This window comes from Eptatretus burgeri, chromosome 4, assembly GCF_056783735.1.
Source record: "Eptatretus burgeri isolate ZD-2024b chromosome 4, Ebu_testis_v1, whole genome shotgun sequence".
NCBI lineage: Eukaryota > Metazoa > Chordata > Myxini > Myxiniformes > Myxinidae > Eptatretus > Eptatretus burgeri.
Genome location: NC_140964.1, coordinates 83,987,715 through 84,059,803, shown reverse-complemented (window position 1 = coordinate 84,059,803; position 72,089 = coordinate 83,987,715). Strand labels below are relative to the sequence as shown.

Sequence of the window (72,089 nt, the reverse complement as noted above, 5' to 3'; positions counted from 1 at the left end):
CAGCTCAATGTGGTATGATGTGTCGAACTTACCCAGGCCAGTGAACAAATCTGCATAGTCAGCCGAGACCTTGTCTAGTGTGAGGTCATGCTGTGGTGAAGCCACTGATGTCACAACCTCGACAGATAGCAAGTGACTTGGGGCCGTTCTGGATGCATGTCAATGTGTGAAGACTGACAATAAGGGGTGCATTGGTGTTGACCACATAGAAGTCGAAGTGCCCCATCGACCCAGTGGCGCATTGTAGCTTGCCCCTCCATGATGAGGGACGGTGGCCCCCACTGTAACTCTGCGATAGGATCGTCGAGTCGATCGTCTTAACTGGCTCCTCCATGGAATTGAATATTCTGCGAGGAAGTATTGATACCTGTACTCCAGCCAACCTTCACCTTAACCCAATGGCCATTGATGTTGATGTTCGCAAACCAAGAGACGTTCAGCTTCATGTCTCCCACCAGCAGCGTGGACACACCACCAATGTACAAGTCAGTAAGAGATGGCAGCTCAGTCGACGCCACGCTCATCACCAATGCATGCACAAACTTGGATTGTCGGCAGACCTCTGCAAAATGGTTCGCTTATGACAGTTTTTCCCAAAGGCAGGACATTGTGAGGTTGATAAATACGCCCACAGTTTCCACAGTTTCGGGTGTCCTCCTTGTTTATGGTCGACCAAAGCTTGGGTGCAAAGGGACCCTTGCCAGCAGACTTGACACTGTGGCGCCATTGGCGGTGAATCAAGTCAATGTATTAGTGGAGTCTGGTGGGAGTCAATGTCATGGCCCTGGCATGCGACCTACTCGACTCGGCAGCTAAACAGAGAGTTGTCGTTTTTTCTCAAGTTAGTCTCGGCTCGCATAACAGACATTCTTTCAAGGTGAAGTTGCGCATATAAAAAATGATATAATCCCTGATCATGTTATCAGTCTCGGCGAATTCCCATGCCTTTGCCATGATGCGCAGCTTGTTCAAGTACGACTTGAATGACTGACCTTCAGACTCAGCGAATTCCCAGAACTTGAATCGTTCATGGACAAGGTTCTTCTCTTCCGTTGGTTGCAGTCAGTACATGTCGAATGCCTCTTTGACGGTTTCAAATATCTTCGAAGCAACCACTGACTCAAACGAGAGGTTCTCTTATACATCCACAACATTGGGCCCAATGCAGTTCAGCAAGATGGTGACATTTCGGCTGTCGTTTGTCGACTCGAGGCCAGCAGCCACAAGATACCATTCAAGGTCCTTACTCCAATGTCGCCAGTTCTCAGCTACATTTCCATCAAGCCAGAGATAACCGGGCGGCTTAAATTCCGTTATCATCGATAAAGAAAATCCCAAATCATGACGATAAACATGAATGGATTCACATTGCCAGGACCAATTGCTGGATTTAAGGCCCAGTCACACCTTGACGTTTTAGCCAGCTTATGCCGATTTTTGGAAAATTTGTCTAAAATGCTGGTACACGTCGAATACGTTATGGGTAAGTTTTGATAACATTGAGAGCACGATGAAAAACACTGCCAAACGTCGTAGTACGCTGGCTTTAAACGTTGTACTTTTCGGTTGTCCTCAAATTTTCCATCCTTGAAATTTTAAGACTTATCCCAGCGTATGACTCACACGTTCCACATAACGCTGGCCATAAGTTGTAGGCACGTTACGCGATCGTTGACACATGTCGACACACGTTACTTGTAAGTAACTCATAAGTCGAAACATGTCGAAGTAATGTTTAGCGTACCCGAAACTTATTTCTAACCTATGAGTAACGTGTTGTAGGCACGTTACGCGATCGTTGACACACATCGACACACGTTACTTGTAAGGTACTCATAAGTTGAAACACGACGAGGTAATGGTTAGCGTCAGTCTTCCAGACTCCCTGTTTTTTTTTTTTCTTCCTCCTTCCTTCCTTCGGTATGATGGTGATGTTGACACTTCGATTTCTAGTTCGGTTATAATATAATATAATTAATAGGCTGCCGCTCAACGATTTAGATCATAACCACACTGTACACTGAACACCATCATACCGAAGAAGAAAAAAAAACCGGGAGTCTGGAACACTGACGCTAACCATTACCTCGACGTGTTTTGACTTATGAGTACCTTACAAGTAACGTGTGTCGACGTATACCAACGATCACATATCGTGCGTACAACTTATTCCCATCGCATGCGGAGCGTGTCATACGGCAAGTACGTCGTAAAATGTTTAACACGTTTAAAAGTACAAGACGTACTCCACTTACTACGACGTATGATAGCGTACTTTAGCGTTCTATTCACGTATACCAAACTTACCCATACCGTATTCGACGTGCGCCAGCGTTTTAGACAAATTTTTCAGAGGTCGGCCTACGCTGGCAAGATCGCCAAGGTGTGACTGTGATGTTGATACTTCCATTTCTCCGGCGGTTATGATTTGAATCGTCGAGCGGCAGCCTTTTAATAGGCTACGCCACGAGTTCGTCGGCAATACATGCCGCACCCTATGCATAAGTTAGACTATCGTTGGGCATAGGTTGTGAACGCCGACAACAGGCTAAGCATTCGTTGGTATAAGTTATCTATAAGACAACGAAACGTTCTGTGTCCGTTACTAATATGTTATCCATACGACCAACTCGTTATGAATACGTCCGAATCTTAAAAATAAACATCAAAAGTTCAACGCAAGTCAGCGTTTTACATACATTTTGATACATTGCCATTGCTGGCTAAAACGTTAAGGTGTGACCGGGCCTTTATTAGCGCATCCGCACACCATCTACAAGCCAGATGAATAAAACCAATCAATTAAGCATATAATTCACCAATATCATTACACTTTTTTTTCTTCTTCTCCCTCTTCGTCTTCTTGAATGCTTTGGAAGGTGGCCTCCTAACCTCCCATTCCCATTCCTTCCTCCCCCCACCCACCCTCTCACCCCACACTTTTTCAAATTGACCGTGTGCTTAAATACGAAATGAGAACCTTAAACACCAATAATTATATCAAGAGAAAATATGTGTTGAATATGGTGACATGATTGTCACAAGTTTGACGAGCATTATATCATATTCCATCCATCCATTAGGACCATACTCTGTGCAGAGCGTTGGTGCCGCCGAAGCAGTCTCCTTGGCTATTGGGAACAATCCTGGACGGGTCGCCACTCCGACACAGTATACCAGCATGCTGGCACTCATTTTGCCGACCTCGGAAGGATGACAGGCATAGTCAACCCCACCTGGTGTTAATTCAACAGCTGAGCGGGATTTGAACTCAGGACCCTAGGATCCCAAGCCCACCACCAAAACCATTAAGTGAATGTCTGCATAGACATGAACATATTCATGTTAACGAAACAAGCTGACTTTTTACCTGTGCCACCAAAGAGGAGCGGAGATTATGTTTTCACCCCTGTCTGTTTGTGAATGGGATATCTCAAAAAGTTATGCACGGATTCGGCCAAAACTTAGTGGATGAGTTGGGCAGGTGACAAGAACAAGCCAATTAGATTTTTGGACGTCTGGATACAGATCAGTGGGATACAAAATGTAAACTGTTCAGCCTTGTGGAGATATGCACTCTACCGAGTGCCTTTCTGTTTAAAGATGAATTGCTGCATTTTGTTCGCACAAGTCAAATTATTTATGTCTTGTTCACGCACGCCTGCCTCCAGTCATAGTGTTGCCAACATGTTGGAAATTGTACACCTTGTAGAACCAGAATTTATTGTTTTTAGTTATACCATCTTAATTCTGAATAACCTGTTAGAGGTTATCCATTATTTTAATCATCTTCACTGACACGTCAGGAGAAAATGTCCACTGGATCAATGCAGTACATCCATCCATTAGGACCATACTCTGTGCAGAGCGTTGGTGGCGCCAAAGCAGTCTCCTTGGCTATTGGGAACAATCCTGGACGGGTCGCCACTCCGACACAGTATACCAGCATGCTGGCACTCATTTTGCCGACCTCGGAAGGATGACAGGCAGAGTCAACCCCACCTGGTGTTAATTCAACAGCTGAGCGGGATTTGAACTCAGGACCCTAGGATCCCAAGCCCACTACCTTAACCATTAAGCCAACACCAGGCATAATGCAGTACAATATACAAGGATCGAGACAAAAGTAATGCCCCTTATTTTTGAGTTTGTAACAAAAGTGCCGAAGGAAAACTATGCAAGATCACAATGAAAGGTTGGTATCTCCCACCCATTTTAAGTTGAGTGGCACTGTGATCGGTCGCACCACAACATCACACCACTCTTTCAAAATGGCCGCCTTGCTCGATTTGCGCACAAAACAGAAAACAGTTATTTAATTTCTTACTGCCGAAGAAGTTCCTCCAGTGGATGTTCATAGGCATTTAAAGTATGTATGTGTACGGTGATTCTACCATTGATCTGAGCACTGTGAGATGATAGGCAAAGTGTTTCAAATGCGGGGAAACCGATATCGATGACAAGCCTCAAACTCTTATTTTCAAAACCTGATTATGTATCCCCCACGGGTTAGGACCTATTTTGATTACAGGCACCTATTTTGCTGGGGACATAATTTAGGACCTATGGTACTTTGGGACTTGTTTTGTTCCTATCAGGCTGAGACCTAGTTTGGTCTTATCAGGGTGAAACCTATTTTGATTGCCATTAATCTGAAAATCTCTTGCTGATCTTGTAAAGCCACCATATTGGCTTTGGTGACTGCAGGGTTTGCTGACATGTAAACATGTGACTTGTGCCATGACCTGGTAGCAAATTCAGCTTCCGTACGAGTGAGTCAAACACCTCCTTGTTGATCATGTAGCAGGATGCTCCCATGTCAATCTCCATAGAAATGTCTCCAACACCTCCAACATTTTGATATACAGTGCCAGAAACGCATTAAGGTGGTCCTTATTTGAAGGAAAAATTTTAAGTTAAAATTCTCAAGCTGTCACACCCCTAATTTTGTTCCAATGTACAAAAATAAAACGCGTCAAATTCCATACATTTTGGACCGTATTTGGAGATTACATGAGTTGTCTTACAAGGAAGTTAGATGCAGGAGAAGGCCATTAGACCCATCAAAGCCTGAGGTTTTTTTTGTTTTCAGTCAAGGCTCATTGAAGAGCTATAACGCTAAATGGATCAGGTCATAACAGAACAAAAGGAACAGTGGAGAGAAAGAGAGAGAGGGTGGAGGGTGGGGTGGGGAGGGGCATAGGGACACCAACAGAGGAGTTGAAGGACAAACAATGGGTGTGGAGAGGAATGGGGAGCAGGAGAGGATGCATGGTGTGGACAGGATTTATTTGGAAGGAAACTCTCAGGAAGGACAAACTGGAAATTTAGAAGGAGGATGGCTTGAGGGGGGGGGGGGGTTAATGTGTAGAAAATATCATGGTTTTGGATTGGGGGATGATCTGAGATTGGTGGGAAACAGCTTTCTTGAAGACCTGGAGGAAAAAATGAGATTGAAGCGAATATGGGGATTGGTTCCACAGGTGAGGAAAAAGGGGAGCGAATAAGTTGTGGTGAGCAATAATCCTAAATTTTGATAATTTCACCAGCAGAGGGGGTTATGGTCCATGTGCGCCCGGCAGGAAGTTAGGGCGGGGGTGTACAAAGCACAGAAAGAGAAAAGGGTGCATGACCAGAAAGGAGGCAGTAGAAGACAAAAAGACCACTGACCTGTCTGTGATGGGAGAGTGATAGGCCGATAGACTCAGCTTCATCGTGGGCGATTCTAATAATCTTGAAAGCATTGGCTTCCCCGGCATCAAGCTGAGAAAGCTGTGAGTCGGGGAAGCCAGCCCGGAGTAGTGAGCAGTATTCCATCAAGATGTGGGTGAAGGCCTTGTAGGTGTATAGAAGTGCAGGTGTGCCAAGGAAGGACTTTGTATAACAAAGGATGCCGAGTCAGCGAACTGGCTTTGGAGGCCAACTTTGAAATGTGGTTTGTCCAAGAAAGATCTTGGCTGGTAGTGATTCCTGGGAGTTTGAGTGAGTGAACTTCCTCAAGAGGAATGGATTGTTGAGAAAGTAGATAGGAGGGGTGGGAGTTGCCAGATGGTCCATTTAGGTTTAGGGAGAGAGACAGTGAGAGTGTGATATTTCATTGTCTTGATTGACAGACATATTTCAAGTGTTTTACCAGCTTGTCATTTTGAATTACCAAAATATGGTTGCTTTTCCATGCTCGATCCTTTTTAAATTCTGAGCATCAGGCAAGGGAGCAACATGTACCATTTTTAAAGTCTTTTGTATAACACGGCCAGGATTCAAACCACTGATCACCCAGCGATTAGAGTGGATGTTCAAACCATTATGCCACCGAGTCTGGTTGGTGAATGAGGTTGAAGTTCTGGACTGCAGTGGCCTGGTCCCCGTGGCCTGGTGTGGTTTGTCACTTTTGCATTGATATTGTTTCCTTTTTGCTGTTGGAGAAGTAGATTCTTTGTTCCTGCACAACTTTAAGGACGAATTGTTATGATGGCATTACATTCCTTAACTGAATGGTATTCATACAATACTTACCTTGCACAGTCAACGGTATTGGAGATATAGAGGTGCAACGTTTTTCGTTTTTTTCCAAGATGGCACCTGTACCACATGACCTATGACATCATGATTATCATTAAAATATTCTTCAGAGGGAGATGCTCCTGTGGTGAAAATTTCGAGTCCATCAGACCAACAGTTGCTGAGAAAAAAAAATTCATAATGATTGGATAAGTGTTGTACTTGTCAAATTATGACGTCATAACAATGGCACCGATGACATCATCATTAACATGTCTTATCCCCATGGAGAGTAGATGACAATGAGCCAAGTCTCAATTTTTTTTCCATGGAGTGGTTTCAGAGATATGGAGGTGCAAAGTTTTCCCAAGATGGCACCTGTACCACGTGACCTATGACGTCATAATTGTAATTAACATATTCTACAGGAGGAGCGCTCCTATGGTGAAAATTTCCTGTCAATCGGACCAAGAATTGCAGAGAAATAAAATTCATACTGATCAAATCAAGCGTTTTACTTGTCGAATTAAGGCGTCATAATTAAGGCACCGATGACATCATCATGAACATATCTTATTTCCCAAGGGGAGTACTTGACAATAAACCATGCTTCCATTTTTTTTCCATGGAGCGATTTCGGAGATATAGAGGTGCAACTTTTTTCGATTTTTTCCAAGATGGCGCCTGTACCAGTGATCTATGACGTCATAATTATCATTAAAATTCTACAGGAGGAGCCGCTCGTATTCTGAAAATTTCGTGTCCATCGGACTAACAGTTACAGAGGAAATACATATTTTTTTCAGATTGATCAGATCAAGCGTTGTACTTGTCGAATTATGACGTCATAATGAAGGCACCGATGACATAATCATCAACATATCTTATTCCTCATTGGGAGTACATGATAATGAGGCATGTTTCATTTTTTTTCCATTCAGTGGTTTGGAAGATATGGAGGTGTCACGTTTTTCCAAGATGATGTCTGTACCACGTGACATTTGAGGCGCCGCGAGGAGGAGTGATGTTAGGGACACATCGGCCATTTTGGAGTTAATGCCATATAGCACTATTTTAACCCTTACCCTATCATCCGAGCCTATCATCATGTTGTTGTTCTTCTTTCGGCTGCTCCCGTTAGGGGTCGCCACAGCGGATCATCCATTATGATCCGCATACTGATTTGGCACAGGTTTTTTTTTTTACGCCGGATGCCCTTCCTGACGCAACCCTGGTCGCCTCTTACGACACAGGGATAAGGATTGGGTTTCGCCATGATTCCGGGCTGCCCTACACCCTCTCATAGCACGGTCCAGCACAGCGCGCCCATCCTCACAAAGAGTAGGTGATCGCTGCAAAGCGATCCTCCAACCCAAGCCTCCGAGTAGCCGGATTACAGGCGCATGCCACTACACCCGGTCCGAGCCTATCATCATCATATCATTAAAAAATGTCGCTTACATCACTCCTCCTCGCCGGGCCTCATATGACGTTATGATTATGAAGAAAAATATTCCACAGGCGGAGGCACTCCTATGGTAAAATTTCGTGTTGATCGGACCAACGTTTGCTGAGAAAATGAATTTTTAAAATGCAAACACGCACGTATGCAACTGAAGGGCCGTGCACCTTTCAGCATCGTCATTGACTAACTTCAAGTGTTCAACTGTCTGGAGAGCCACCCTGTAATCCTCTCTGAGCTCCCATGACTCGGGAATGTTTCGAGGGACCTGAAGACTCTCCATGACTCCCACAACATCAGCTGGAATTTTGAGGGATCTGAAGAATTCCATTGTATTCTTCATGACAAATTCTTCAATTGACATGTCCTCATACGTCCTGATATTCAGCTGGATGAACCTTGGAGGTTTATCCATGCCTTACTTTTCAGTTTGTGCATTTACCATTGCTAGGGCTGGCAGGATGGCCTTGAAGCACCTATACTTGTCTCTGTAGAACCGTACAGCTTGGGTTCGAATCTTGGTGCAGCTATAAACTGTCATCAAAGTGTTTCACAAACAGGGTGATTCATCAATGTGTATTCCATCCCTCTGACGGATGTTAGGGCCCTGTCACACCTTGACGTTTTAGCCAGCGTATGGCAACGTATCAAAATGTATGTAAAACGCTGGCATACGCTGAACTATTGATGTTTTTTTTCAGTTTTGGGCGTATAATAACGAGTTGGATGCATGCATAACGTATTAGTAACGTACACAGAACGTTTCGATAACTTATACCAATGAATGCTTAGTGTGTTGTCAGCGTTCACAACGTATGCCCAACGATAGTCTAACTTATGCATAGTGCGGCAGCGTATCGCCGACGATCACGTGGCGTAGCCTATTAAAAGGCTGCCACTCAACGATTTAAATCATAACCGCACTAGAAATCGAAGTGTCAACATCACCATCATGCCGAAGAAAACTTTGAACAATGCTGCAAAGAAGTCTCCTGGCCGTGGCCGTGGACGCGGACGCAAGGAGGATCCATCATCGCCCACACCCTCCCCATCATGCTCACCTACTACTACTGACATGGACCTACTACTACTACTACTACTACTACTACTACTGACACGCTCACCTACTATTACTACTACTACTGATACTACTGACATGGACATCTACTCAACATGGAGTCTGGAACACTGACGGGTTCCTCCTGTGAAGCCCATTTTTATATACCAATTCCCCGAAATGCTGCCAATACGCCATTATACGGTAGCTGTAAGTTAGAAACACGTTCACTAAGTTCTGTGGTCGTCTGGAAGACGTCAAATACATCTACATACATCAACATGCGTTGGAGATACGTTACACATAGGTTCAAAGCATGTTACTCATAAGTTAGAAATAAGTTTCGGGTACGCTAAACATTACCTCGACGTGTTTTGACTTATGAGTAACTTACAAGTAACGTGTGTCAACGATCGCATAACGTGCCAACAACTTATGGCCAGCGTATGCGGAACGTGTGAGTCATACGCTGGCATACGTCGAAAGTTTTTGAGCATGCTTAAAATTTGGCGACGAGCTTGGCGTACTACAATGTATGCCACTGTGCTTCAGCGTGCTCTTAATGTATACAAAACTTACCCATAACGTATATTCGACGTGTGCCAGCGTATTCGCCAAATTTTTCATACATCGGCATACACTGGCTAAAACGTCAAGGTGTGACAGGGCCTTTATATTGGGTGCTCTGTCTGCCAGCATTAGTTGGTGGATGTTAAAGATCACATGGTGTCCTTCACAAAGAGTAGGTGAGCTATTGCTTGCACCCTGGTCAAATTCCAAATTCCTGCCCTCACCTGCAGGGCACATTGCATCAGCTGCACAGCCATGCTCTGAGCAATGATGCAGCCAGCAGCCACAGGTGCCCTAACGTAGATTTGAACAACAAAGATGCAGATGTCAATTGAGTCCTCTTTCCTTCAGGCTAGTGAACTTAAACTGTCTCTTAAACATACAGATATTGAGGGCATATAAGGCTTTGGCCATCCATCTTGCATGATACTGCACTCCAACTTTTATAAATCACACTCCATGAGGATGGATGCCACCAAGAAAGGTTCACCATATTCATGCAGATATAATTTGAGCCACAAGGTAAAACTTCAACTTCATTGAGCAACCCCTTACATGGTAATCGATATGGATAGAATTTGTTTTGATTTATTTATTTGTATATCAGAATGATTGATTTTCAAAAATGTGTAACACCCTAAAACATGGAGTCTAGCACTCCACATGAATTATACCCATGGTGACCCCAGATGGGCTGTTCTATTGAGCCTCACCCTTGTCAAACAGCTCCAAGTGATTCACCTCTGTCCTCTGACCAGGATCTTGGTTTGCCAACCTCTATGATCATTGCATCATGCAATGTGTCCCTGTGACACTTTTCATTCCAAGATTGGCAGATTTCTGGAGCCTGTCTTCCTCTACATCTCCAGAAACCTATTCTCAATCAAACTGAATCTGATCTTTTCTTAGATCTACTTCCCGAGGGCAGCTTGTTGAGTCCTGCATTCAATGACCAATTTGACGCCCCTCTGCTTGTCCCTTCAGAATCGCAGTCACTCTGCTTCTTGCCACCTTGTGAGCCAAGACTTTCTATATACTTCCAGGATGCTCTACTCTGAGATCAGACTCCAACGATTTATTCTGGAATGCCTTATCCCTAAAAGGTGAACTGGTCCTGCCTGTCTGATATCCTTCAACAGGGCTCCGTTGTCACAATGCTCATCCATTTCTCAAAATTTAGTGAGATACTAACTTGTAACATGTCATGACTGCTGGGCACAGCTCCTCAACTGAAACGTAGCTAAAAGCAGATGCCTTAGTCCATCAGGACAACGCTACATTCAAGAAGTCAGGTTGCCAGAACTCACTCTCGTAAAAACCCCTTCTTCCACCCTTCCCGGTTTCAGGTGCATACTGGGAGGGATTCAAAGAATATATCAAGACCAAATAACAAATAAAGAACTATTCACTGTATCTCACACTGAGGGTACAAAAGATTATGGATAGGGTTTGGAGGAATGACATGAAGTTGTGATACACCGGGTTCTGGGACCGGGTTACTGAAGCCATGGGATGAAGAGTGTGATTAAACAACCTCGAGAAAGCAGGTCCATAATTGGAAGAAAAAAGGGACACAGGATGGATGTGAGCACAAAGTCTGGATTTTCAGAGTACAACCAGGAGAGGGTGACTGGAAGAATGCATGCATCTTGAGTGAGCTCGACAGGGTTGGAGGTCTGAGAGGAGATGGAGGGAGACCATAAGAGAGGAGGTTAAAAAAAAACAGAGAGGTTACAGACTTGTCTGCGATGTTACAGCAACAAGTCTTGTGCTTCGGCCTCGTTGTGGGAGATCCCAATAATATTAAGAGCTTTTGTTTGCATAGAAATGCAGGAGAGATAGTTGTGTTGCTGGGGCTCTAACTCATAGGGATTGCTGTTTTCCATTGAGCTTATGGCTAAATGCCTTGTGGGTGAAAAGGAATGTTCTGATTTCCTCAGGAATGACTTGCAATGATGAAGGATGTCCAGTCTGTGGCCGGCATTCAATCCAAGGGAAGTTTTGCTCGACTGTATAGTCAGCCTGGGAGAGGTCATGGCTGATGGTGAGATTCAGTCGATGTTCAGTAGACAGAACCTCTTCCAGTGGTTGACCATGGAAATAGATAGGTGGGTTTGTTTGATCCTTCCATAGAGACAGGGTGAGACAGATTTGTCTGGATTGAGCATGTTCTATTTACCAGCCCATTATCTAATCAAGTAAGTTTTTGCAAGAAATTAAAGGTCACTTTTTGAAAACTGCAAGCTCGAATAAATAAAAGGAGAGATTTGAACGAGAAAGAATGGAAATTGGATATGAGTGGGAAAGATTGGGTGACATTTGGAATGAGGCAGAAGCACAACTTTTAAAAAGAAACAACTGATGAACGGTTTTTAAATAGGGTGGTGGGGGGTGGGGGGAGAGGGAGTTGCAGGGCGGTGGAGAACAAGGAGGAAGCAGAGCGCAGAGCCAAGGAAGGCGGTTGAGGTCATGAATTCGGTGGAGATCGTGAGAGCGAGCGTACAGAGACGCGAGTCTCGATGTGGACATGCGGGGTCATAATGGTATCAAGGTAAGGGATCGGGGCAGAAATTGTGACGTATATAACTCAGAGATGACATATCAATCATCAAGATTGCTTCTTAAATCGTTTCCATTGCGAGCACGTTGATGTAATGGAGGGTTTTCAGTTATGGGTATAAAGTGAAATGTATTTCCTTGTCGATCACTCGGTTTCACAAACTTACTTGAGTTACTTTCATATAAAGTTCAACCGGGATGCGCTCGATCGTGTGACATAGGATCGATCCATGGTGTCTGATTTTAAAACCTCATCATATGTATTCAACTGGTTGCCAGGATAGCCGAGATCGCTGCATAGAGGTATGTGCACTCGTCTCCAAGCAGTCGGCTTTGAATCCCAGTCCAGCTGTAAACAGTCATCCCGGTGCTCGAATCGCAGGTAGGGTGATACATCAATCAATGTGAGCGCCGGGTCTCTCTGATGGACGTTAAACCGGGCAGCCCGTCTGCCTGCACTCATGGACGTTATAATTAGGTCCCACGGTGTCCTTCACGAAGAGTTGGCGAGTTGTCGTCAGCATCCTGGCTCGATTACAAATTTGTGCCCTGACTACCACTGGAATGGGATGGCAAAGGCAACCCCCCCCCACCAACATGTAATCCCTCGCCGTGGGACTGTGTTGTTAGCGCTGAAGCTGCTTTCTGGCAGAACACCAGAAAGCAATACGTATGTTCAACTGATTCGCGTGATATGTCAAAATTTGAGAATGTACCATTTCTTTTAAAATGTTTGGTTTATACACCGCTCTCATCGCTGCCTTTGTCTTTTCATTATCGAAAGGACACGAAGTTAAAAGCGAGAGCAGAACGACGTGCATTGAAAGGAAGGCACAGCGACATCATGATACCTGCATGGTCTGCTCCTCAAATCTGGCATGAGGTTCACTAGTTTATGGCAACACGCCGGTGTGCGACAGCGCTGTTTCGTGCTGTTGCAAGATAAAAAAAAAAAAATGGAGGAATTTCAAAGCACGCTTTGTCATTTACAGTATATATGAATACATGATAATTGTACCGAGCTCTGTCGTACATCCCGAACATGAGTACACAATAGAAAGGGCTGCCAAGTTGAACGATCACGTCCAGGTGCTCAGCAGGTGTTCAATTGTTTCACCAAGTTGTTTGTTTCCTTATGAGAGGGTACATATGTGATAGGACCTGTCATGGAGCAAGGCTTTGTGGTCGAGTAGGATTTCAATTATTTGTAGTATACATCTGGCACGTTAAAGCTGCTCCGGGCAAAGTTTTACAAAGCTTTCAGAAAATTGACTTTATTTGATGTTTGAAAAAAAATATTTATGCGTAAGGGAAATTAAATTTCTTTTAACAGTTGCAACACACTTCTACATGCTGGAGTAGCTGATTTTGGCACCAAATTAAATACGACATTCGAGACGTAAGAGCAGAATCTGAGTCTGTTCATCTGTTGGTGAACGCCCTACCCTTGGGATTATCCATAACGTTTTGTGTGGTTCAATTTGAATGTACATGTCAGCAAATCGTGTATCAGTCAGCATCTATATGTCTGCCTTGTACTCCAATGATTGTTCCTGTTTGTGGAGCGGTAATTTTGACAGGCAGTTCCTCAAAAGATGATCAAAAACAGTGTTGAACATGAATTGATTATTAACAGGTGGACATAACACACTAATTTGCCAAAGAATAGGGTGTGTGTGTGTGTGTGTGTGTGTGTGTGTGTGTGTGTGTGTGTGTGTGTGTGTGTGTGTGTGTGTGTGTGTGTGTGTGTGTGTGTGTGTGTGTGTGTGTGTGTGTGTGTGTGTGTGTGTGTGTGTGCGTGCGTGTGTGTTTGTTATTTCCATAATTCAGAAGATGGAACAGAGTCCACCCAGGACTCAAAGTATCCACTTTTGTTTCGGTGAAGGATCGTGGTTCATTGCCGAAGTTGTGAAGTTTTCTTGTTCTCAGAGTTTTGTTCCGGAGGCTCATTTTAGGATCGTCACTGAACCTCGGACAGCCTCCAACTGTAGTTTGTTTGTGGTAATGTTCCCAGGGATGGTTTGTTGGATCTTTGTGAGGCTCTTCTTTATCATTCCCATTGCTCCAATTATCACTGGTATGTCACTTCCAGCACTCCTCAGCTTAAAGGACCTTTTCACTTCATTATTGAGGTTTTGATATTTGGTCATTTTCCTGATTTCTGCATTATTTAGACCAAAATTAAAGCAGAAATCAAGAATCTCACTGGGTCTTCAGAAAAAAAATCTCAATTTGCAATCTTCTTTTCCGTTTTTTACCTCAGTACTACATCCAGTCATAATGCAATGTTTTCTTTGTTCACACTCGATGGGATCAAGTCGTACATAAGCATTACTTCCTTGTTTTCAATGATTTTTTTGGTTCCCATTTCCATGACTTTGGTGGAACTGGGATATTGAAATTTCTGCAGATGTGCCAGTGGATTACTCAACACACCTTGGTGTGCCTTTGGGTGGACAGCTGTTCTCACAGGAGTCTTTTTCCATCCCGATAGGAGGTGGCTCGTGCTTTCTGTTTCTACCTTGCAGAACCAACACTTGTTCAATTGACTTAGTCCTGCCATCTTCTTTTAAAAGCCATTTGTGTAGTGTCCTTGGGCATTCATTATGATTCGTTCTCTGTCCCAATTGAGCTGACCTCTTGTTGGCCAATATATATATATATATATATATATATATATATATATATATATATATATATATATATATATATATATATATATATATATAACTAGCCGAAACCCCATCACAGACGGATTCCGTTCCATGAGCCCAATATGACAATCAGTGGCGGCTCTTGTAAGAGCCGGATCCCTGTCGATGTACTCCATGGTCTTACCTAATGAGGCCTACAAAACATCCTTGTACACGACAATTTTTAGTGTACACTACTCCTTGTGAAGAAGTCCCCTGATTTTTGTACGTGTCTACTTTGACGTACAAACACAGTGTCAAAACTTCTCAGGTCACAGTACCGAGAAAAACGTGACGCGATCGCTCGGAGGAGCACAAAATTGGTCCTTCGGTATTAATATATATAGATAGAAGATACAATGTTTCTTGTTACATTATTTGTGTCAAATTCACATTCAGAGGAAGTCAGCATGTGCAGAAGAGGGTTTTACATTGCAGACGCTATTTTCGAGGAGTGGAATTGCACCTCTCAGCGGTGACGGTCTGTCGACGACAGACAGGTGTAATGACGTCAGCGAATGACCGATGATGTCATGACGTCCTGACGCCTCTCAGCAGTGACGTCACATGTCGCCATGTAAACGAATGTAAAACAAAAAGTGTTTATTCTTCTTCAGAGTTGAATGTTGACTATTGCCACTATGTGCGATGCACTCTTACAGGTACAAAGTTTCTTTCAGTCCAGGTCACAGTACCGAGAAAAACGTGACGCGACCGCTAGGAGGAGCACAAAATTGGTCCTTCAGTATTAATATATAGGTATATATACATATATGAGTATACATACATATATATATATACACATATGAGTATACATACATATATATATATATATATATATATATATATATATATATATATATACATATATACATATATATATATATATATACATATATATATACATTTGAGTATACATACATATAACATATATATATATATATATATATATATATATTGTTGCATGCCGAGGGTCGGTGGCGAGAATGACCGCTAGGTGGGGGAAAATACGTCGTCTCCACCAGGCTCCCCGGAATTGTAGGCCGTTGCTCGGATAACTCTGCGAGCCGGCGGGTCGATTATCCGACCGTGGTCGCCAATATCTCAACCGCGTAGCATAGGGTCTGCTTGTCTAAAGCCAATTTACCAAAGTAGCAACGCAATTTAAACTACCGGGGAAGCCATGCCCTCGGAACGCCTGGTCGAACTGAATTTACTCTACCGTCAGCGGTATATTCACACTACCGACGACCACTTTGCCACCTACCTTTCCGGCTCATTGCAGTCGAGCAGGGCCTACCCAGGACATCCAGGCTATGATAGACCGATTACCGGGGATGAAACCCCGCTTATACTCAGACCCGGACCATGCTGGACCAATATAAGAAGGGACAGAAACGGATTGGGCACATTTCTAATAAATTTATTAACAGTAAAATAAAGACAAAGGCAAGACTTGATGCGAATATGCAACCAGGGAAATATTTACAATAAGCAAAAACACTTAAACAATTCTACTTATAGACGGGCCCACACGCAGACACACACACAAAAAGAAAAGAAACCCCAGAGTCTTTATTTGACCCTCACAGCCATGAAGAGAGACAAGCTGGGGGTCAGAGTTTGGTGGGTACCTGGTCGTCGGAGTGAAAGCGTGCTCTATAGTGCGGCACCTGCCAAAGGTCGTCGGTTTGGTCCCAGTGTCACGTGTGGGACTCTGTCACGTGCAGAGCTCGCGTGGCGAATAGTCGGGGTCCACAGAACTTCTCTCCCCATAACAGCCACCGTGAAGAACGAACCAGACCACTCACAGCCACCGTGAACAAAAAACAGACTGCTCACAGCCACCGTGAAAACTCCTGGTCCAACCACCGTGAAAACCCCTCTCCCCCGAACTCACCAGAACTCACGACCCCCCCCCCTCAAACTCAAACCCCTCTCCCCCGAACTCACCAGAACACATACCCTCAGAACTCTCGACAGTCCTCTCTACAGAACTCCCTGCTGAGGATGGCGTCGTAACTTTTATGGACCTCCCTCAGCGGGGAGAGGCCTTGGTGAAACTGACGTCACTGTTCGCCCGGATTGGACGGGGCTTCCATGGGTCTGCCCTTTCTGGGCGGGCTTTCGGCCATACCGGGAAGCCCGCCCACACGTGTGGACTCACCCAAAAAGGTACTTCACCAAGATTTTGCCTTGAAACAGCGAGTCGCCGGTTGGGCGGGTGAAGCGCTTGTTCAGTGGTGTTGTTGGTTTGTTTGTTGGATGGTCTTAGATGGTTTGTTGGATGTAAAGATTTAACAACTTACCTAAAAGAAGTCACAATGCACATTTTTGATTCTCCCACTAGACAAAAGGAAAGGGATCTGACTACACATGTACTTAATGGGATAACTGACTTTTGGGACCTGTATATTGAATGCAAATGGTTTCCAGATCCATAACAATATATATATATATGTATATATATATATATATATATATATATATATATATATATATATATATATATATCTCTTCTTCTTCTTTCGGCTGCTCCCGTTAGGGGTCGCCACAGCGGATCATCCGTATGATCCGCATAATGATTTGGCACATGTTTTACGCCGGATGCCCTTCCTGACGCAACACTGGTCGCCTCTTACGACACAGGGATATGGTACACCTATTTTAACCGGGGTATACACCAGCCCAGTATACTGGTACTCATTTCACCGACCTCAGAAGGATGACAGGCTGAGTCAACCCCCTGGTGTATTAATTCAGTGGCCCAACGGGGCTTGAACTCAGGACCTTTTGGATCCCAAGCCGCTGCCCTAACCACTGCACCAACACCAGGATATATATATATATATATATATATATATATATATATATATATATATATATATATATATATATATATATATATATATATATATGTATATATATATATGTATATATATATATGTATATATATATATGTATATATATATATATATATATATATATATATGTATATATATATATATATATATATATACACATATGCATACATATATATATATATATACATATATATATATATATATATATATATATATATATATATATATATATATATATACATAGTTTTCTGGAACTGGGATATTGCAATTTCTGTCGGTAAACACATACACACAGGTGAGCAATCATAGTTCAAACCTCTGCAATTGTATATATGTATGTATGTATGTGTGTATATATATATATATATATATATATATATATATATATATATATATATATATATATATATATATATATATATATATATTATTACTACACAGTGTTGGAAATAATTGTAGAAACATATAGGCACATGTATATAATACAAACACAATGCATTATTACAACAAATACTGCATACAAAAATGAATACGTTTCACAGTCCATTAAGTAGTATGTGGTATGTGAGCCCTTTGCTTTATCGAGCACATGACATCTTGTTTTAATGTTCCCAAACAGTTTATCATTGTATGACTGTGAAATGTTGTTCCAAATATCTTGTAGCACTTTACGAAATTCCTCCAATATGTTTGGATGCCATTTCTCTTTCTCATTATCCATATAATCCCATATTGCCTCAACTGTGTTTATATCAGGACTATGTGCAGGCCAAGGCAACTTTGTTTGTATTCTCCATCAGCCTCTTTGCATTCCAGATAGCTTTTCCACCACATTGGCTATATGCTTGGGGTCATTATTATGTAGGACATGAGAAGTGTTCCTGATGTGATGGCATGATGTATCACAACCGACCTCTACCTGTCGGCAGTCAGTATATCTTCAATGTTATGTAAATCTGCAACACCCTTTGCTGAGATGCAGCCAAACACTTGTATTGATCCATGCTTCATTGTAGCTGTTGTATAACTTTTATACCAATGCCAACACTTAACTTCCTCCAAACAAACTTCCATTGATTCTTGCCAAAGAGTTCAAACTTGGATTTATCTGTTAGGATCAACTACTTCCAGGTCTGGTCATCCCACTGTTTTATTTCTGCTGGGCATTTCAGCCTTTTTTGTTTGTTTGCCTCACCTCCGCAAAGGATTTTTTTGGCAGCTACACATCCATTGAGATCATTTTGGGTATCATCCTCAGAGTCCCACTGAAACATGAAGTCGAGCTGAAATCTGTCACATGGAATAGCCTTTGATAGCTAAGACTTTCATTTCTACATGCTTGTCCTGTGATATTTCCTTCTCAAACTATAACATTCACCATACATTCACCACACAATCATTAAATTAATGCCTATACGTTAATAATCCTTCTGCAGGTGTGGCATTTTCCAATTGCTTTCATGACGATCAATCGGTGTACTATATGAAAACATGACTGCACTATGAAGCATTTCATTTACACACATGAGATGTGATTTTATCAAATGCTCTTTGTATTTTATACACAGCATATAATATAATCAGCACTCGGCCCTTCTCGTCAGGTGGAAGCTGCATAAATCAACCAAGAAAAGCTACACAGGGCAAGCAATTTGGTTAAGCCTGATGGGCTTACCTTGTGTAGCTTTTCTAGGTTGAATTGTGCTGCCTTTTTTATTATAAGGGTGTGTGTTATCGAATTACAAAGTGCTATTCACAGCTGCTGATAATTAATTAGGTGAGAGCTGATTGGTTATTCCTCTAATTTGGGGTGGCAGACGTGATTGGGTCTTAATATTTATATGCTGACTGCTATCGGCATTGCCCGGGTACATGTTCGGTCGCCTCAGTGGTGCACGGTTGTGTCGACTCCATCGTGGATGATTCACAAGTGAGCCATGAAAAACTGGTCCGGCAGCTGATGGGGATGTATGGCGTTGGAGTTCTCATGCATGTGCTTCTTATAATTAATTGCTTGCAGGCATGAAGGAACTCAGGTAGAGTTTACTTACTTCGTGCTCGTGGTGCTTTTCTTGGTTGCTTTTTGCAGCCTTTTTTGACCAGAATTACCGAGTGTTGATTAATTATATAACCCTAATCACAGGTCAGATCTGACTGGTTGTTCCCCCCAATTATGGTTGAGACATGTTGGGATATATATATATATATATATATATATATATATATATATATATATATATATATATATATATATATATATATATATATATATATATATAATTCTCATCAGAGATAATCTGCGCAAGATGGGCTTTGAGCATGAGGAGGAATTGGGTGCTGGTGTTGGGGGGTGCATGTGTGTTGTTCTCACAAACCATTCACAAATGGAACCAGATTTTAAAACATTGTTTCGCCCATTTCAAATGACACAGTATATTACAGTTTTCAAAGCAACGTAAAAATTGAACATTTATGATTGGTTCCCTTTTTCACCGATATATATCAAGCAACTCTTATCGACAAAATATGTATTGCGCGATAAAAACCCACTTTTGATCATGTTTATTGAATATAATATATCATACCATCCCTTTCACATTGCAAGGCACATAGGGCTGCCAAGGCAGTTTCATTGGCAAGGAGTACAGTACAGTCCTGGACAGGTCACCACCCCAACACAGGTTACCACAAATGATTATTACCCCAGTGAGCTAGTACTCATTTTGCCAACATCAGAAGGATGACAGGCTGAGTCTACCCTACATTAATTCAATGGCCGAACAAGGGCTCAAACTCAAGACCCGAGAATATTGAGCCAACACCAGATGTTCATGTTTAGTTACTGAAGTAATATTTAAGTTGTTATGCTGCTGTTCATTGAACCTTCAAATTACTTTGATATAAATATAATTTGTTAGTGGGAGTAATTAACTGCTGCCATTATGTGTGAATGTACAAAACAAAACAGACAATGTAGATTGTAATTTCCATTGTGTCATTACCTAATGGTCATGCTTGATCATAACCTTGTGGGTTTTATATCAAAGATTATGAATGGTAACGCTTGAACTAAAATGGAGATCACTCAAGCAGATATATGACTATTTAAGGGTTGTAGTCATGCATGCAAGAATAGGAAGTTTGGAAAATGTACGCAATGGAGTTCTTACTGTCGTCATCATTTTCCACCACCACTGTATTTGGAGAGAAAGTGAAAAGTAAATGTACATAGAGTTGAGTGGGAGCATTATAATGAAATATACAGTGGAATACAGTCAACAGACCCTTTCAAATTTTTCACCTTTTGTTGACTTATAGCCTGGAATGAAATTGCATTAAATGAGACTTTTTCCACCGTTTATTTACAGATCGTAACCCACAACTTCCAAGTGAAAAACAAGTTGTACAAATTTCAGAAAATTAATTAAAATACAAAACTAGAATATCTTGGTTGGGTAAGTGTCCACCACCCTGAGTTAATACTTGGTGAAAATACCTTTGACAGCAATTACAGCTGTGAGTCTGTTGGGATAGGTCTCTACCAACTTTGCACACCTTGATTGGGCAATATTTACCCATTCTTCTGGCCAAAACTGTTCAAGCTCAGTCAAGTTGCATGTGGAGCAATTATGAACAGCAATCTTCAACTCATGCCACAGATTTTTGATTGGATTTTGGTCAGGGCTCTGATTGGGCCACTCAAGGGCATTTATCTTTTTGTTCCTTCCCACTCCAGTGTAGCTTTGGCTGTGTGCATCGGATCGTTGTCATGCTGAAAGGTAAACTTCCGTCCTAATTTTAGCTTTCTTGCAGAGGGCAGCAGGTTTTCCTCTTGGATTTTTTTCTGTATTTTGCTTCATTCATTTTCCCTTCTATCCTGACAAGTGCCCCAGTCCCTGCTGATAAGAAGCATCCCCATAACATGTTTCTGCCACCACTATGCTTCACAGTAGGGATGGTGTTTTTTGGGTGATGTGCTGTGTTGGGTTTCCGCCAAACATAATGTTTTGTATTTAGGCCAAAAAGTTCCATCTTGATTTTGTCAGACCACAAAACTTTTTTGCCGCATGGCTTCAAAATCTCTGAAGTGGTTTTTTTTGCATACCTCAAACGTGACTCAAAGTGGGCTTTTTGAGGAATGACTTCCTTCTTGCCACCCTACCGTACAGGCCAGACTTGTGGAATGCTTGGGATATTGTTGTCACATGCACACAGTGACAAGTCTTTGCCATAAATGCATGTAGCTCTTTCAAAGTTTCCATTGGCCTCTTGCTGGCCTCTCTGATCAGTCTCCTCCTTGCTTTGTCATCCAGTTTGGAGGGACGGCCTGATGTATAGGCAGGGTCATGGTGGTACCATATGCCTTCCACTTCTTAATGATTGTCTTGACTGTGCTCCAAAGGATAGTCAAGACCTTTGAAATATTTTTATACAAATCCCCTGATCTGTACCTTTCCATAACTTTATCTCCCAGGTCTTTTGAAAGCTTCTTGGCACTCATGGTTGACTCTTTGCTGTGAAATGCACTACCTAATAGAGGAAAACTACAGGAACGGCTAATTTTATTCTGAAATAATCAGAATCACTACAATTTAACACCGGTGGAGGCCAATTAACTTCGTCTGTGATTTTTTGAAGATGATTAGTTACACCTGAGCTAATTTACAATTACTGATTAGAAGGGTATAATTTACAATTACACTTATACAACCAAGATATTCTAGTTTTGTATTTTTAATTAATTTTCTGAAATTTGTAGAATTTGTTGTTCACCTGTAAGTTGTGGGTTATGATGTGTAAATTAAGGTGGAAAAAGTCTCATTTAGTGAAATTTAATTCTAGGCTATAAGGCAACAAAAGGTGAAAATTTTGAAAAGGGGGTGTTGACTTTCTATAGGCACTGTATTTATAAGGATAATGCAGTTTTGGGAGGAATCATTAAGAGAACTGAATGTTTTTTTTTTCCAGCTGAATAGTTTAAAACAAACAAACAATGAAATTAAATACTTTTACTTTGAACAATTCATTTTGTCAACGAAAAAGGTGCCATCAGAAATGAGGTTACGTAAGAGACCAAATGGTTTTACTTCTTTGGGTTCCTTCTTGGTCTTCCGTTTCATATCAAGCATTACCCCTTGTCAGAGCAACACAACCAAAAAAATTAACATGTATTCGTCTCAACTTTCAGTTGAAAAATCAATAATTTATCTTGTCCACCACTGAGGATATACATTAGCCTTCATATATGTTAGTACAGTGGAAAATCTATATAACGCTCACCGGTGGGGTCCAAAGTGACTCGGGCGTTATAAATGATACAGCGCTATACTGATGCAGTGAAAAATATTTTATATTACATACAAACCAGAACCAAAACACGTGGACATGTACGTCCGCCATCTTGGATTGTTGGGGTTGATGATGAAGCAGTCAAGTTATTTTCTTTTCTTTTTTTTTTAAACAAGAAATAAACACAGGAATTGAATGCATATAGAATATATTTTATTTTTTTGAACGACATTGAAGACAATGTGTCGTAAGAGGCGACCAGGGTTGCGTCAGGAAGGGCATCCGGCGTAAAACATGTGCCAAATCACTATGCGGATCATACGGATGATCCGCTGTGGCGACCCCTAACGGGAGCAGCCGAAAGAAGAAGAAGAAGAAGAAGAAGAAGAAGAAGAAGAAGAAGAAGAAGAAGAAGAAGAAGAAGAAGAAGAAGAAGAAGAAGAAGAAGAAGAAGAAGAAGAAGAAGAAGAAGAAGAAGAGAATATATATATATTTTTTTTATGTACAATCGAACATTACTTACAAAATAAAAAATACAAAATGTACATTATCACAGAAATCGGTAAAATATTTTACGCTTCCTTTATCACAAAACGGATACGGAATTTATATCTTGAAGAATTCGAAATTTATATCTTGAAGAAATCGGTGATCTTGGTTGGTTTCATGGATGCTCTTGAGAGTCTTCGGGTGTCATCCAGAAGGATTTTAGCCTGGTGTATCTTCAAACGAAGATTGGGGCATTCCTGCTCATCCAAGGACTCCAACCAACGAAGACCATAAAGGAAAGACTGTTCAGCTTTGGAGTGGAGAGGCTGGGGGAGAGGTTCAACTGGTGCCTCTTCTTCTTCCGACTCCTCTAGGGGTTCCTCTTCCTCTCCAGTTGACAGCTGTTCTTCTCTGAGCAGTTCTTCAGCCAGGTCTCTTTCTTCTTGATCAACCCAGGCCTGCAGAGCATCAAGAGCTGATGTTCCAGGGGTGAGGTTGAGGGCCGTGATGGCAGACCTGCCCACCTCCTCCTTGGGTCTTGTAGTACCGACCAGTTTCATCTGCACTGAAATCCTGGTCTTCTGTGAAGTTGTTGTCTTCGATTAGTTCATTGAAGACAGAGAGGTAGTTCTTGGCAGATTCAAGGTCTGCAGACTTGGCCTCTCCATGTTGTTGGTTCATGTGGACCCCATGTCGATCCTGCCAGCGTTGCAGCCACCCCCTGGTTAAGCTGTAGTCAGCATCTTCACCTCTCTCTTCCTTGTGAAGATCCTTGTTGATCTTCTTGGCCTGATGAAGGAGGATGGTGCCTGAGATGGGTATGTCAAGCTCTCCAGACTTGCAGAACCAATTGAATATTTCCTGGTCCAACTCCTGATCCCTCCCAAGCTTGACCCTCTTCCTCTTCATCCCTTCATTGAAGTTGGCAGTGACGATGAAGCTCTTGATGTTCTCTTCATCCTTCAACCATCCTCTTAGAGTTGAACCGGCGATGCCTGTATCCTTGCTGATGGTCGCTTGAGTTTCCCCATTCCGTATCCGTTTAATTATGTGTAGCTTCTCCTCTATGGAATAACACTTCCGCTTCAGCATGGCGGCGCTGAACTGAACAGAGCAAACAAAACTAACAAATTTGAAGATTTCTCAGCTGGTAGGTGATGAAGATGTCGAAAAACTGGTACAGGAGATGTAACGGGAGCTTAGATTTAAGTTGTTGACAACTCTTCCGAAAGGATGTGGGCGGTAGAGCACGCAAACATTAGTTAATCTTGTACAGTACAGTACTGTACTTACGTTGTGTACTGTGTTGTATGGTGTTAGAAGGGAACATGAACGTGAGTTACAGGAGATACCGATGCTATGATGATTTGAATTGAATTGATTTTGTTCATCTCAGCTTCGCCATTTATACGGGAAAGGTGCGAGAAGATGACAGCTCGTGAGTATTTTCACACCACATGTCAACTCAACACGGGGCGATGACAGCTTGAATTTTTTTGGCCACTTTGCGCTATTTTGGACTAACTTTGTCTCCATGTTCTCACTTTTTTTGCCTTTAAACATGAAATAGTAGTATTTTTTGGGGTCCAAGGTGTATGAGCGTTATATCAGTACAAACGCTATAACGCTTAGCGTTATATCGATTTTCCACTGTATTCCGTGGTATTTGTAATTTAACAGAGAAGGACTAAATCTTGGCTTTGTTGAATTTTTCTCCACATCGATATCATAAAAATTTTATATTTCACATCTAAATGGTAAATTATATGACCATTAAGTAGGATTTCAATTTCTGTGGGGCAACCATATCTTGTGAATTTTCATCAGAGAGCAGTTGCTATTTATAGAGTTGACTCAAGTAACCAGATATTGATGAGGCGATCCAGCAACATCTTCAGGAAGGGTGAAGTTCTTCCCACTTTAAGGAAGTAAAGTCTGCTCATGAAAAGGTAATAATAATTATATGTACTAGGGCGGGCCTGTAGGGGCGTGCCAGTATGTGCAGCTTCGTGCCTGCAGTATCAGGTCCCCAGCATCAATTGTGACGTCATATCAAACGAAGAAGAATTGACGCCCCCTCTCTCTCGCCCCCCCTCTCGCCCCCCTCTCTCCCCCTCCTCTCTCACCCCACCTCTCTCCCTCCCCCCTCTCTCCCTCCCCTCTCTTGCCCCCTCTTGCCCCCCTCTCTCCCCCCACCTCTGTCCCCCCTCCTCTCTCCCTCCCCTCTCTTGCCCCCCTCTCACCCCCTCTCTCGCCCTTCTCTCTCTCCCCCTCCTCTCTCCCTTCTCTTGCCCCCCTCTCACCCCCTCTCTCGCCCTTCTCTCTTCCCCCTCCTCTCTCCCCTCTCTTGCCTCCCCTTTCACCCCCTCTCTCATCCTTCTCTCTCCCCTCCTCTCTCCCTTCTCTCTCCCCCTCCTCTCGCCCTTCTCTCTCCCCCCTCCTCTCGCCCTTCTCTCTCCCCCTCCTCTCTCCCTCCCCTCTCTTGCCACCCCCTCTCACCCCCTCTCACCCCCTCCTCTGTCCCCCCTCTCTCCCTCCCCTCTCTCCCCTCTCTCCCCCTCCTCTGTCCCCCTCCTCTGTCCCCCTCCTCTCTCCCTCCCCTCTCTTGCCCCCCTCACCCCCTCTCTTGCCCCCTCTCTCCCCCCTCCTCTCTCCCCCCTCCTCTCTCGTTCCTCTCTCTGTAAATGTATTCACAAATGTCGACCAAGCACAACGCTTAATTCCAACCTTGGGAAAAAACAGCTTTCAAACCCTTGGGAAACAGCTGTTTCCCTCGGGAAAATTCAAACCTTGGGATTAATTAATAATTTGAATGATAATCAAACCTTGGGAGTTTGGCACATACCCAGGTATGGCACATACCCAGAGAAAGGCACATACCCAGGTCCCCAGTGTCGATTGTGACGTCATACCAAACGAAGAAGAAGAATTGTGACGTCAATCCTTCAAAAAAAATTAAATAAATAAATAAACATTAATTGTGACGTCATTCGTGTAGTCATAGCACTGTGTCCTGTCATTGGTTCACAGATACATGGCCGTAACTTGGGAACCGCTCGTCTGATCGATATCAAACCTCAAAAAGGCACATCCGCGGGTCCCCGGAAATATTCCTGGCAAGTTTCAATCCGATCGGACCGGTGGTCGTCCGGTTATTAATAATTTGGGAAAAAATTGGCATGATAAGGTGAGAAGGTGGAACGACACCTTCAGCTGCCATATATATACACCTTTTCAACACTGAAAAAGCAGTAAAATGGCCGTAACTTGGGAACCGCTCGTCCGATCGATATCAAACCTTGAAAAGGCACATCCGCGGGTCCCCGGCAATATTCCTGGAAAGTTTCAATGAGATCGGACTGGCGGTCGCAGACAAACAGATAGACAGACACACAGAGATTGCTGGAATTATAGATAGATATGTGGGGAAATTACACATGTATGTATATGTATGTATATATATATATATATATATATATATATATATATATATATATATATATATATATATATATATATATATTGTGGCGTGGTATCGGTCCATTCGGATCACTTCAGTCTGAATCTGTGAGTCACAGTGTGACCGGAAGTTCCAGTCGACCCCACAGCTCCTGAGCAAGCAATAGGGCCTATGTGCTGCACTGCCATCCGGTGGAGCTGCCAGTTTGAGTGAGGCTCCCTCCGAGTCACTACACAACCTAGTGATTAAGGAGGCCGGGCTTACCTCATCACTTGATGACCTTTTCCCTTTGACTTATCCTCGAAACCCTCACACCACCATATGCTGCCGCTTTGATAAACAGAATACACCACACTTACAGAGACCAAACGGTTTTATTTTCACATTTCATTTACAATCACATATGTACATCAGTAATTATTCAACCCAAGCAAACTTTTTCCTTACCCGTATGCAGCACCCGCGAACCCTCAGAATATTGGATATTACTTCTGCTTCGCACTTCTACAATATGGGCCCGTTTTAATTCCGACAGGGACAGAGGGAGAGACAGTTGGCGAAGAAAAGACAGACCCCTCTGACCTGGTGTGACGGTTCTCGGGAACCAGCGAGTCCCTCTGAGTGGTTGTGCGAGCTGTACATCCTGCGGCTGCCAGTGGGCATGGGCTTTCCCCGTGACTGCAGTGAATGGCACCCTTGCGCTCTGGTGGTTATTTGTTGATGCTCTGGGACTGTGCTGGACACCGACAGCAACAAGGTCCACACGCAACCCCCTCCCAGCGCACTGAGATGAACAGCAGCTCGATCACACTGGCACATCTCACACAGCACCACAAGCCTGCCACTATCCACTCAATGGATCCAGAGCGCAGGAAGGCAGACAGGCAGTCAACGAGTGCGGGAGCCTCGGGCAGAGGAGGCCAGCTCTGAAAGAACTCTGTCAGATGCTCTTACTAAGGCTCTCCTCAAGGCTTATTCGTCCAGCTTCCTTCCTCTCAGCCCCCCCCCCCCCCACAACTTCTGTTGTGGCATTGTGATGGACGAAGAAGAAGAATGAAGAAGAAGAATAACAATGAATAATGACACCTCATTATGATGTCACAATACGACATCACAATCCTCTTATGGTTTAGCATCATAATATCTTTTGATGTTGGTCTATCACAATCCCACAAGAAAAATAAATGGCAAAAGATGTTGTGATGGTAATCTATAAGAGGATTGTGATGTCGTATTGTGACATCATAATGTGGTGTCATTCCTACCTTGTTTTTTTTTTTTTTTTTTTTGAGATTTCATCCCTCCTATGTTTTTACTTTTTTAATGTTTTTTTTCTTCTTGTCATTACTACAATTACTTAGTAATTGACAAATTACTAATTCCAATTACTTTGTAATTGGCAATATTCAAAACATACCAATACTTATGCACATCATAGATATAGGAATCAACTGTAATTGCTTCTTTTCTAATGTATAATGTCCAGTCTCCTTTGACGGTTTTAAAAGCCCATGCTGCTTGCTTGCACTCTGTAAACAGCTAAATGATTCAAGTAAATCAAGAATTGGTGATTACAATGAACTATGGGTTCATGATACCCACCATGTCCAAATACATTTTCAGTTATAAACTTTTACTGTCAGAATGAGCTCTGTATTGAAAAGTTTACAGCTATCGTAATTTTTAATATAAATTTGACAAAAGTTATATAATAAGAGGTGCTTGTTACCATTGCCCAGCAACCAGTTTGAGTGTATACTCCATTGTCCTGCAAACAGCAGACAGTCTGCACCAGCTGACTTTTATTCACGGATGTTTACGGACATTTTCCGACAGTTTTGTGCTGGTTGTTTTTTTTTTTCCTGGAATCTTGGCTTTCAATTGCATCAGTATGCGTAATTTCAGTTTTCGAGCATACTTATAAAGTACTCATCATTTACAAGAGTCAGTCAGTCAGTGGTTAGAAAGAGCTTTATGTATTATTTATTTTTTTATACGCATGTCATTCCAGACTAAAACAAACAGTCTGATTGGCTCTATTTAAAAGCCATTGTTGGGAAGATCGTTTTCATGCCTAAAACCTCTATTTTATATGCTCAGTGTATACTCCATTGTCCTGCAATTTTCTGTTATGACATCTCGATAACAGAACGAGATGGCAACCTCACACAAGTTTAAGTGATTTGTTAATTAATTTATTAATTTATGGATAATTAATTTATGACAAAGCAGGATGCAATTGTGTACTTCATAAATATGAGCGCAGACACAAATTCCATGAGGTGCAAATCCGATTGCCCTCCATGGTGAGACACATGTAACAGGCACTTGTGAAACTACAGAAAACGTATGCCCAGCTTTGGACTCAAATCCAGAGGTTTCAGGAGTGGCAGGGAATACAACATAGTAGACGAAAAATAATAATTAAATAAATAATCCCATTCCCAGTGGGAAAACGATGGCCGCCCTGGTAGTTTGCCCATGACCCGAGGAAAGAGCTCCCATGTTGTGTGGAGGACAAACCAGAAAGCTCTTGTGAACTGTTCATGATAACCACTGTGCCCAATCGTCAACTCCTTTCGGTCTACAACACTGCTGATAATCTCCTGGAAGAGCCACTATGCCAGTCCAAGCACTGATGTTTCTCTCCTCTTTGTCTCACCCTTTAGTTTTCTCCAAATCCCTCTCACCTCACCTCTTTTAGGGATGAGCCAAAGCCCAGCGGGGCAAATGTAATGAAGTTAAGTTTAATACTTCTAAAACTTTATTTCTGTCTAACACTCCTCTCTCAACTTTCTCATCTCCTTTGAAAGGTCTGCAATTTTACCACTCAATACAATAAACTAAACATACTTGGTATTGCTGTAACATCAAATCTATTTTGGAAACCTCACATTGTACATAGCTTGCTAAGTCTGCCTCTAATAAACGAGTTATTTTTAGATGTTGAAGATTCTTCTTGTCTTAACAGTTGCTCCTATTAGATAAAAGATTGATTCGTCCTTGTGTATCGAGTACTGCTCTCCATCTGGGGAGGTTTCAGCTCACCATTTTTGCTTAACAGAGTCGAGTCAAAAGCCATTCGACTTATCAACTCTTCCAATCTGACCTCAGAACTCAACTTGCTTGAATTACTGTACACCGTAATGTTGGTTCTCTTTCCTTATTCTAAAGATATTACTTCGGTCTCTGCTCCTGAGAACTGACTGCTTGTATACCTCCACCATTAGCTGGACCACAAAATACCATTTTGTGTGGCCATTGGCAAATCAAGGGTGGGCTGTTATGATCTTTGTTTCTTTTCTTTCACCACTAAGCTCTGGAATTCTTTACCTTCTCGTGGTTTTGTAACAGTTATAACTTGCCTCTTTTCAAAAGGTAGGTTTTTCCAGTTCCTCAAAAACTCTTACATTATTTTTCCCTCTCTTCACTTCTCCAGTTCTTCAGTTTTTTTTGGTTTCATTGAAGGTCTGGACTCAATGAGGAAGATAAAGTCTGTAACTGGAGCCTTTAACGTTAAAAAAAACCCCACCTCACCCAGCCAAAAGTTCCTCTGTGAGTTGAAGCACTCCTTCCCCATGGTGAGGTGCCATGCAGTGGAAGGTGGGAAAAAGGAGAAATCAGATTTGTAGGACACTGTCTCCATTACATTTAGCTCACATATGCCCATTCACAAATGTACGTACGCAGATATGACAGTATGTATATTAACACTACATTACACACATGCATATAGTATGCATATAAAGCAGTGTATGGGGAGTTTTATCGAGGACCTATAGGCTTCCTTATTTCCCCCAATATAGGGTTTGTATACAAAATGAACTTTTTGTTGTGGTGAATAGCTTCTGGGCATCACTGTCCTCCATTTTCATATATGTTTGGTATTTCTTAGGAGTTCAAGTAGTTTCTATCAAGCAAATAATTACATCACAGGTTAGCATGTTGCAGACAGTTAAAAGTTCCAAAAGGTAGTTCTATTCCTTCCAGTTAAAAGTTCCAAAAGGTGGTTCTATTCCTTCCAAATTCCTCAAAGCATTTCTGAATTGTATCATTAGTCTTAGAGAAGGATCTGTACCTTTACCGCCTTATGTCACTTTAACACCAGCTTGAGCAATACAAGTAAACATGTCTCCTACTAACATGGAGTACGGATCCACACTCAGGACTGGTGCAGATGTTTTCCATATTTATCCCCTGGAAGCCACAAAGTCCAAAGCTCTCTGCATTATTGGCGCATCTTGGCAGGAGGCCAAGTCCCAAGGTTTGTGTCACAAATCCTTTACAAGTGATTGTTAGGCAGTGCATTGTGTTTAGTGCAGTGTTAATGCTTGTATATTTATGACTCGATATGGAACAAATTGTTAACCATAATAATTATATTGCCAGATGTTAATAACGTAATGTTTGAGACCAGATGTTAATTATAAACGTTGTTGAGTAAAAAGTGCACAAATAGGCTGATTGTGGCTCAACCAATAATTCACCAATTAACCATTTTCTTTCTTAGAATAAAGAACTAGTCTTGCTAATGACTCATTCTTAGAATAAAGAACTAGTCATTGTTGTTGGACTTTAAGCTGGTGGGGAAATATCACAAGAGTTCAAGAAAATTTCCAATTACTTCCACATATTGAACAACCTACCATTGATTAGCCATTTCTAGCAACACCTTGTTTATGAACCATAGAGTAATTCTGAGTAGTTTGTGCAGTGAGGGACTTTTTTAATGTTCTCTTTCTGAGATACATACATATATATATATATATATATATATATGTATATATATATATATATATATATATATATATATATATAGATAGAACCATATACATTCAAACATGCAGGTGCCCCAAAGTTAGTTATGCCATTAAGTATATGTGTAGACAGAACCCCTCCTTGTGTGTAGTGGGAAATCGAAGGGGTGCGTTGCGATGTTTTTTTATTTAGGGTAATAAATCTTTATTTCCCCTCTTACTTGAACCACAGTACCTTTTTTGCTTTCCGAGGCAAAATCTTTGTGAGCTACCTTTATGGCGAGTGCAGTCATGCGTGGAGGGGGGCGGGCTCCCGGCATAGCCGAAACCCACCCAGAAGGGGTGGACCCATGGAGGCCCTGTCCAATCAGGGTGGACAGTGACGTCAGTTTTGTCCAAGGCCCCACCCTGCTGAGGGAGGCCGATGGACTATGAAGGGACCCTCTGAGACGGCGTTCGTTGGAGTTCAGTCAAAAGGCTTAGTTCAGTTCTACATTCGCTGGGGCGTTCGTTGGAGTTTTTGCAGGAGACTTGAGTTTGGTATACGAGGAGGATTGACAGACTGAGAGCTTTTTCACGAGTCTGTGGGTGGTGCTGCATGGCCGTTCTTCGTTGGTGGAGCGATCCGTCTAGTCGATTCCGATAACGACCGAGGACACCCGACCTTGACCGGTCTCTTGCTGGGTCCTGTCCGCGACCCTGATACCCACCCTGGGACTCCGCTCGGGTTCCTCTGCAGACACGAGCCGCACACGTGTGACTGCGGGCCGAGCTGCATGACCATTGGCAGGTGCTGCACCACGGAGCACCCCCTCCCTCCAACATGCAGGTACCCAGCCGAGCCACGACCCCAGCTTGTCTCTCTCCCTGGCTGTGAGTGAGGTTCCTTGGAATTAACCTGGGTTTTATTTTTGTCTGTGTGTGTGTCTGTGTGTGTGTGTGTGTGTGTGTGTGTGTGTGTGTGTGTGTGTGTGTGTGTGGCGCCGTCTGCTAAGTACAACTGCATAAGTGTTTTCGATCATTGTAAATCTCCTGTATATCCGTGATAAGCTTGCTCTGTGTCCTTCTTGCTGTAAGTAAAACAATTGTAGAAATGTTCCCAGTTTGTTTCCGTCCTTTCTTTCATTGGTCCAGCATGGTTCGGATCTGAGTTTTAGCCGGGTCTTTGTTCCCGTTAATCTGCTCATCCGAGCCGGCACGGCTTTGGCAGTTCCGCTCGACTGCACCCGATCCAGAGTTGCTAGTCAGTAGTTGGAACTCTACCGCAGTCGGTAGAATGACCCGGTTCGAGCAAGACGCGCCGAGGGCATGGTTCCCCGGTAGATGACACCGCATGGTTAATTAGGTAAATTGGTTCCAGACAAAAAGACCCTACGCTACGCGGTGGAGGTATTGGCGTCCACGGTTGGTTAAGCGACCCACCGCCTCACGGAGTTATCTGTGAGCAACGGCCTACAATTCCGGGAGTCTGGTGGGAGACGACGTAACTCCCCCCACCTAGCGGTCGCTCTCGCCACCGGTCCCCGGCCCGCATAATGATTGGTAAAGCAGAGTGAGAAGAGAGGTGTGGAGAAAAAGTCAGGCTCATTTGCTTTGCTGTGTACAGTTCCGTGCTGGTGTGTTAGTGTATCGCTTGGTTTATTATCTTTTATATAAACACAAGTTTTGAGCACATTTGCCTGCTGATTGAACTCTGTTGATTAAAGAACCTTTGCTTTTGTGATGGTCTGTTTCTTACCCACAGTAGGCAGGTTGATAGATTTGCAGTTTTCTATCGCCTCAATTGTGGTCTTGTTCTTTATTCGTACATCACCCCATAGCTTCGCTTGTTCAGGTCACATACTTTGTGAAAGTGTTGTTCTCAGGTTGCATGTCAGATTCCTTGTATTATTCTGCCATCTATTGTCCATTGCAAAGATAGTTTATGATGTCACCAGCTCAATGGGATTATGTTCACCCCTTGGCTTTTAGGATGGGGGGGGCTATTATTGCCATGGAGCCTTGAACCTGGTTCACTGCTTGTTTCCAAACTATATCAGGCCTTTCACCTTGTGTTACAATTCAAAATGCATAACATTTGAGGACCTAAAAACTCAGGATCATGATACTGGTTTGTTTATTTGCTGCATGGACTCCAAATTGGCACAAATGTTCATGCATTGAGGCAGTTATGATGCACGTTTGTCTGGGCTCATGGTGTAGATTGTTTTGGGCCTGTCTGTTACTTGAACTGTTCAATCATTAATGATATTATATCTTCTGCCTGGTGTTGGCTTAATGGATTAGGCCAGCGATAAACCTCGATAAATGGCTATATTTTAGGAGTTTAATCAACCGGCTTGACACAAAGCTACAACAGGTCTCCTATGAAAGATGGTGATCTCAGTAACACATTTAGCCCTGTTGTCCTCATATTTTGGTGTGCGGTCCATGAAATATTCACATTTGAAGCATACACCCATCTGAATATTTGGACCATTTCAGAAAATCACATAATTTCCCATAAACTACAAGACAAAGATCCCTCTTCCTACACGTTTGGTATTAAAATGTGTCGATTGGACAGGAGAATAATGTAGTATCACAACCACATCATTATATATAAATTTATATGCCTTTATTGACAAAATACGATAATTTTTCTAAATTTTTAGGATCGCCATAAGGAAAATATCAGAGAAGGCGATTTTTCAAAACCGATGTTGACATTGCTATGTTCAGTAGTTATCCTTTACAATATTAAAGAAGATATGATAAAACGTGATTACATAATTATCATCCTCACCATCGCTCTCATCCATGCACCAAGGTTGTCCTGCATGGTTGTGCAAAAATGGACACTACTGAAAGGCTATAGCTAAGCAATTAGTTAAACCTCATATATCTATTTTTTATTCAATTCCTTCTCTTCCAGGGTTGTAGAACGCCAATGCCAATTGTATGGACACATCATAAATGCTCTACCCATTATGCAATAATGCTTAAAAGTGGTCTTTCGTTAATCATTTAACGGAATTTTCAATTTCTCTTTATTATAGGACTGCAACATAGCTGAACGGTGTCCAGATAAACCAGGATCGAGTCCATTGAAGTTACAGTTGCCAAAAAAGAAGCGAAGGTTGTCGACAGAATTAAATGGGATAAATGCATTATATGTCAGAATTCGTCAAAGGAAAAGGTCAGCAAAGCTGGGAGCACGGGTTTGGAAGCTTTGAAGTCATCTTCACAAATACGGAACGATGAAATTGGCCAGTGTTTGGAGTCACGTAAGGGAGGAACGGATATGTCTATATTCTACCACCGCAGTTGCTATCAGTCGTACACCAGAAAGAGGAACTTATCCTTCTTCTCAGAACATCCATCACAGGAGAAACCAAAGATTGTGGAGCCTAAACACACGTGAGCAAATACCCACAAGATGACTGATTGGTCAACCTGTTTCATCTGTCATTCCAGGAAACGTGATAAACTTCACCGTGTCCAAACAGGACCTCGACAAGCAACAGTTCGCAAAGCAGCAGAAGCACGTGACGATCAGGATATGCTTGGTCTTCTTGAAGGCAAGGACCTGTTTGCAAAAAATGCTATATGTCATAGTACTTGCATGGTTTCATACATCAGCACCCACAACATGAGCTCTGGGCAAGACCAGCAAGATGTAACGGAATCTGATGAACATCAAAATGCCTTCTCCCATCTTGTTGATGAGATAGATACTGACCTTAGAGGAGGGAAAGCCTTCAAAATGAAGAATCTATTACATCGATTCAAAACGATCTTAGGGGACAATGAAGAAACCTCATACACTACACAAAAACTAGAGCGGCAACTAAAACATCACTACGGAGATGATATCGTTGTTCATTCACAACGTGGGCAATCAAAATCAAGTATCATCATGAGCAGCCACGTGTCATTGGGCGACGCAGTTCGAGTGTTTGCACAGCTCAAAGAAGACTTCAGTCAAAGCCAAATGGAACCAGACGCCATGCTGCCAGAGGACGATAACCAGTTGGACTCAAGTAAGTCAGCTCTCCACAAAGTAGTTGGAGATATTCGTGATGAAATTAGTCAGATGATGGCAACAACCGAATACCCAACACCTGGTGATATCAGTATGGATTCATCGGAAAATGCTCTGCCTGCGATGATGAAAACATTCTTTGTATGGCTGATTAGCAAAGAGGCATTTGATACAGCTGACGAGACGTACCTACTGAACGACAACAAATGACGTAAAGTTCTTTCATTGGTTGAAACTACCATTCATTGTGTTCGACGAGATCTGATCATGCCTCTGCAATTAGGCCTAGCTGCACAATTTCACCATGCATACGGCAAGCGAGATATTATCGACGTACTGAGCTCCCATGGTTTCTGCATTCCCTATGATGACCTCCGGCAGTTCATGACAGCAGTCAGCAATGATGAGCTCATGTAAAGTTCAATCATGTAAAAATAGGGCGCATTGCTTTGTAGTTATGTCTAATTCACTGATTTTTGGAAATGGCCAAAATTTTCTTATGGGGGTATCCTTCAGGTGTGAATATTTCATAGGCCGCACACCAAAAATGAGGACAACAGGGCAAAATGAGTTACTGAGATCCCCATCTTTCATATGAGACCTCTTGTAGCTTTGTGTCAAGCCGGTTGATTAAGTACCAAAAAATCTGACCTATACCGCTGGCCTAGTTAGGATGGTGGGCTTGGGATCCTAGGATCCTGAGTTCAAATCCCACTTGGCTGTTGAATTAATACCAGGTGGGGTTGACTCTGCCTGTTATCCTCCTGAAGTTGGCAAACTGAGTGCCAGCTTGCTGGTATCCTGTGTCGGAGTGGTGACCCGTCCAGGATTGTGCCCAATAGCCAAAGAGACTGCTTAGGCAGCACCAACGTTCTGCACAGAGTATGATCTCAATGGATGGATTGCATCTTGAGTGTTTGATTGTCCAGCATCTATTCATGTCCATGCCTATTGGACCACTGCATGTTTGTGATGTCAGCATGCATGATATAACCCATCAATTGTCTTCCCTTCCAAACCAGTACATAGCTGAATGGGCAGGCCTATTATACATTACCTCGATTCACAGTCCCAGCTACTGATCTTTTTTCATGCATTCTACCAAAATCCTACACCTGGTTACCCTCCTCCATTCTCACCTCAATGCTCACCTGCATTCCTTATTCACTCTGTTCTCTTTTCCATGGAACCCACTCCCTGCGTGTGTTGTCTTATTCCCCTCCCTCCATTCCTTCAATGCTGTTGTGAATCGTCAACTCATACTTTATCCCTGTTCCTTCAAGTCTCACTTACATGCTTTCCCTCCCCCCCCAACCCCTCCAAACATATTTCATTTCTGCCACTCATGTGTGATGTTGTCTTCCTGTTGCCGTGTGTGTGTGTGTGTGTGTGTGTGTGTGTGTGTGTGTGTGTGTGTGTGTGTGTGTGTGTGTGTGTGTGTGTGTGTGTGTGTGTGTGTGTGTGTGTGTGTGTGTGTGTGTGTGTGTGTGTGTGTGTGTCTGTCATGTGCTTAAATTGTACACTGTGATTAGCTATCATACAAGCAATCAGAAAGTTCGACACTTGCAGAGGAACTGTAAAAGCATAGGACGTGAAGGTTGTGGCTATAAATTCCAGTAAAGAAATAGCCGTCTCTGTTGGTGGCACAGGGGTATGAAAACTAAAGCATAAAACAGTCTGTTATCCGCTGCGAACAAATCTTCCATTTAGGCGGTGATATATTAGGTGTGTGATCTGAATGTGTGGTGATTACTGTGGCTCCTGGGAAGGACATATTACATGACAAGCACAGAGAAAGCAAAGTCTTAGCTAGTGAGGGCTACTCCATGCAGTGGATTGCACACCTGAAATCATGTTTCAGCAGGAGCTGTATGCAAAACTCTGAAGAGGAGATGAGAAACTGGTATTGTTGATCATAGAAGTGGTTGAGGAAAAGTCCAAACTCTTCAAAAGTGATGTTAACTACTTCAGGGTATGTTCTCTGTACCTCAAGAGAACATACCCTACGTATGTTCTTTTTGGGTTAGTTGACAACCCATTAGAGATCTCGTGAATCACTTAACTGCAAGTACAGGTGTGCCAAGTGTTTCATCAAGAACGATAAGATACACATGAGTGCCAAATGTTCTTGATGGAGGTGGAGCTGCTCGAAAATCTTTGCTGACTTTGCATCTCTATTTGCCACTCTGGAAAAGTTTTTGTGTTTTCTGGATAATGGCCACATCAATTAACTTTTCATAAGGAATGCATGAATTCAGTTTTTGAATATTACTTTGATATACTGATAAGATATTATAACTTACCCTCCTGCTTTCTTTCTCCCTCTCATTGCAGATATGTGCATTCATAGAAATTAGTTTGCCTCATCTTCGTGCCTGTCTCTCCATTAACCAAATATTCCTTTTGCTTTCATTTCATTATTTTTTCCTCTCATTTCATTTTTTTCCCCTTCGAGTATCACCTGAATCTGTGGTTGGTTATCTTTTCCTGCTCTGATGTAAAACCATTGGCAGTTCCTTTGTACAGCCTATCATTGAATGGATACAGTGTGAACTTTCTAATTTCAGATGTTGCTCATACATAATGTCCCACTAAAGTTTCTTGAGATCCAATATATAGCTTGTAATACTGTAACTTGCCATTTCGTTATGTTTTCACCCCTCACTGTCTGTCTGTCTGTTTGTTTGTTTGTTTGTCTGTTTGTTTGCTCGTCTGTCTGTTTGTGTGCACAATATCTCAAAACGTTGTAGACGGATTCGGACGAAACTTTGTGGACACGTTGGGTTTTTGACAAGGACGAATTGCTTCAATTTTACTGAAGACCCGGATCCGGATCCGGACGCAATAATGAGAGAGAGAGAGAGAGAGAGAGAGAGAGAGAGAGAGAGAGAGAGAGAGAGAGAGAGAGAGAGAGAGAGAGACAGACAGACAGACAGACAGACAGACAGACAGACAGACAGACAGACAGACAGACAGACAGACAGACAGAGAAAGTTTTTGCCTTTTATAGGTCTGAGACTGAGAGGTTCTTATCATTTCCTATTAATACAAGCTGGTGGCTACAGTGGAGAAATAAAACACACACACACACACACACACACACACTTCTCCTTTTAGCAATAGATGCAAAAATCTCGTATAATTTATTTTGTGGGTCTGAGATCAAACAAACAATATATTTATAACAGCCCTCACAGCTCCCAAAGCTCCCATCACCCCCTCCCAGCATGAATAATAGTAAATATCATAATTTAAAACTTACCCTGTACATTTATAAACCCCAGATATGTCCTCATTGGTGTGCAGAAACACCCAAAACAGGTACGGTGTCTTCCTAACGGAAGCGTACCTGATAAATCCAGCTCCCACATAAATATAGCTGGCACAAGCTTTGTGTATCTTCACGTCACGAAGATGTCCTTTGCCAAAGAGTTGGTTACCATTACTTGGAAATTATGCACAGCATCATCTTTCTAATTGCAGATGTCCATTAAATAAATCACTTGTTCACCATGTTGTTCATTATAAATGTTCATTATAAATCATAAATCGCTTGTTCATTATAAATCACCATGTTCATCGGAGGCACTCTCACAAGGTTCAAAGTACATTCACTGGTAGCAATCTGTTGGGGGTTTGTGCAGCACATGCCTGTCCACTCGGACCTTACACTGGTCCACATGGTCGGGAGTTTGCAGTACGAGCAGCTGCTCATTCGGCGAGCTGAGAAAGTTCTCCCAAGTCTTTCATTGTGCAGAGGTATAGCCCTTTCTCTAAAGTACTTTCCCAAGTATTTTTGGCTTATTTTAGAAGCTTTGTGAGCCATTCCAAGTAACAATCCATATCTCACACATACGATGTACTTTATGGTGCCCCAAACACCACCATTTCTCGGGGTTTCTGCCGATGTGCACCGAGCATTCTGGGGCAGATTATGTTCATTTTGAAAGTCGTACATTACCTTGTGCTGTTACTGTGAACATAATTGCTTGTTTTTATTTTGTTGTCTTTGAATGCTTGATTTTTATTTTTGCTTTGCTGTGGGCTGTGGGCATCTCTCACACTTTTTTATGCCACTTGCAATATGTTTTCATGGCAATGGCTTGCAGATGTGACTGAGCTTATTGAGTCAGTATTTTTTTTGTTTGTTTGTTATTGCAGTGCCCATTCCCATCACATCATCAAGTAGTCCCTCTCTATTCTGAAGTTCTTCTCCTACACCTGGATGTCCCTTAGGTATGTAATAGCCTCTTACAAGATAAACTTTCACCCCATTGCTGTTTAAAAGGAAAAACATCCATACCTGTTCTAACAGAGCTTGCTTTGCTTCAGAAGTTTTTTTTTCTTTAATTATTTTGACAGCTCGTACTTTATTTGAAGAACCATTAATTCGTTTTTAAAAATTGCTGTATTTTGAAACTCACTTTGGTGAATTCCTATTTCAAGTTTAGTTTAATTTTGACATTTCAATGACAAACAATGTTTTCAATATCGTATGTATATATATATATATATATATATATATATATATATATATATATATATATATATATATATATATATATATATATATATACATACATACACACTATAGCCTAGCTCTCTGCATGCATCTTTCCAATATGTAGAGTCAGCAAAATTCTCCCATTCTGGTCATTCTCTTATTATGACTTGCCATTTAATTTCTAATGTATTATACGAGGGCATACTGACAAGTAATGCCTCCTATTATTTTTCTCCAAAACAGGTAAAGGTATTCAAAAGAAATCAAGACAGATGCTAACATGAATCTTTATTCTATCATGGTGCATATTTATTTCTCAACATAATCACCTCTGCGGTCCACACATTTCTGCCAACGTTCAGGTAGTTTTGTGATGCCGTCACAATAGAACTATGGTTCCTGCTGACTTAACCAGCACTTCACAGCAGCCTTGACATCATCGTCAGAAGAAAAAAAAAAGTTCTCCACAAGGGTGTTCCAAAGTTGAGGGAAGAGATGAAAATCTGACGGACCAAGTCTTGGCTGGTGAACCTTTATGGCGGTGCTCCATTGACCGTCTCTTACTCACTGGGTGGTAATGGTGCACCCAACTGTAATCTTCATTCATCTCATCTCCAGTAAGTCATCCCAATTCTCATCTTCACGTTTCACAGCACTGACAACATCGTGCTGCCCCTCTGCCATGTTGACCAAAGTAGCACTGACACATCGAGTGTCAGAATCGCTAAACTTCGCACCCAATGGCAGGAAGAACCAATGTGTGGATTGCACTTTGTTTCATTCGATTATCATTAGCTGTTGTGCAAAAGAGGAATAGAAGGCATTACTTTTCAGCATTATCTCGTAATTTGTTGTTTTGGATGTTAATGTTTCATTGGACTCTGAATTTGCCTCGGTTTAAGACTACAAACTGCTTGGCAAATTTTGCATATATGTCTGGGGTACTCATGTTTTAGGGTTCATGGATGCAAAATAAATATTTGATTTTAATATTGTATTTATGCATCACAAAGGAGATAACTAATTTAGGGTCATTTATTAAGACAAAAACGACTTGAGAGTAGCAATTACACGGACTTTTGTGGGACATATCTCACGATATTGTGAATTGGGGCCTTGAGGTAGTTTGAATAATAGTTCTCATGAGACATCTCGCTGCTCCAAAGATTGTGAATAGTGTTAAAGGAGAACTTGAGAAGGTGAGAACACAGGTTATGAGGAGGTAGGAATAGGTGAAATTGATAATGGCATAATAATAATGTGGATTGAAGGGGAAAGAATTAACTACGAGGTCCGTCTAAAAAGTAATGGGACTGACTTCACAGAAATTTTATTCCAAAAAATATATTGAAATCACAGCTTGTCCCCTTCAAAATCGTTTCCCTCCAGTCTCACACACTTGTCCATCCTCTTCTTCCACGCTTCGATGCACCCCTGGAAGGCTTCTTCTGGAATCCTCCGGAGCTCCGTCGTCACGGCCCTTTTAATGGCCTCCACATTAGGAAATCGGGTCACCTTGATCACCCCCTTGAGCTTGAGGAACAGGAAAAATCACAAGGGGCCAAGTCTGGCGAATGCGGGGGTTGCATCAGAGTTGGCATGGTTCCTCTCCGCCAGAAACTGTCGGATGCTCAGGGCACTGTGAGCAGGGGCGTTGTCAAGATGGAGCACCCAGGCGTTGTTCTCCCACAGATCCCTCCTCTCGTCCTGGACTGATCTCATGAGGCACTGGAGGATCTCCTTGTACACGTATTAATTCACTGGTTGACCCTGTGGTAGAAACTCGAAGTGGACGATGCCCTTGATGTCAAAAAAACGCGATGAGCATCACCTTGACCTTCGACTTCGACATCCTTGCTTTCTTTGGTCTTGGTGATGCCGGACTTTTCCACTGACGACTCTGCCATTTGGTCTCGGGATCGTGTTCGAATATCTACCCTTCATCGCCAGTAATGACTCTCCCGAGCAGGTCTGGATTATCTTTGAGGTGCTCGATAATGTCTTGACAGACAGTGACTCTTTGCTGTTTCTGGTTCTTGGACAACAGCTTGGGGACCATCTTTGAGCAAACCTTGTGCATTTCGAGATTTTCAGTGATGATGCTCCAGACAGTGTCCTTATTGATGGAAAGTTCCGCAGCAATCATCTGCACTGTGAGTCGACGATCTGCATGCACCATCTGCTTCACACGCTCGATGTCTGCCGTTCTGCTTGTTGAAGGTCTTCCAGACCGTGGATTGTCTTCAACCTCCTCCCGTCCCTCTTTGAACCTCTTGTGCCATTCAAATGCACGTGTACGTGACATCGTTTCTTCCCCGTAGACTTGCTGCAGCATTGCAAAGGATTCGGAAGGTGTTTTGCCAAGCTTGGCAAGAAACTTCAGATTGGCTTTCTGCTCACGACTCATAGCGTGATGACTCAGACAAGACAATGTGTAAAGCACAACCTGTAAAAAAAATCACACAATGAGTGCAGTCAACCATCACCAATCATATATATTGCTGGAATGTTGCGAAAGACTGTGACGCAACCTGTTAATTCAAGTTGTGTAAGTGGAGCACACAGGAGGCTCAGTCCCGTTACTTTTTAGACGGAACTTGTATTCCACCATTTTAATGAGTTAATGAAGAAATAATATGTAATGCTGCAAGAATACCATCTTGCTTAAAGGAACAAGAAGAAAGGGGGAGAGGGAGATAGTTGTGTGGAGGGGGACAGGGTTGGGGGAAGTGGGTTGAGGCTTTGCTGTTGGTGGTGGGGAGGGGTGTTGAAGACTTTGGGTTGGGTAGGGGGTTTGAAGGCTTTGCGTTGGGATGGGTAGTTGAAGACTTGGGATTGGTTGGGGGAGGGGGGTGGGAGCTAAATGTAATCAGGACACATTTTTAATGAGTACAATGCTAGAAAATATTAAAGTCACATGATATTTAATATATATATATATATATATATATATATATATATATTGTTATATATATTGCATATATATTGTTGATAGCAAAGCTCCTGGTATGAATCCAGGCTCCAATGAATATCTTTAAAAGATTTATTTTTCAGCTCAAATGTTTGAAATGAGCAGACTTAGTTAGATCTTGCTGCCACCTACTTATGTTCATGACTAAAAGTTGATTCCTACTTGTCAGACCTATCAACAACGTTGACAATTTTATTAAAATTCATTTCAAGGACCATATATTATAATAAGTTTACTGTATATATCTATGTGGCATTGGGACAATAGGGAAGGAATGTGAAGCTGATGTAATGGTATTACAAAGGAAGCTTTTTGGGGGTTTTCATTTTCTGAAACAATGAGGTTCATTGAAGAGCAAAAGTTAACTTGACAGTGAGGTAGCGGGGCAACAATTGAGCATGAACAGGAAAGGAAAAGAGGAAGATAAGGAGAGAAACATTCAAATCTTCAGCAAGTACTAGGGTTGGGTAAGGAAGGGTTAATGGAAGTCATAAAGATCATGAGTCAGGATGAAATGACATAAGGTGATGGTGCACTGCCTGTTTGAAGTCCTAGAAGGAAGAGTGAGACAGAATATCCTCTGATAAGTGGTTCCATAGATGGGAGACATGAAGAGTAAAAGAATTGAGGTTTGCAGTCAGCCTGTATTTTGGAAGTTTAACTAGGAGAGGGTTACTGGAAGAATGTGTGCATCATGGAGTTGCTGAAGAGGGATGGAGAACTGAGATAGAGGAGGGAGCAATGTTGGAGAATAGGTAGAAATCCACACAATCCAGGAGAGACAGATCTGATGCTGGAGTGCCAGCACATAGCAGAGAATACTTCTCTACTTATCTACAGACAGAGGCCTTGTAGATTGTGAGTAGCTTTGATTTTCCAAGGAGAGTTGGATTGATGATGGATCCCCAATCACCCACTGCCCTTTGTAGGCCAGCTTTTCTTTGTGGTTAGCCCAGGAAATTTCATTGCTGATGGTGAGGCCTAGAAATTCAAGAGGATGAACCTCTTCCTGTGGATGACCAAGGAAATAGATAAGTGTATTAGTTTGATCATTCTGAAGAGACAGGGTAAGATTGTGACACTGTCAGATTTTCCAGGATTGAAAGACTAATTAAGTCTAATAATTTCCAGATCAGCAGGGAAGATGCAGATGCTGTCTGCCTCACAAAGGGATGGGGTAATCCACAATATGTGGAATCCTCTGCAAAAAGGAAGAGAGGGTTTTTCAGATCAGATAGGTCATTAATATGAATGAAGAACAACACTGGGCCCAAAACACTGCCTTGAGAAACTTGAGTCTATATTTGGATAGGGGAGGAGACTTCCATTAATGGTAACATGTTGACTGCGTGAGTGGAGGAAGTCAGAAATTCAGGAATTGTGGCAGCATTCTATACAACAGGCAGAGAGCTTGGCGAGCAAAGCAGGATGCCCGAGGTGTGTCTAGGGAGATGGTCTTAACCTCTTGTTTGAGATTTACGGCCTCCAACCAATGTTAAGAATGTTAAGAAGCTAAACACAAGACAAAAGTGCTGCTTCACAACACTGAGGTTAAAGGTCAGCCAGATTCTGGCACTGCCAGAAGATCAAAGGTAATAGTCATGCAAGTAGTATATAGACATGATGTGAAATATGTCCTTCGAAGAAGAGAGCCTCAACAGGCCAACAAGAGTCGCATCTATGGGCCGGTGGAGTTGCTTGTGCGCTGACCTTACCAAGTGTAACACAGGCATTAATGGATTGGTAAGAACCAGCTTTGGTGTGCAATGTTCAGCCGGAGTGTAGTGCAAGCATCATTGGGCAGGTTGGAGCCATTGACGGTGTGTATGGGCCGATGTTTTGAACTGACTAGTGATTTGGTGGGAATACAATAGAGAGTGAGGTTTGAGTCAGTGGGGAGGAGGGTGGTTTTTTATCTTCTTTAACCCCTCCCCCCCCCTCCAAATAAAAATTAGGGGGAAAGATAAAAATAGGATGGCTTGCTCCACAATGATGGACACGTGGCCTCACGTGTATCAAAAATTAAGCCCCAATAAAGTGAGATTGACAGCTCTTTCTCAAACAGGAGCATTTAGCATGGGGCTCCTACCCTTTTCCATGTGCATACAGTAATCTTATTCACCTTTAATTGATAAAATCCATTGTTTATCTTGTCTGTCAACGCAGACCAACAATCCCTTTCATAGAGACGAATATTCCGTTGAGTCCACCTTTCAAATCTTTCGTAGTGAAGTATCAGTATCCTTGTCAGTTTCCATGTCTCATATTTACCAGCAGCAAACAAATAAAATTCCGGAAAACAATTGTTTTCATGTCAATTATAATTCTGCAGGTACATCAAGACATATATTGCGCCCATGCAGGATTGCTAAAAAGTGTACCAAATCACTAATGAGTAACTTTCCTGGCACTAACAAACTAAAGGGGATAACCCCCTCCCACCCCCCATTCTAAAAGGACAAATAATAAATGTAACAAAATTGCACATTAACCAGAAGGTAAAAAAGTTAAAATTGCACAAGTTTATTGAAAAACGAGAACATTTATAATTAGTTAGACATAAAATAAACCCTGATGGGTCAGTTATGACGAGGGATCATTCACATCTGGCACCAACTAATGCTTTCAATGTTCTTAATAAACGAGTTTAGACCAAAATAAAACTGTCCACAACATTGATGGGAAGAGTGTCCCACAGACGAGGGAATTTGATAAAAAGGGAATGATATAAAGCACTTGTTCTGGACCAGTGATGAATAAATTTAACAAAATGGACATGTCTTGGATTGACATTTACAAAATTATCAATAGCAATGTCAAATCTTTTATTCAAACATTTTGTCACAAAAACAACAGACAAATGTTTCAATTTTTCAACCGGTTTGTCAAAAATGACAGAACGAGCTGAGAGCAATGTCGGGAATAATCAATGATGTCACCACCATGACTCGGTATACATCTCCGTGGGAGACCTAGACAGGATCGGGTAAATCTCCTCTGGACTCCCTCCAGAGAGGATTGCTGGGAGAGAGTACTCGGGCACCAAACTGGGGCAGCATATTCAAGGATGGGTCTAACAAGAGCACAGTAAAGTTGTTGTTGTTGTTCGTCTTTCGGCTGCTCCCATTAGGGGTCGCCACAGCGGATTATCCGTTATGATCCGCATACTGATTTGGCACAGGTTTTACGTCGGATGCCCTTCCTGACGCAACCCTGGTCGCCTCATACGACACAGGGATAAGGATTGGGTTTCGCCATGATTCCGGGCTGCCCTGCACCCTCTCATGGCGTGGCCCAGCGCAGAGGTCCCGTCCTCAAGCGATCCTCCAACCCAAGCCTCCGAGTAGCCGGATTACAGGCGCACGCCACTACGCCCGGTTAACAAAAACACAGTAAAGCTTTAGTCTAAACACTTCAGACAATGTTTAAACAAGGTGACACAACACATCACTTATCAGACAAGGTTAAGTTGCACACAATGTTTCAATTTTGTACCCTGTCCAATTGATCTTTGTTTTTCTATTCAAACTCTATGGGATCTAACAATATGCCAAACATTTTTTTTGTACAGTAACCCCTCAAATATCGCGAGGGTAAGGTTCCTAGAAAATGCCACGATTGTTAAAACTGTGATCTTGGAAACTAATGGCAAAAGGGAAAAGGGGGTTCAGTTCAGTTCCTGGCCTTCAGGCTTTGAGAAAATATAGAGGAAGGTGGGCAGCAGCAAGAAATAAGCACATTACGATCGAAATAAACATGTAAAAAACATATATATAAAGTATGTTAACATTGAAATAAACATGAAAATAAAATAAAAAACAAGACTTTTACCTTTCAAATATATTACAAAACAGCTAGGTGTTTTTTACAACAGTGAGGTGAGTGAGGGTAAACATATTACATATTCCTCCGCACTCTCTTCTGCCATAAAAAGAAAACAAGATTTAGCTCAGGATGACGATGCTGTTTTAGGGGGATGGGGGAGGGTGTTGGTTATAAAGATGTGGATGTAGAACTCGCGATGGCTGTTCGATCATCAGGAACACAACGAAGTCACCTGCTGCATTGCCGCATAGAAGAAGGGTAAAACGATCCTTAGCCACTTTCACCTGGAGCAGATCTTTCCTGCTTGGAGAGGAAGGTATTGGATGGCATCCTCTTCCAAAATAATCCCGTCTCTTTTGGCGTCTGCCATGGTTGAACTGGAGCCTTTGGCCCCAGTTGCCTCGTGGAGACATTGGTAAATCTGCAATGATTTCTCCCATACCACTGGTCCACTCAAATGGATAAATCCACAATGGTTTCTTCCATATTACCGGTCTACTCAAATGGATAAATCCACAATGGTTGCTCATTTGTTATTGGTCCACTCAAATGGCTAAATCCGCAATGGTTTCTCACGTGTTACTGGTCCACTCAAATGGCTAAATCCATAATGGTTTCTCCCGTATTACCGCATTTCACTCAGTCACCACACAGTCGATTCATTGATCCCTTAATAGCGGCCCACAGATGCACCGCACTTTGACCTCTTGCCAACCTATCTAGCAACTGAGATCTGCCAGGCATTTGCCTGGGAGATGGCCAGACGGAGGCCCCTGGAGTACTGGCGGAAAATGGATGCAGCGACGCGCTGCTCCAGCGCATGCTCCCGTACCTGTCCTGATCTATCTCGCAACTCGATTTTTTGCACAATGTCATAACCTTTCGCTGTACAATTAATTTTATCCATCATTTTACATTTGGGTGCCATAATTAACTGTTGTGTGTCGACTAGATATTTTAGATCGAGTTATTACAGGATCTCCATATGTCATTTCCTGTTCGATGACGATTCATTATTAAACTTATCTTTGTTCCCATATGCTGGTCTGATTACTACAACTCACGGTGCACGAGAAACAACAATAGGCTCTTAATGGGAGGAAATCACACATGTGGAGAAAAACAATGACTCATCTCAGCTCAAAAAACGCAATTGGCTGACATGAAATACCACGATAACTAAATCGGAACACAATAGGTTTCCTGTGATTAGTCAAAACCCGTTATATTTGAGGGTTCACTGTTTTCATAGTCGAGGCTCCTAGAAGAGCGAGAACAGTGAATGGATCAGGACCTAACGGACAAAAACAGGATGCAAAACACGCATGCATGTGGTGGACAACTTGGACACAGGGATGCATGGGGTGGACAAGAAGGATACAGAAGGAAACTCCAAGGAGGGAAAACTGGAAAATTGGAACGAGGGTCGAAAAGATCATGGCTTTGGATCGGGGATGATATGACATGGTGGTGAACAGCTGTCCTGAAGACCTGGAGGAAAGAATGAAATTGAAGAGGATGTGAAAGTTAATTCCACAGGCAGGAAAAATGAGGAACAAATGAGTGGAGGTGAGCAGTGATACTGGACTTAGGTAGTTTCACCATAAGGGGGTTGATGGTGGACCATGTGAGCCCTGCAGAAACCTGGGGTGGGGGAGAAAGCATGGAAAGAGAAGAGGGTGCAAGACCAGAAAGGAGGTTATAGAGGACAGACAGACCAACGATCTGTCTGCGATGAAGTGATAAGTCCATTGACTCAGCTTTATCGTGAGAGATTCCAATAATCTTGACGGCCTTGGTTTCCACGGTGTCAAGCTGAGCAAGATGTGAGGAAGGGGAGCCAGCCCAGAGGGGAGAGCAGTATTCCATCAAGCTGAGGATGAATGAAGGCCTTGTATGTGGAAGAGTTCAAGTGTGTCAAGGAAGGGCTTTATCCAGTCGACAGCTGGCCTTGGAAGCCAACTTTGAAATGCGGTTTTTCTCATTCATAGTGAATTGGATGGTTATGGCTGTCATCGTGATGATGCAATCATAGCTGTCTTTGACTTTTTCACGAAGCTCGATATATCCTTCATGAATCTTCATTGTGTCTCTTGCTTTAATCAATCAGAGCACATTGGACCTAATATGCCCACCAAAATTATATGTACAACAGCTTTTAGGATCTGAAAGGAATGTTAAACTCACCATTGGATGCTTGTGAAGAGGGAATGAAGTATTGGGAATAGTGAGGGTTTTGGCAGTGAAAATTGTCTCTAATCATTTGTTTATTTCCTGCAGGTGGCTGCTCTTGGGGAAACCGAACGGCTGTGGTTTGAAGTCCAAGCGCTTTTCTATTTTACTTTTCATTCACTGTTACTTTGCCTTTTTTCCATCGATTTTCCCCATTTTTTTCTCCTTCCCTCTCTCCTTTTCCATTCATCTTTGATAAAGGATCTCGTTTTTTTTTCTTACCTTTTCTCAGTGCATTTTCATTCGCTGTTTTTACATCCACTTTTTTTACTATTTGGCTCATATTGTAGCTTCTGAATCTCTTCAATTAATGTAATACTCTCCTTTTCCATCCTCTGTTCTTTTTATCAACATCTCTTCATTTAATGGTATTTTTTGCTCCCATTGGTTCTTGATCTCTCCATGTTGTTTTTGCCCTTTGCATCTTTTCAGTCATATTGATCTTCATCACCGATTCCTCATTGTAACATACTCCATATTTGCTGCTTTTCTACCTTTTATTTATTTACCCCCACCCACACCCCCTCCCACCTTAACTTTTGTCCATACATTCCCCTAATTGCTCATCTTTCTTTACTTTCATTTCCAATTTTATTATTATCATTCTTTCCTCTATCATCTTTCATACGGCCACCCCAAATTTTGCTTTCTTCCATTCTTAACAACCTTTCTATCATTTCTCTCATAATGCAAGCTTATGAAACCCTAATTCTGCACTACAACCATACAGGAAAACTTGCTGGACGCCTTCTTCCCTCATCAGCTAATCCATCGACAGGCATTTCACAGGAAGATTTCGCTTCTAAAGTTCTCCTTTCTTTACTCTGTGTGACCATCATCATTGAAAATCTGATGGTACTCATAGTGATCTTCTTTCGTTTGCGTAATCCTTCACCAATCTACCTATTCATTGCAAACCTTGCTGCAACTGACCTCTTGGCTGGCCTGAGTTACCTCATAAACCTTCAACTCTCTGGTCCAAGAACATTTGAACTTTCAATAAATGCGTGGTTTGCGAGGGAGGCATCTGTCTTTGTTGCTCTTGCTGCATCTGTTTTTGGCCTTCTCGCTATTGCTCTGGAGAGATATGTCTCGCTTACACGATATCGCATTTACAGTACAACAGGTGGCCGAGGCAGGGTCGCAATCGCTGTGGTTAGTTGCTGGGCTTTAGCAATCATGTTAGGCTGCCTGCCTGGGATTGGATGGAACTGCATAGGGAAATTGAAGAACTGCTCAACAGTGCTGCCTCTTTATGACCGCTACTACATTCTGTTTGCCATCTTATTCTTAAGTGGTGCACTCATTGCCGTGGTTACAATTTATGGAAAAATCTACACCTTGGTGAAGACATCACGCAGACAGGTTGGTCAGCTGACTTGTATTTAACTAAAATTCTGCCACTTTGCCTTACCAGTGTTCTCATCAAATCTTACCGTACTGCTTTTAACAGCACTTGTCAAATCCGATAACGATATTGCATTTTGATTTGTATTCAAAACTTGTTTTCCTGTCTCTTTGCAATCGTATTTGGATGTCAAACATCCAAAATAGTAATGTGAACGAATGTAGTTGTTATTGGTGTTATATAATTCACTGATACCAAGCCAAGCTTGGTTCCAATTCAAAAAGATTATGTTTTGCTTGAAATAAACAGCTGGGCAAGAAGCTCTTCATCCTTAGGTTGTAATTTAAACTCATAAAGTTAACTTTTCATTTGCCAAACAAGTTCAGCTGCTTTAGGTATGTATTCTTTAGTTTTTCTCCAGTTACTTTTTCTTGTTTTAGATTTTCTTTAAAAAGTCTTTTTTAACATAATTAAAGCATTTGTTATCCTTGCATAATGCTTCTCATATCAGCTTACCTAGACTTGCATTTCCAAATTTTAATAGTCCTCAATTCTTAGTCAAAGAAAATCTAAAGAAATTTAATCACTGTTTGTTTGCAACATCAAAAAAAAAATTAAATCTACCTATATAAAAGAGTATTTGTCTGTTCCCCTTCATAAAGAGAATTTGAGTAGGGTTTTAAAAGCCAATCTTTCAACACGACTGTGTGTTCACTACGGTCTATTTTTTTCAGGATAGAAAAAACTCGAAAAACATTTTTCATGATAGAGTAATTATGGCTCTTCTATTGGAATTGTAGATGGTGACTTGCAAACTGAACCTCAAGAGCAGCGTACAGAAACTTAAAATATATATATATATATATATATATATATATATATATATATATATATATATATATATATATATATATATATATATATATTAGAGCGGGAGATGCGGAACACACGCAGAGTAAAATGAGTGTTCATTTACCGACATAGAATGTCTAATAAATAAAGAATATATAAGCACACCTGTCGCTAGTCCGAAGCTTCAGACTTTGGCATGCTCACAAAGTTGTACCATCGACATGAAACGTCCCAGAAGATAAAGAAAATAGGGTCACATTTGTTCATGTAGTGTTTTAAAATAATGCTTCTTCTTGCTTCAAAATATCATATCTTCCAATCTCCTTGAATATTTCAAATAAAATAATTCCAACCCATCATTTTTTATGGCCTTTAATACTTGCAATATTATAGTACAGCGTTACACATAAATATTGAAGCTTTTTGTAATTAACAGCTGAAGATGTGTTTGATGTGTATTCTTATCTGAAATGAGTTTTTGTTTTATTCACATCAAGCATCAGATAAAATCTTGAATTTCATATATATGTATGTATGTATGTGTATATATATATATATATACACATTATATGTATGTCTAATGTTGGTATTGTTCCACATCATCTGCTGTGAGGTGTGGAACAAGTGTATTATTTATTTTATTTCTGTGGACTTGTCACGACTCATTACCCTATGCCTATCTGCATCCCAGCTGAATGTGTGCATCTCCTTGAGTGAGGAAAGAGAACGGGCCACCCTGCTTCGCTCACTCTTCCTCCTTGTCTCTTGCTTCCTCCTTTGTTGGGGACCACTGTTTGGTCTACTCGTCACAGACACGTTTTGCTCTCCAACACGGTGTTCCATTCTTCACCACGAACACTGGTTTTTGGCTTTAGCACTGGCCAACTCGGTGTTGAATCCACCCCTTTATCCTTTGGCCTCTCGCAAGTTACGCTTTGCCTGCTTCAAGCTGCCTTGTTTCTGGTGTTGCCATCACTGTTGTGAGGGAAGGTGCAAGGAGGACCAGGAAACAGAACTTGGAACTGGAGATAGAGTTGGGTCTCCATTTAGACAATGGACCAGGGTTGTAACTGCAAGCACTGCAGCTGGACACATGGCTGGAAGAATGGATGGAACTCAGTCTCGAGTTAGTCCAATTTTGAACACACCTTGTTTCTTGCTTGCTGGTTTGGCAACAAATGAAGGGGACATAAGATAATGAAAGAAAAAAGAAATTGGCCACTTTTCTAGATGTTTGAATCAACAATCTCTCATCTCATCAATATGCGTGTCTGTTTAATGACTGATAAAGGGCAGAATTATTGATAAATATTTTGCAACATAATAGTCTATTCAAGCTAATATCATCAACCAGCACTCAAGAGCTGGTGAGATTGAAACAAAACTTAACTCAGTTGTACAGTATGAATTGTTAGAATATCATAAAAAATATTTTTCTTGTCTGTTTTGCATCAGAGTGATTAGAACATGTAATGGTTTCTCTTTGTTTGTCACTTAAAGACATGAAAAAAGTAAGGTGGTGTTCTAGCTTCACTCATGGAGAAGCTTTTTCTTGTGATGGCTTATTTATTGTCTAAGCACTTGTCTCATTTCACTTTGACCTTGGATTCAATTCCTACATTCCTTGTTGATTTGTCTCATCTTTGATGGCTTTGTCATTTTTGTAAAATCTTACTGACGTCTCTTTGTCACCATCCTGCATAGAATACATTGTTTCTGTAAAAAAAATAATGATAAAAGTGGTACGGCAGTCCCCGTCTTCTGCGGATGCTGCCATAATGGACACCAGCTTTGCCGGGACATTGTTTAAATGTACAAACTGTTTTTCGATGCATATTCACCCTGATCTGGTTAATACCTGTTCGAGAAGAACAGTACAGGCTATACAAAAGTCTGAACAACCTTCTCAATCATAAGGCAGTTATTGAGGTGGGAAGTTGAGATAATTCAAGATTTTGAGATGAGGGTAAAGATACATTGAAAAACACAAGCCTTTTAATACATTTTTATATTTTTAAATACAGAGACTTATTTTTATATTCATTTTCAAATATCTTAATGCATAACGGTTTTTAATGTTATACGATTGCTTTTTTTTATATTTGTTTCTCATACCAAGGAAATGGAAATGCTTTTCCATGCATCACTTAACCCGGTTTTAAAACCATGCTGCCCCTGCTGCGTTTCCATGCAATTTAGCCATCCCAGTTTGGACTGTAAAAGTGAGCTCATCCCCATTTTATCCTGACTTTGTCAAAGTATGGGATGAGGGCTGGCCAATCAGGTGATAAGTGAGGGAATGCAGAGTAAAACTGAACAGAAAGAAACCATTGTTTGGCTTACAATAGTCCCAATTTTCCTTTGGTGCCTTTTAAAAACACTGAGTGAGCAGAAGAGAAGAGAGAGGTTGCAAAAGATGAGATCACGAGGTGATGATACACATGCAAGGTCTGAAATCACTCATTGACATTTCTCTTCAGCATAGCAGCCCATCTCGCACCACAGACTTTACTAGTTAACTTGGGCAGGCGAGTCGAGTCATCAAGGGTTTTTATAAATAAACCACCCACTACCTTAAAGTGCAAACTTTTCACTCACCTCGGATTGACGATCATATGTGGATTGCAGGAAAAACTGGGACAGGGAAGCATGGTTTTGAACCCGTGTTGAGTGGTGCATGGAAAGAAGGTAAAAGTCGAAGATACAGGAGAATGCCAATTGGCCCATTACACCTGTGCCACATCCTCCCCAAACCTAATCCCCAAATCCATGAGCACACTCAACCTCCATGACACCCACGCCACTCACATCACAAATCCAATCCAACTCGACATCCACTCAATGGGAAGAGGAAAGGTGAACAGCAGGAGTGAAGAGGTATATCACCGACAGGATATCAACAATCACATATGGGATCCACATTTCTTTGAGGTGGTAGTGGTGAGCGGTACATTTTCACAGATACAGTTTGTTGATTCTTGACAACACTCACAACTCAGATGATCAAGATCCTGAGAGAGGACAACATGCACACAACCTCACAGATTAGCTAATTCAATTCTGGTCTATCTTCCATTCCTGCCTATGTCGCTGTCCCCCTCATTCCACATTACTTCAATGTCTCAATCCAATTCCATTTTCAACTGATATGCTATCCCTGCTTTCACCACCTTCCGAAAGATAATTCCACACATCATTGACTTGCTGTGTAAAATATCCCTGCCTTGCTACTGTCATAACTCTCCTATTTACTCTCAAGCAAAACCCCCCAGCCCTAGTCCTGTCACTGTCCGATCTGGTAAAAGGCTTTCCTCCATCGATTTTACCAATGCCCCATGAAGGAGAGGGAAGTAAAAATTCTCCAAAACGATTCTGTGGGAACAACGAAATATATTCCCCTCCTTCTGAATAATAGACAGTCAGGTAGGGACACTTTTTTCCGATACAGAGGTGTCCCTAAAAGACGGGGACTCTTGTACCTTAAATTGGCTTCACTGTTTTACAGACACTGTGTCCTGTGTCTTTAAAAGTTCCTCCAAAGAGCCATGCACAGGATAGAAAAAATACAACAAACTAACACGTAACGTATCATAACTCTTTAGTTTGTTTCCCACCTCGTACATTTGGTTCTTGAAATTCATATTTTCCAATTCATATACTAGTCTATCTTCTTTCCTTTGCATGCCTGGTTACTCACAACCCTTCCTTCCTATTTCTCTTCCTCTTCAGTGGTTTTCATTTTTGAATTATGTGGACCTGTATGTGAGATAGCCATTTCTCAGAAATGATACATGTGAGCTTGTGTATGGAAATATGTGGGCTATACATACATCACTGTTCATTTGTGTTGTGCTATGTGCAGAAAGAAATCTATTGTATTATTTTATAAGAATAAAGGTTTTGTTTAAACCCCATCTTTTTTTTTAAGTTTTGTCTGGGGGCCTCTGGTCTGTTATGATATTGTGGGTAACCTGTTAGCAATAAGAGACTTATCTGAATGACCAACTGTTCAGCACATGCAAACATAAACATTTTATAATTTTGCAAACATCTTCCTTGGAATTGATGGTTGTCTTTTTTAATCTACAAGAATGAGGCTCATGGACTGGCTGATATTCTTTTTGGGATTTCATGAAGGCCTTCAACCAGGGTTGCCACATAAGGATACTTGAGAGGCAAAGGAGTTTATATATATATATATATATATATATATATATATATATATATATATATATATATATATATACACATATATACTGTAAGGAGTTTAATTAGCCTGGTGTTGGCGATTAGCCTGGTGTTGGCGTAGTGGTTAGGGTAGCGGCTTGGGATCCAAAAGGTCCTGAGTTCAATCCCCGCTGGCCGCTTGAATTAATACACACCAGGAGGTTGACTCAGCCTGTCATCCTTCCGAGGTCGGCGAAGTGAGTACCAGTGTACTGGGCCCGGTGTATGCCCCGGTTAGAATAGGTGTACCATATCCCTGTGTCGTAAGAGGCGACCAGGGTTGCGTCAGGAAGGGCATCCGGTGTAAAACCTGTGCCAAATCATTATGTGGATCATAATGGAGGATCCGCTGTGGCGACCCCTAACGGGAGCAGCCGAAAGAAAAAAAAAAAAATATATATATATATATATATATATATATATATATATATATGTATATATATATATATGAATTCGAAATAAATATTTCATCTAAAAATATCTTTTTGATATCCCAGTCACTTGCTTTTCTGATTTTCTCAATAATCCATCAGAAACATATTAATCTTTCATTCTTTGTGGCCATTGTGACCTAAATAAGTAATTTCGTTTTAATCATATAATAGATGTAAAACTAAGTTTTCAGAAGAATCTAGCTGTCATTAAAATGATATAAAACATGGTTCATTGTGTTTTTAATTGATATGGTCATCGACATGTAAAAATTAGTATTTTTTCCTCATTTCCTGGACGCCATTTTGAATTCATCAAGTTGCTCAGGGCTGAGAAGGTCACGCCCACCTGAATATCATAATATACATCACGAAGATGCAGATGAAGTAGAGAAAATAACCATATCAATAAATTTTGGGTCCAGTTAAAATTTCCTTTTCTGGTGCAGGACTATAGTAAAAAAAACATGATTAAAAATATTCGGTACCAATTTACAGTGGCATCTTTGTGGTAACCATGACAACATCTTACAGTTTATTACCAAATCGGCCCCCATATGGTTTATGAGGTAGAAAACAAATAAGATAAAATGTACAAGTATATACATTATATGCTGTGCATCTTTAACACCTAACTAATCAGTGATCATTTTAGATAGTTACCATGGCAACAGAAAAATGCAATTAATCATCCTATTTTACTCAATGCAGTGATCAAGAGCATTTGCCAAAAAGATTTTTTTTAAATGTTGTAATTAACATGTTCTTGAAATATATGGCAGATTGCCACTTTTCTATATTTTACTAACATTACGGTAGCCATATTAATAGTTACCATAGCGACGGTACAGCTGATATTTCCCAAACTATTTTACACATATTGTTGAAACTCAAAACATATATTTGAACAATAAAATCATTGATTTCTGGCCGACTACATTGAAAGAATAGGAATTTTAGAATTTTTGCCCATTGTGGCTGCCATCTTGGATGCAATCTTGAATATTTAAAGTTGCTCAAGGGTGACAGGTTCACACCCACCTGGATATCATTAGACACACCCCAAGGGTGAATAATCAGCAGAGAAAAAACTATCAGAGATGTTAGGGTTAGGTGAAAATTTTGCCTTTGGCTGCTGGACTAATACCTCTGAGGTTGTTTCCATTGATCAACTTCTCCCAAAGAGTACTTGACTGAATCAGGAATTGATTTTTTAATAATTTTTTTCGTTGCCCAATTTGAACGAAACTTTATACTGCACACCGCAGGAGAATTGTGAGTAAGGTGGGCCGAAAATTTTTTGCGCTATCGTGTACCGTTTTGGCTGTATTTCGGGAACATACATACATATATACATATATACATACATACATACAAGATGAGAGTTTTAGTAAAATATATATATATATATATATATATATATATATATATATATATATATATATCAGGTCTTCGGCTCATAATGGAGCTGCCACTCACACATCTCACACACACATGGACATACTGACGAGACAAACACAGCCATGAACTTTGGGGAAAATGCTGTCACTTCCCGGGATACTCTGGGTACCGGCGACATCACAACAATGGCACCAATTTTTCTCATCGCACGTGGTATTTCCTTCTCCCCGAAGATGCCAACCGTGGGGATTGTCCATGCTTTTAACCTTTTAATTGCTAAATGCCAAGCAAGGAAGCAGCATGTACCATTTATAAGTTTTTGGGATGACTCTGTCAGGGTTTGTACCAATGACCTCCCAGACTCAGAGCGGATGCTCTAACCATTACACCACTGAGTCTGGCTATGGTATTTATAGGAGTCAACATCTTGAACGGATCAATTTTTTTTGACTGATCATACTCAGTGTGTCAAAGTCAATGGCAGTGTATCTTCATGGGCCCCTGTTATCAATGGAATTCCACAAGGCACTGTGTTCAGCCCTATCCTCTTTGTAATCCATGTGAATGACTTACCTGAGATCACTAGCTGTGACATCTTCCTCTGTGCAGATGACACTACAAAGTGAGGGCATTAGTGGGGGAGGATAGGAAGCCCCCCAAGATTTGGCATAAAGGAGGGTAGCTCAGGGGAAGATGACCCCAGTGGCGTGAGATGCCACATTTTGAGTCAAGTGTAGGCACACAGAGGGGACCACACTACCCAGTCATGATATTGTGCAAAGGCACAGGTAGAAAATTTGTGGGCGAGACCCAAAAGCTGATAAGAGCACCAACATGAGAGATGGCGGGTAAATTGGTTACTGAGAACCACTGCAGAGGGGCGTTAATGGTAAATGAGAAAAAGTGTTTTTGAGAATACTAGGTTGGAGTAGTGAAGCTCCCCCTTTTTGTACCATGTTGGATATCTGCAGCCACTGGAGTAATTGGCCTTTGAGGACCCATTGTGTCCCAAATTGTTGGTATAGTGGTAGGCACACCCCCATCGGGCTACTCTGCCGGTGAGCTTTGTGAGGCCACGCCACCTCATCGTGTTTACCATCATACGTGCCTTCTGGGAGATAGCTCAGTTTTATGGGGTTAGTGGGTCCTGGGAGGGACAGATTCATTTAAAGGAGTTTTATTTAGAGAGATAGGAGCTACAGGTTAGTTCAAGGGATTAGTGAGGCAGTTATGTGGAGGTTAGGATAGAGCCGAAATTGGCCATCTCACCTACTGTCACCACATGCTCCTGCCACCAACAACATATATGCTGCCAGCTCTTTACATCAGAGTCCAGCGCACAACAACTGTCAATGGTAGCCAATCTTGTCAGCCAGTCTATCTGCTGCATGCCATGCCATCTCCTGTGCCACCTGCTTTGTTCATTATCTTGCCAAAACGAAGTTTTGCAAGATATGTTAGTCAGCTTGTAAGTTTTTTTTTTGTTTGTTTGTTTGTCTGTAATCACGTATAAAAAATTCTGCAGAGCACAGTTATCATTGGAAATTTTTGTAACTTCGCATATCAGAGGCCTATAGAGGTCCCTTTCAGCGCACAAAATTTTGAAGGTCAAGGTCAAAGATCAAGGTCACTTGGGCGCAAATCAGGGGAGTCGACGAAACCCTTATTTTTTGAGTAATTTTGATCGGATCGTCTTCAAACTTCATGGGAATATAGTTCATGGTCTGCTGCTCAGCTGATTAATTTTTGGTGGCGATTGGCCTTGACCTTCATGGTGAGCGCCTGATGTCAAACATATTTGACCCCAAGGCCAAATTTTCAAGTTTTAGGAACCATATCGTGTAGTACCTCAAATTGAACACCTCGATGAGTGCTTTCTAGATATGTCAAGCTTGGGACATTATGACATCATTTGGTGATGTTATGAGGCAAAAGCATATTTTTCATGGTTACTCTGTAGAACGATTCTCATCGGAATCTCTCGTAGGCAGATATTCCTCAAGGAGTCGCTCCTGGTGGATAGCAGCTCTGTTCACCTCAGTGTGACCTTAAAGAAGTCACACGTGGTCACCTTTTGGCAAGATACGGGTCACCCTGCGGGTGACATTGGTTTATTTTATTGTGGGCCATAAAGGCTGAATACCTTTTGAAAGGCCACAAGGGCCAATACTTGTTTTTTGTGAAGGCCACATGGGCCACGTAGACCATCGTTATTGGGCCACTTGGACCAAAGACTCACATGTCGTTTAGTGGCCATGTGGGTTTTTGTGCATTATTTTGTGCCCCCCCTCCCACAGGTCATGAAGAACTCCTGTGTGGAGAGGCCAGATGGACCAAGGGTAAGCACCAGGTGCTGAGAAGGCACTGTGGTGATCATAGACAGGTGTTGCGCCGTCACCCAGGGCCCTAATAAACAGTGTTGGGGGAGGGGTCTGACAGCAGGTGGGAGGGGCCAGTAACGTAAAAACTTCAGACACTCTAAAGAAAAAGAAAAAGAGGCCATGCTGGTGCATCCATTCCCTTTCCCAAGCACACGTTACTTAAATTGCATCCAAATTTAGTGCTGTATGTGCATCGTGAGTGGTTGAGTAGCCTGAGAGACGCAACACGTTAGCATAACAACTGAGCTATTTTGAATTTTTGTACAGGTGAGTTTAGACGAGGGCAGAAGTTGTACTGTTAATAAATGGGGTCATGCCCGGAATTTCTCCCTTCTGAGTTCAACCTTGAAAGAGGGTAAAGGAGGAAGGTGTTGATAGTGTTGTAGAAATGATCCTTAGGGGTTAAAGAATCCTTAGTGTTGCATCAGTTATTTCTTGACTGACTGTTTCGTTAAGTGTACCATCCTCTTTGTAGATAGATATGCATTGCATATGCAACAGACAGACTGTCCACCTTCCCTCGTGTGCCTTTCACCTCAGTGTCCCTTCTCTGTTACATGTTCTTTTCCCTACATCTGTCTTTCATGTCCCCCCATGAGAATGGAAATCTTACCAGCACCAGCTACACTCGTTTCGACCAGGTCGAAAGCAAAGTGCTCTGAAGCTCGGGGAAATTGGTGGATCACCAAGCATTCACGCCCCCACAAAGGTGTCCAATCAGCAAGAAGGTCGTTGGCAAATTTGTGGTCACATGCCCCGAGAAGTAAATTAAAGTGGAGGGTGCAAGCTCGGTCTGGGGTGACTATTTTAGTCTATTGGGATGGGGCACTTGTATTGTTGGTGCTTCAGCTGACAGAGGAGGAACGGCGTGGACATGGCAGAGAGAAGCGCCAAATAGTCTCAAATGCACCAGGGGTCTTTGGCACAAACCTCACGGCCATCTTGTGGTGGGTGCCCAATGAACTGAGCATACAAATAAAGACCTCAGAGGGCTTTCGGTCCTCTCCATGGCGGCAGTGTGGGGACTGACAATGCTCGGTGCCACAGGGCCTCCAGCTTCGTTCAATCTCATTTGAGGGATGCGGCAAGCTCTGCAGAGCTCATCGCTAAGGTCAGCCAATCTGTCTTGTGCTTTTCCCATTTGTGTCCTAGTATCAAATGAGTAAAAGACCCAAGTTATCTGGCTAAGAAAACCTGTGCACTGATGATCTGTTTCATGGGCGCGGGTGCCGGTAGTGGGTAAATGAGGTTGTAGTTGTACAGTGGCCATTTATTGTGTTTTTGCTTCTTATGTATTCCATCCTTTTGTTGTTATCAAATACATTTTACAAACTTGACTTGGTCTCAGGGTGGATCCTTTTCATTCTGACAGTTTTGTCTGGTGCCTCTATAAATCATGTTAAAAGTAAATTAGTCCAGAGAAGTTCACGTCACATGTTCAGGGTTTGCTCTGCCCTGATAAAATTCACTATGTGGTTGCCTATCATGATGGCCCTCTCTCGTCTCAAGGACCACAAATCTGCAAGGTAATGTGGCTCTGGACGCGAGGATCCGACAGGTCTCTGAGATTGTTGCGGTCGTTTTGACCAGGTACGCTATTATGATGCAGGAACATATTATAAGGCCAAACGGTGTTTGAGATTCCACATTTGCAAAATTGAGCTGACTAGTTGTTTTAATTTATTGATAAGTTCAGTGATGTGTATGGTTGCCTAATTATTAGCCCTTCCCCCATGGAGCAGGAGACGGGGTTTTGCAATCAGTTCTATGTCTGTGTGTCTATCTGTCTGGGCAGAAACTTTTTTTTTTTTAACATTTGAGGTTTTTGTCATCAAATTTTCAACGAAGCTTTATTATGAGAATATGGAGAAGAAAAATTAATAATTTGGTCAAAAGGTCAAAGGTCAACATCACATAAAATCATCAATTTTCATCCGATTGACCTGAAATTTAAAGAACTTGCATATTAGGTCACTGAATTGGTTCACCAATCAAAAGCTGAACAATTCCAAACAATTCTATCACACACACACACACACACACACACACACACACACACACACACACACACACACACACACACACACACACACACACACACACACACACACACACACACACACCAGTGGAATAATAAACTGGCCCCAAACAGAAAATATATTAGACATCAAAACAAGAAAACTCCTTACTATCCACAAAAAACAGTGCATCCCGAGAATGTACCTGCCGAGATGAGAGGGAGGGAGCGGCCTGATGGAACTCAACAAGGTGTGCAGGGCGACGGGTACTAGACCAGCTGAGTATGTGAAATTCTCAACAGACCATAAGATCCAATTTGTAAACAAACATGAACACAACAATCCTGAAAAAGTATCCATAATTCACCTTGCAAGGGATTTCCAAAAACAAGTGTGAATAGAAGATGTCACACAGGACAATGAAACAGCAACAAATACTGTTACGGATTTGGAAACCTTGTGCACACAAACAGCCAGAGTCCCCGTAGTTCAGTTATTTCGATAAGTACGTGTTTATAGTTACAATCCATCCCCTATGTCTTCAGTCTAATGGGAATTTCGTGCGTGCGCTGTTATTTTTTAGTTAGGGTTTTACAACAACACCTACAACAACAACAACAACAACAACAACAACAACAACAACAACAACAACAACAACAACTACAACTACAACTACAACTACAACTACAACTACAACTACAACAACAACAACAACAACGCCACCGTCCCTCACTCGACCCAGTCGTCATTGCCCACGTGTTTTTGGTAGAGGGCGTGGGGGGAGCCTCCGTCGCTTCGGATCGAGGCTCCGCCCCAAGGAAGGGCATGAACCGTTTCCTCCAGCCAATGAGCGGAGGGCGAGCACCACACGCGTGCCCCAGCCAATCGGGAGGATGACCACGAGTCGTCCGACAACCCCTCGTCCAATCAGGAGGCGAGCGGCGAGAAAAGAAACCCCTCCCACCTCCAGAGAGAAAAAGAGACGAGAGGACGGCAGACACGAGTGATCGAGGCGACTGCCGAGCAGACACGAGTGATCGAGGCGACTGCCGAGCAGACACGAGTGATCGAGGCGACTGCCGAGCAGACACGAGTGATCGAGGCGACTGCCGAGCAGACACGAGTGATCGAGGCGACTGCCGAGCAGACACGAGTGATCGAGGCGACTGCCGAGCAGACACGAGTGATCGAGGCGACTGCCGAGCAGACACGAGTGATCGAGGCGACTGCCGAGCAGACACGAGTGATCGAGGCGACTGCCGAGCAGACACGAGTGATCGAGGCGACTGCCGAGCAGACACGAGTGATCGAGGCGACTGCCGAGCAGACACGAGTGATCGAGGCGACTGCCGAGCAGACACGAGTGTTCGTGGCGATTGCGGCGCGGTTTGTGGTAGTTGTCGAGCGGTCTGCAGTCTTGGTGCTGACAACGCCAAGGTCGTGGGTTCGAGTCCCACCGTGGTGGTTTGGGGTTGGTGTGACCGCACGACGCGGGACAGGTACGCCGGCCCGACTCTACTGAATAGACCCACGGGGTCCAGTTTATTGTGTGTGCGTGTGCGTGTCCGTGTCCGTGTCCGTGTCCGTGTCCGTGTCCGTGTCCGTGGGCCCCGTCTGTAAGCAGGATTGTAAAAGTGTTTTCCTTTCCTTGTAAATTACATTTTCTTATTCGGATAACTCTGCTCTTTGTGTGCTTCCCCTCCTCGATTCGGAGAAAGTCGGCCGAGGGTGTGGTTTCCCCGGTATAGTCCGTGGGCTTCTGTAACATTTCCTGGATTTGTCGTTTTTTGGGGTAGATTCGTGGTAGCCATGTGTAAACACATCTGGAAACTTCACTGGTCTAGAAAAAAACGGGTGCCAGTTCTTCCATTAACATTTAGGGCCTCCATTTAGAATTTCAAAATGGTCACCGCCCAAAATCTTCTTTTACAAATAATATTGCAAATTAACCATAACTATTCATTCAAATGTCATACAATATTTATTTTATTTTATCTAAACTCATATAAAGGGAACAAATTCATTAGAAGCAAACTAAGAGCACTAGAAATCTATAATTCCAGGTGTGTGTGTGTGTGTGTGTGTGTGTGTGTGTGTGTGTGTGTGTGTGTGTGTGTGTGTGTGTGTGTGTGTGTGTGTGTGTGTGTGACCGCTGTTTCTCGACAACCTCTGGTTCGATCTGATTGAAACTTGCCAGGTATATTGCTGGGGACCTGAGGATGTGCCTTTTCAAGGTTTGATATTAATCAGATAAGTGGTTCCCAAGTTATGGCCATTTATTTACCAAACCAATGACAAGACACGTTGTGGCGTGGCCGATGGGGGAAGGGAAGCTCAGCCGCGTTCCCCATCAGGGGTTACAACGTACGGGCTTCCGGAGAGTGATGACTTCGTGTATTCTAATAATTTCTCGATTTCTTATGCGCATTTATAGATAAACACAATTCCCCAAGTTATGATCATTTTCATATTGGACGGTGCATAAATTTCCGTAACATCAGAGTGAGCTGGTGTGCTCCGAACCAGGAAGTAATTTTTTTTTTAGTTCCTCTCTTCTCTTCTCTTTTTGTTTTTCCTTGCAACGACATTGCGAAAAGGCAAAAGACGTTGGCGCTAATTGAATAATTGGCCATTAAAACTAAATTGCGAATAATCATAACTGCGATATGCGAACTTCCAGGCAACACACGGACGGGCACGTGAGAGCGAAGAAACGGCCTGTGTGGTTGTTGTTTCTTGCTCGCGGTTCGAATATTTATTTATTAAAATTTTTTTCATGGGCACATACAAGTACTCTAAAATCTAAATATTGGAAAAAAAAATTCAAGATGGCCACCTGATTTCAGTTTTCTATGTAAAATGCCATTACTTTTGAACTAATAGACATAAGAAGATGATTTTGGTGTCTAATCATATGTTTTGGCACAGGAGGATTCCAATAATAACAACATACTTATGATTGGAACACTCTTTGCCAATCCTCCAAAACATTTAACAGAAATAATATAGAGCATGTAATTCAATATAAATTTATTTGAGCGGTTATACAATTAGAAGATGGATAAGTTTGTTTTTTTTTCAAAGGTATGAATCAGGATTGTCAATGTTACTGATTTAAACGTTTATAATTGTCGTTGCTTCAATCATCCTCTAGAATCTAGATCTTCGCCAATCCTTGGTGGTGTTATGTTCGTACAGCTGTCGCCTTCCCCACCACATTTGCAAAGTTCGGTACAGACCAAACTGTTTCCTCTGCATGAGCACCTTATTGAACACCTTGATTTCTCACAGTTACACCTGACAAACTGCAGCACTGAGACTGGAGCTGGTGCAACCTGAGAAAGAACAATCAGTAGCTTTTTGTGTTGGTTTCGCCACCCCAAGGTCAAAAGGTCAAGAAAAGTTGGGTTCAATACCATATCCTGGCGCCAGATATTACACTGGACATGGGCACGGCGTATATGTTCAAGCCATGCTCCCTGAGTCGGTGGCAGTTTGTCAACTCATTCTTCATCTGTGAGTTGCTTGAACAAAAACTATCTCAGCATCTTTGCTTGCCCAAAGTGGACTCCAACTGAAGAGAAAAGAGAGCAAAGAAACTCTTCACAATCACGAAGAACTTCTTCAGATGGCTCATCCCCTTCGCCAAGGTCAGCTAGTGCTCTCATAATGGTGGGGCTTGCCTTCAGGAAAGTTGTAAAGCACCCCTTCTTTCCCTTCCCTTGGATATGTCCTGTCGTATCACAGCCTGTGAGAGCATGCCAGTTGATCAAAGCTGCTGATTTCTTTGGGCCAAGCTTGTATTGTCATATATATATATATATATATATATATATATATATATATATATATATATATATATATATATATATACACTGAACAAAAATATAAATGCACCAACCTAAATATCTAAGTCAAGATTGTCATTATGGGAAAATGGTCAAACCGATGATATGTTTGAGCAATGGTTCCTTTGTTTTGCTCAAGACAGATGTTCCCATTGAAATTGACCACTCTGAGTGTGTGGACTCACACGTTGAGTAATCCTTCCCATGAGCACCATGGGGCTTGACAGAGTGATGGTCAGTGAGCGTGACCAGGACACAAACACTCCCTATAGCTTGCCCTATAAAAGGCCTCCCCAAAATGTGGACTGGTGCCAAATGTCAACATGCCACAGATGTCACAAATCTTGAGGGAGCGTGCCATTGGCATGCTGAATGCTGGGACGTCAGTACGGGCCGTTGCAGCACACTTCAATGTCCACCACTCCACCATTAGCTGCCTGAGAACGCGCCTCAGAGAGACTGGAAGCACCGTGAACCGCCCACATGCCCGGCGACCACGTGTGACCACCGCCGGTCAGGATCGTCACATGAGGCTGCAACATCTCCGGGATCGACTCCGACCGGCCACGAGGACTGCCGATGAGACTGTCGGGCTGCATAACAGGCGCATTTCAGCCCAGACGGTGCGTAACCGCTAGAGGGAGGCCAAGCTTGAGGGAGGCCAACACCCGCTACTGACTGTGTGAACTCTGACAGTGACACCTCGGTTGTGTCGGCTGTTGTAGCGCAAAGACTGTCGCCAGAATTCTCAAGGAACTCTTTGAAATTTAATGCTCAATTGTCATGGATTCTATAACCAAATTGTTGTGAAGATTTAGTATTAATGAGTTCGAGGTAAAATAGTAACAATCGCTTGGTGCGTTTATATTTTTGTTCAGTATATATAGGCAGTAGGAAGACTTTCCGTCGTCTTTCGCTTGTGCCCATGTTTAGTGCAGAATGGTTGCCAAGTTGTGGTGTTCTTCGTAGAGCCAAAAGTAGCACATCAGTGTCTTGTGAATATATGTGGACATTCATTCCATTGCTCACAACTTCTACAGCATGATCAATTATAAGAGTGTCCGCCTCTTCCTGTGTGCTGACACCGGTCATTGTTTCAACTTCATAATTCGTCATGACCTCTTTCTGTGTTGCAGTCATAACCTTGATGGTACTGTAGTGGATGAGTTGGTGAACCCTTTGTGCTGCTGCTGGCGAGAAACATCTTTTTGTCTTTGATGCCTGTTGAGTCTTGAACAATGTAGGATTTAGTTCCCTTCAGCTTGCCTTTCCGCCGCTCTCTCGTCTGCTCCTTCAGTGATGCATTCTTGGTGTAATTATCAAATATAACTCTCACTTGACAATATCCACGAGCTTTGATTCAATGAGTGTGACAAAGGATGTTGCAAGTTCTTTGCAAGTCTTGAAATTTTTGACTGCCATTAATTCCTGTACCACTCCCATTCCATCAACGACAAGACATGTCTCAGATCCCTCTTCAAACTCGGCAGGTTGTGCAGAAGCTTGAGCTGTGTCATTGGCCACCAGATCTTCCAGAAGCTTTATCACTGTGCTCTTGTCTGTAGTGGGATGCTTCCTTGATCTATAGATTCCTGCAATTCAGCACTGAACTCGATCTCTGCAGAAATAAATTCCACTGTATTTTCTGCCTGATGTTCTCTGTTGCTGACTCTTTCTTTGGCTTGTATGTACTTGTGCCAGTTAATGTTATGGCAATTTTTGTGATATTTAATGTCCCTTGAAAGAAAGTCGCCATCAGTTATGATGTTGCCAGGTTTACTTTCCATTGTTCATTCCCACTAACATCAACTATGTTTTGGATTGACACTCCAATATTGACACTTTGACAAGTAATAAGGCGTTCTGTCTTACCACCACAAATCTTCTCGTTTTGACAGAAGAAACAGTGTTCCTTTTGGAATGGAGGGTAACGAGATCTTGTTAGTGTGTTGGTAGATGCAGGAGTTGCTTGCTTTGGGGTGTTAGATGTTTGTGATGCGGGAGGGCGACCGACTTTGCTGTATGACAATACACTTGATTCTTGAGATAAAACTGCTTTATCATATCTACCTTTGTCTCTCTCAATGTGTTGCTTGTGTGTTGCTTTACCATGACATGATTTGTGCCACACTGCATGTTGGTTGTTCAGTTCTTTTCCAGATATGCCACTCAGTTGTTGATGCAAACAAACATACTCAGGGTTTTGATATTGAGCCCTCTTGCTTATACAGTCCAACAATGATTGGTATGATTCCAGTTCTGGTAGTCGCAGATGCTCCAGTTGATGAACACCTTTAATGTCAGTGAACTTGTCTCCTTGACACAACAAGCAGATTCGAAAGTCAATGGAAGGTTCAGTTGCACGCTTCTTACATGATGGTTCTCCACAGGACGCCATGGTTAATCTGGAATCATAACCATAAGTGAAATTAACAAGTTGCCATAAATTTCAATGCCTTAAGTATTTTATAGGATGGGATGTCCACTGTGCATTTTTGGTCTTCTGAAATAAAACAGTAAGTTATTTGGTTCACAGTGGATATGCATCATATTGCAGGCAGAAAATATTCGTCAGATACCAGTAATAAGTGTCACATTCATACCAATATTTCTTGACATTAACATCAAACCTGTTGATATCCATGCAAACAGAGTTCAGATGAACAGTTGTCTCAACTACAATGCATTTGGTACCCAAACTCTATTCTATTTGCGCACACTTTGAATTACATGTTCAAAATAACATTAAATACCGAAAAATCATACATGTCGGGTGAAAATGGCAGCCATTTTGAAATTCAAAATGGAGGCCCTCAAAGCTAATAGAAAAACTGGCACCCTTTTTTCTGAATCAGTGAAGTTTAAACACTGGTGCAAAGAATCTACCCAAAATTTGCTTTTTTTTTTACATAAGCCCACAGACTAGTAGTTGGACGGCGTGAGTACTTAGGTAAATTGGAGTTAGACAAGTGGACCCTACCTCACGCCATCAAAATATTGGCGACCACGGTCCTCTAAGCGACCCATGACCTTTCGGAATTGTCCGAGAGTCACGACCTAAATTCCGGGTGTTCGGTGGGAGACTGCTCCACTGCTCCATCTCGTGGTCATTTATCGCCACCGACCCCTGGCCCACAACAAATTGTTGATCAGGAGTGCGATTCGGCCCCTCCTCCTCTGTACAGAAATTCACAGGATTAGGATCAGGGATGTACGGAGCAACCCCCCCCCCCCATTCCCTTCAAATTACGAGCATTTAAATTGTTCTCAGACGCACCATGGCGGGCCAAAATGAGCTGGAGCAGGTGGGCTTAGAGGTAGGTTTAGAGGAATCGATGGCCCAGGACGAAACCCCCATGCAAGAACTTTCCCGACGATCGGACCCCGAAATAATGAGCGCGGGAGGGGCGGCGTATAATCCCCCCCCTCCATTAAGGTTCCCACCCGATTCCTGTCGGGTCCGCAACCGATCGTGGCGGATCGGCTCCGCAAGAGCCATCGGGCATCGAACAGTTGGTACGGATGATGCAAGAAATGAACAACAAAATGGATGCGAACGCACACGATATGCAAGCACAGAGGGGAGAGATGCGAGAATTGAAAGGAGAGATGGAGAGCATGAAAAATGAGATGAAGGGAGATATGCGAACACAGCGGCATGAAATGTAGAGTATGGGGTTGATCCTGCAGGCGATGGATTGGAAAATGGCGCTTGCACGTGGGGAAACGACCGAGTCGAGAGGGAGTGTGGAGGTTTGTCGTTCCGCGATGGAGACGGGCGAGGTCGAAGTAAAAGGAATGCGGGAATTAAAAGGGATGATGGAATTAACAGAGACACAAAGGGAGACGCAGGATTTAGAAGTAATAACAGACACAGGAGTTGCATAAAGAATTACAAGAGCACACACACATAGTATTAGGAAGGGACAATGCGGTCAAGCTGGTGGATTGTGTTGAGACCCAGGGCGAGCATCAGGGTAACCTCCCTCAGGAACAGAGGGAGACGGTATGCTCCCTCGAAGTGGACTGCAACCAGGTGAGTCCGGTCGGGCCGTGCGAGGTCGAGCAGGTGCATGGTACGAACGGGCCCATGCAGAGTTTGAGGGGGTAGAGATCCTGGGACCCCTTTAGTTAACCCGAACACCCGATGTAAATGTCCCAGTGTGTGTGGTAAAGTGTATGAGTGGTGCGAGTGTGTTGAAACGTGTGAGTAACATGGCGTGCGTGCATGGAATTGGTACTTGGACCGATCCAGATGGGAGACTGGAATGGCGAGCTTAATAGGCCGCAAAGGGTTAGTTTGGCAACTGCGCCGGGTTCGCTCGACGGCAAGTACGAGGTCCATGGCGCTTTTCGCACATGGCCCGCACGCACGCGTCGGCGCGATTGAAATCTGGCGCGAGAACGCTCCACGTCAGATACGAGCCGGCCACGTGGACGGCGAGAATGTCGATAGCGAATGTTGTACGAATTTGGCACGGACGGGTCCACATGCGGGCGCGTGTTTGAAGCTCCCCGTGCTGCCCGCCGCGTGTTCTGTTCGAGGAATACACGGAGTGGGTTCCCAGGACGATGTGCTCGTGCGGGCCTGCAAGGGAAACCATGCAGGTTCGGTGCGCAGGTGACGTCACTGGGGTCCTCGCGGCGCAAGTTACGGGCGAGCGGCGCGCACTGGCTCGCATGGCGGTTCCCTCGAAGGTGAGTGCTCATTGCGATGCGCAGGGCGACGGCAAGGCCCCAGGTATCGTCCGACGGAAGGGACGAACGAGTGAGTTGTAGACCGCTGCCCTGGCGGTGCAAGAAAAAGAAAAAAGGAGCCTTGCTACGAGCACACGATACCCCAGCTGGGATGTGGTAAACATCCTGCTTGGGCAAAGGAGCAATAGTTAGTGGGAAGGGTTTAGCATAGATAGAGCAGCCTAATGGGGCCCGTGGACAAGTTAGTGGGAATTTTAGTTTATAATTACAAATGGATTTTGGGAGACTCAGACCGACATGGAACGTGTAGTGGGGATGTAGATTAGCTACATTGAGTTAAAAGGAACGTGCATTTGTGTCAGGGATGACGGGGAGCACGAGTTAGTTAGCAGAATGGCAGTGTTGAGTGATGTGAGTGTATTGAAAAAAAAAAGAAACAATGAATGAACATGGGTCAGCGGGCCCGAGTGTGAATGTGGAATGCATGGTGCGAATGAATGAGTGGGGGGAGGAGTGAATCCCACCCAAGGGACCCTGGGGTCAGTATAAGGTTAGTTAAATTTACCAAAAGGAGGTCGTTTTGGTGTTGAGAGAAGGCACTTAACCTTTTTGAAGGGTGCAGGAGTCCATTGACCGGCTGGGAGCGTGGTTGTTGAAAGGTGAGTATTGAGTAGAGGGCACTCCCGGGCACCAGACTAGTCGGCCAGAGTAGGCCAAGGGTCCAAAGGACCGGGATAGTGTAGTGGGCACGGGCGACCCTCGGAAAGGGACCCGGAGCACCAAAATTCCATATGGGCATGGAAGGGGGGCAATGCCAGGAAGGGCACCCCCCCCTTGCGTTCATAGGGAGTAGGTAGGCTCGGAGACAGCCTCAGCGCCCGGGAGGGGGGGGTGCCGTTGTTAGAGTTCGGCAAAAGGGAATCCCTGCCAAGTGAGCCACGCTGCCCAGCGACGAAATTGTGTAAGGGCACGAGAGAAAATTTGAGGGCCAGGCCCAAATTTATATGGAACACCAACACAGGTGGCGGGAATCGTGGTTGTTAGAACCGATAGTTTAAAGTGACAGGCGTGTTGAAAAGCCCTGGGGATAGTTTAAAGTTTAATAGCGAACGCAGTGAGCTTCATACTTAACGCATGCACATGAGAGAATAGGAAACAACAACAATACAATACCCCTGACTATTTGGAATCCGTGTCATTAGCTATGACCTTTTGCTTCCGGTTGTTGTTAAACGCTGTGCGGTGTATAAACACGATTGGGTTTTATTTCTATCTTGTGAATATTACTTAACGCGTGCACATGAGAGAATAGGAAACAACAAAAACAACACAATACCCTGGCAATTGTGAATCCGTGTCGTTGGCTATGACCATTTTGCTTCCGTTATTTTTTTTTTTTTTTGCTTTTGGTTTTTTTTTTTGTTTCCGGTTTTTGTCATGGGGAATGATGCATGCCGGGAGATCATGACCGGAAGTGTTTATTTATTTATTCAATTATTTTTTTCCCCAAAGTTAATTTTATACTTCTGAAAGTGATTATTTTTTTCATGACAGGAAGTGTTTATTTTGTATTTAACATTACCGGGAGTGATTTTGAAACTCTTTCCGGAACTTTTAATTTCTTTTAT

The 72,089-nt window shown here is 42.5% G+C and overlaps 1 protein-coding gene and 1 pseudogene across 1 annotated transcript; one reads left to right on the top strand and one right to left on the bottom strand.

The window, feature by feature from the left end:
- Nucleotides 1-12,002: 12,002 nt before the first annotated feature.
- On the top strand, nt 12,003-55,371 carry LOC147028563 (sphingosine 1-phosphate receptor 3-like). The gene is made up of 4 exons (XM_085879088.1): nt 12,003-12,141; nt 39,887-39,961; nt 49,306-50,622; nt 52,149-55,371. The coding sequence occupies exons 3-4, from the start codon at nt 49,945-49,947 to the stop codon at nt 52,653-52,655; spliced, it is 1,185 nt and encodes a 394-aa protein (XP_085735214.1). The 5' UTR covers nt 12,003-12,141; nt 39,887-39,961; nt 49,306-49,944; the 3' UTR covers nt 52,656-55,371.
- Nucleotides 46,439-46,579, bottom strand: LOC147028564 (signal recognition particle RNA; annotated as a pseudogene).
- Nucleotides 55,372-72,089: the final 16,718 nt, after the last annotated feature.

Bases quoted from the DNA above. Each gene is read 5' to 3' on its own strand.
- LOC147028563 (XM_085879088.1), top strand. From the start codon at position 49,945: ATGCAAGCTTATGAAACCCTAATTCTGCACTACAACCATACAGGAAAA. The intron at 50,623-52,148 runs GTTGGTCAGCTG...TCTGCATCCCAG, and splicing joins TGAAGACATCACGCAGACAG to CTGAATGTGTGCATCTCCTT.